Raw genomic sequence first — 72,089 nt, forward strand, 5'->3', positions numbered from 1 at the left:
AAAATAAACTAAATGTGCAATGCAAATATAATATTACTCCCTTCTATTTTTACTACTAGTTTTAAACCCGTGCAGAAAATGCACGGGTCATAATTAATAATATGCGTTATTAATTTATCATTGTATATAAAAGCACTTAAATGAGTATAATTATCCTTGACTTTTTTTATTGACATCGCAAAACAAACAACAATGAGAATATATTCAAGCAAAATATAAGTTTTTTTTTGCCAGCGGTAAAGATAAAAACAAAATATAAGTATATGTTTATAAAATGAATTTTAAATTCATTATCAATTAAATTGATTAAAAGTATCTAATGAATATAACATGGTTTTAATACATTTAAACTGATATAAAGAACAAAGAAAATGGAGGGCCGACGGGAGTGAAAGTAACTTTATATTATCTCGACATGTTAAAATAAATGTACATTTATAAATTATACTCCTACAATATTTAGACCAACAATCCTAGTGTGCCTAAATTGTAATTGGGCCGACATTCTCAGTTCTTTAAATGCACATACGACTAAAATATGAGTCCAAAACTATTATTCCTTCCGGCCGGATCATTTGTTATCTGTTTTTATTTTAAGTATATTATTCATTCGTTATCTATTTCCATATCAGGTAAATAACTTTTCACAAAATGACAAATATGCCTCTTACACAAATTATAGAATAGTATGACATCATATTGTAAACGGTCTATTTTTATTAGAAAACTTTTTATTTAATGTTAAGAAATAATTTGTATTTTTAGACAATAAAACCGTCTTATCGGGCAAAGCCGCTTCACAAAAACTACCATATCCCATATTATTCACTACTATCGTACTCCGTAAGTTTGTATTATCTACCTATAAATTATGATTTTGATATTTAAACGGATAAACCCAACAAAACTTAAAAGCTAAACAAATTATACATAACCAAAAATATGTTTTAAGTAATTAACCCTACCAAACCGCCTCCTCACTCATTTTACCCCCTTGTCCCATTTCATGTGGCTCTCTAACCCTATCTTAAAGTTCCGCCGCACTCCACATCAGTCACCTCTTATATTTTTAAGCTCCTTTAAACCAATCTTTGTTCATGATCATCTTTCTTCTTTTTGTGATCCTACCCATTCTCAAGTATCAGTCTCACACTTTTCACCTCTTATTCCGATCTTTATCGGGTCTCCACCCTAACATAAAAAAAAAGATAATTTTTTCTCTAATTTTCCGCCTCATCGACAATTACATCAATATACATATTCTTTAATCTTTAATGCCTTTTAGATTCTGTTCCGGGTATAATTCCAGAGCAGATATTTGATACCACTCGTAGCTAGTAGATTGATGTCCTTGCTTGAATCCTCCTCGTGGTCTCCTGAAACGATTAACAAACTGAGGGCTCGGCTTTGGCCGAGCGTACTCACTCCGACGCTCAAGTCAGTAAACTTAGAGAGAAGTGGTCTGTAACTTGGCTAAGCGTGTATTGTAGAGAGATAAGGAAGATATTACCAGATGAATAGTGATTATTAGGTCAATTTGTGGATCCTTTCCTCAATGAAGGTAGAGGAGTATTTATAGGCATTCACCTTTTGTCACGTAGTGGCCAGGTGGCTAAGTGGCTATCAGGTGAAAAGACCGTTGTACCCTCGGCCGATGGACCTGTGGCAGGCTCGCCGAGGGTCTTGGATATGAGTACGCGGAAATGTGCCCCGGCTGGCCAGTTGTCTGGCCGGGACCCATGTGACAGGCCGATGGGCTCCATCGGCTAGACTGTTTAAGTCGTTGACTTTGCTGTGGATACCCTTGACCTTGCTCAATATGTTGACTTGGTCAGCGGTGCAGAATATGCCCCATCAATTTGCCCCCAGCGTAGTCTATGCCGTGGCATGGGCTCCGATGTACGTTGAGTGTATATTCTGCGCAAGTGTTATGCAAAAATTTTCTGCGTCGGCTTATTCTGCAGCATCGGCTTGATCATTCGTAGGCCTACTATATCCCCCCTCCACATGGATGCGTAAAGGGTATCCGATGTGGGAAAGGATGTGATGCCGGCCGAGACCAGGGCTGAGAGTGCCGGTCATTTCTGGTTGCCCCCGGCCGGTGCTCCCTGGCTTGGTCGATCATGTGGTCGGCGGAGAGCAGGTGCCTAGGAATTTGGTGTGGAAGGTAAACAGGCGAAGAGATGTGAATGGGCGTGTTGAATACGCTTGGTAACTGTAGCATTGATTGACATTTAACTGTTGCAACGATTGACATTCCGTGGTTGCATGTCTGACACGTGTCATGCGCTTCTTTGATTGGTTGACGCTTCATGGGGTCATTCCCGATTGGCTCTTCTTCATGGGCTTTTCCCTATAAATAGGGCAGTTTATGCCGTGATTTTGGCCATTACTTTCATTTCTTCAAATTTTCGAAAATTTTCTCCCAAAATCTCCATCTCTCCAAACTTTCAAGGGTTTTCTTTTCTGCAAAACTTCGGTCTTTGATCCGGCGAGTATTTTTCTTCGAGGTAATCAAACCAACTTCTTTTATTTCGTTAGTAATTTGTTATGAACATGTCTTCTGCTGATGCTGGGACCAGTGCTTCTGCGCCGGGGGGTTCCTCGCCGCGCCTTGACGAGGAGGGGATGCTAGAGGCCGTCCCGTTAAGACACTGGGGCCCTAGGTCTCCTTCTCCCGTAGCTGATTTGTCCCTCGTGGAGGAGTTGGAGGATGAGGATGATGTTGATGTTGTCAATGATGATGGTGATGAGAGGGCTCCCGTTGATGGTGGAAGGGTGATCATCCCGGATCATGGTGAGGCTTGCACGACTGGCCTCGACCGTGCTTTTACAAATAAATTCGCAAGCAGCTCCGGAGAGACTCTTTTCGGAGATCATTTCTTCTTTGGTGAGGGGTATAAAATTGTTATCCCTAAGGAGGGTCAGGCGGTCTGCTGTCCTCCCCCGGGTCATATCGGCGTGCATATTAGGCATCTGGAGTATGGGCTCCGGTTTCCTTTGAATGAACACGTCATGGCCATTGTCAAAGCTATGAACGTCGCCGTGGCCCAACTGCATCCGTTGGCCATGAGGACGATAGTCAGCTTTGTATGGATCTGTCTCTTTAGGGAGGAGGTCCCATCCGTTAACTTGTTTCGTCGCCTCCATAGTCTTCGGCCGTCAAAATCTGGCAAAGTGGGGTGGTACAGCGTACGACGGACCGAGCTGTGCTATGTCTCCGTGAACAAGCTTACCTCCTGCAAGGATTGGCCGGGACGATGGGTGTACGTCCGAGTGCCGGAGGACTATCCGTTGCCTCGGTCTTTCCAGAGCCCCGTTTACTTACGGTGTGAGACCCGGGAAGAGTATGAGAGACACGTCACCCAGGGTAGCAAGGTCAAGATGGACGCTTCGTTTGTCCCTCTTACCTCGGATGAGGAGCGGGCAATGCGGCTATTTGATGCTGAGGAGGGATGGCTGCCCCCGACTCAGATTATTCTTCAGGATGAGCTGCTATGCCGCGTCGGCCTCATACCGGCCCTCAGCTGGGGTGAGTGGGGTCGGTGTGAGGCCCACCTTTGCTTGTTGTGCTCCTTTTTCAGAGCCTTGTTTTCCTTCCTTTATGTAACCCTTGTTTGATTTCTTGCAGATCGGTTTGGGCGGGATCTGGTTGAGAAGGACTTGAAGAGGCTAGGGCTTGATAAAGACGGGAAGGTTGTTACCCGGCATCCTACGGCCGATTCGAAAGATCGCAGGCTATCCCCCAACGAAGTCATGGAAAAGCGAGCGAGGGGTTAGATCGGGAGACGGCCCAGGCACGGGTTCTTGGTGGCGTGCCGAAGAGATCGAAGAAGGCAGCGTCCAAGTCGGCGGCGGTATCGACGCCAACTCCTTCTTCGACCTCGGTGGTCCAGATTGATCACGTGGAGGTGATCAATATTACTGAGGAGGAGGTGGCCGCTGATAAGGTCCCTTCTCCGAAGAAGAGGAAAGGTCCACCGCCTGCTTCCACCGTCGCCGGGGAGGAACCTGCCTCCACCAGCCCTCAAAATAAGAGGGTCCGAACTGGTACGGATCTAACTTGTGGTTCGGATTTAGCCGGTTCGTTGGACATTCCTGATGACAGGCTTTCCGATGTATCAATGCATGGTGATATGGATGCTCTGTGTAAATTTTTTGCAGATCCACCATTGGCTGCCGGCGTTCTGACTGAACGGCCATCAGAGAAGCAGCCTGAGAAGGTCCCTGAAAAGGCGGGTGATAGAAATATCACCGTTGACTCCTCAGCTCAGCAAATTTCTCCCACCGAGCTTGTGGCGGAGGGTGAGAGATTATACAAGAAGTTGGGGAGGTGGATCCGTTCAGCCGGCTCCCTCGTCACGGAGCAGGAAAAGGCCGCGGCCCAATCTGGGCCACTGATTGCAAAGCTCAAGCTTGATCTCTCTGCTGCGAGGGGGGAAGCCGCGAAGGCTAAGAGCGATCTCGGCTTTGCGAGAAGCGTGTGGAGGAGGCTGAGAAGTTGCTGAAGGCCGAGAGGGCCAAAGTTGAGGAGGCCGATGGCGCCACGGCCAAGATGATGGCGGAGCGGGATAGGTATAAGGAAACCTATGACGCCATGGTTGCCAAGAGGGACGAGTGGAAGGATCAGTTCCAGAAACAGGCGGAGGCGCTCGGGGACGCACAGGCTATCATTGCTCAAAAGGAGAAGGATATTGAAATGCTTCAAGATGATCTCCTTCCTAAAATGTGCGTTCAATTCCGGGAGCAGGCTGAGGAGGCGGCTAAGGAGGCAATCAGGAAGCTCGTGGAGGCAGGCTCTGTCCCCGATGGCTTCCCGTGGGATAAATATGACCAGCTCCTTGATGAGATTGCTGAGGCTGCGGAAGCAGCGGCTGCTGAGAAAGAGGAGGCGGCGAAGGCGGCTCAGATAGCGTTGGCCAAGGCGGCCTATGAGGCAAAGGAGGCCGAGAAGGAGGCTGAGAAAGTCGGGCCTTCTTTCGAGCCGGCCATCAGTGAAACGCTTCCTCCGATGGAGGGCAGCATCAGGCATAGGGAGACGGGCGGTCGTCACCAGATTCACCCGGCGTTTCGGATAGCCTTAGCTGTTCGGGGGCCAACTATTGAGCCTTTCCTCCCTGCCATCTTTTGGCGCTTCAATTGATATGTTTGTAATCTTTTGCTTTTGCTTTTTCCTTGTTTGTAAAAAAAAACTCTCTTGGTAGGTTGCGTTTAGGCTTGTCCCTATGGGGACGGCCGTCGTCTGTATTCTTCTTTTAACTCTTTTAACAAACTTTATCCTTTTGGCCTTTGGCTTGGCCGGGGCATTGATCAACCACCTTTGTTTGTCCTTTTGCCTTATTAATTGAGTGTCTTCGTTTTTACCTTTGGTATGGCCGAGGCGGTTTGAATGCATATTTAACTGAGTGGCGTCTTTTACGTGCCGGTCATTGTGTCCCCGTCGCTCTCGGCCAATTGCCAAGGTAACGGGGTTATGGCTCGGCGGCAATTCTTCTAGCGTACCGGTCATTGTGTCCCCGTCGCTCTCGGCCAATTGCCAAGGTAACGGGGTTATGGCTCGCGGCAATTCTTCTAGCGTCCGGTCATTGTGTCCCCGTCGCTCTCGGCCAATTGCCAAGGTAACGGGGTTATGGCTCGGTAGCAATTCTTCTAGCGTAACGGTCATTGTGTCCCCGTCGCTCTCGGCCAATTGCCAAGGTAACGGGGTTATGGCTCGGCGGCAATTCTTCTAGCGTACCGGTCATTGTGTCCCCGTCGCTCTCGACCAATGCCAAGGTAACGGGTTATGGCTCGGCGACAATTCTTCTAGCGCACCGGTCATTGTGTCCCCGTCGCTCTCGGCCAATTGCCAAGGTAACGGGGTTATGGCTCGGCGGCAATTCTTCTAGCGTACCGGTCATTGTGTCCCCGTCGCTCTCGGCCAATGCCAAGGTAACGGGTTATGGCTCGGCGACAATTCTTCTAGCGCACCGGTCATTGTGTCCCCGTCGCTCTCGGCCAATTGCCAAGGTAACGGGGTTATGGCTCGGCAGCAATTCTTCTAGCGTGCCGGTCATTGTGTCCCCGTCGCTCTCGGCCAATTGCCAAGGTAACGGGGTTATGGCTCGGCAGCAATTCTTCTAGCGTACCGGTCATTGTGTCCCCGTCGCTCTCGGCCAATTGCCAAGGTAACGGGGTTATGGCTCGGCAGCAATTCTTCTAGCGTACCGGTCATTGTGTCCCCGTCGCTCTCGGCCAATTGCCAAGGTAACGGGGTTATGGCTCGGCAGCAATTCTTCTCTTTGGGTGGCAACCATGGAGGGGACAAGCACTTGGATGGAAAACTTGGTTGTTTCTTTATTTAGGATCACGCGTCGGGGTGTCCACATTGGGTTTGGGCACCTCCGCCGTTACACAAAGTACTTTCTTAAGTTGTCGGTGTTCCAATGGCTCATCAAAGGCACACCCTCCATGTCTGTCAGCCGGTGAGTGCCCGGTCTCATTTCTTCAACCACTTTGTAGGGACCCTCCCAGTTGGCCGTCAGTTTACCATGGATATTTCCTTTGTTGGTGGCGGCCGACTTTCTTAGGACTAGGTCTCCTACTTTTATGTCCCTTTTGTGGACTCTTCGGTTGTAGGCTCTTCTCATACGGTTTTGGTATCTTTGCCAAGTTGAGGCGTCTTTGTATCTCGGCTTTCTTCGACCGGATCTAGGAGGCTTTAAGGCCTTCCTCATTTTCGACAAGGTTGAAGGTGGCCGTTCTGAATGTTGGCACCGTCGCTTCAATTGGTAGGACTGCTTCGATCCATAGACTAAGTGGAAAGGGGAGTACCCGTTGCTTCTTTCTCCGTGGTCCGTAGGGACCACGGGGCCCGGTAGTTCATCGGCCCACCTTCCTTTAAGGTCTTCCACTGTCTTCTTCAAACCGTTGAGGATCGTTTTGTTGGCTGCCTCCGCTTGTCCGTTGCTCTGTGGGTGGCAGACGGAGGAGTATGCGTACTTGATGCCAAGCTCTTCCAACCAGTTCATTATCAGGTCACTCCAAAACTCTCGGCCGTGGTCGAATACCATGACTTGGGGCAATCCGAAACGGGTTATAACATTTTCCCAGATTACCTTTCTGACGGCCGCTGTGGTCTTCGCCGGTACTGCTACAGCTTCAACCCATTTGGTGAAGTAGTCAACGGCGACGATTAAGAACTTTCTTCCACCGGAGGTCGTTGGAAATGGCCCTAGCATGTCCATCCCCCATTGTGCGAAAGGGAGGGGGCTAAGCACCGGTTGCAGGTCTCGGGAAGGAGCGTGTATCACCGGGGCATGCATCTGGCAGTTTGCGCATTTCTTGGTCTTCGTTACGAGTCTGAAGCATGGTGGGCCAGAAGTAGCCGGCTCGGAGAGCTTTGTGGGCTAGCGTTCTTGCCCCCATGTGATGTCCGCATATGCCCTCGTGAATCTCTGTCAGTATTAGCTCTGCGTCGGTTGGACCGACACATTTCAAGAGTGGTCTTATTACGGACCTTCTGTACAGCTCCCCTTCGAACACCAAGTACCTGGCGGCGATCCTTTTGAGCTTAGCCGAGAGATTGCGGTTATCCGGCAACTCACTTGTGAGTTTGTATTTCATTATTGGGGTCATCCATGTCGTCTCGGCTTCTACGTCTCCCACCATGCCGATGGTCTCAGTGATGCTCTTCGCATTCCTGATGTCTACCAGCACGGTTCGGCTGACGTTCTTGACGGTTGAGCTGGCAAGTTTTGAGAGAGCGTCGGCTCGGTTGTTTTCGGACCTGGGGACACATTGGATTTGGAACGATTTCAATTTGGCTATGTCAGCTTTTACCCTTTCCAGGTATCTTACCATCCCGTCATCCCGAGCCTCAAACTCTCCTCTGATTTGGTTAGTAACCAAAAGTGAGTCTGTCTTCAACACAATGTGTTCTGCTCCCATTTGCTCCGCCATCTCGACTCCGGTTATCACCGCTTCGTATTCGGACTCGTTGTTCGAGGCCGAGAAGGTAAATTTCAAGGCGTACTCAAACTCGTCCCCGTTTGGGCTGATGATAAGGATGCCGGCTCCCGAGCTGTTCGTCGTGGAGGAGCCGTCGGTGTAAACCTCCCATACGCCTGGGTTTGGTTCTTCTTGATATGTGCATTCGGCCAGGAAATCTGCAAGTGCTTGTCCCTTTATCGAGGGCCTTGGTTTGTACTGAATGCCGAAACCAGAGAGTTCCACTGCCCATTTGATAAGCCTACCGGATTGTTCGAATTTCTCCAAAGCTTTTTCCAGTGGTTGGTCGGTTAGGACCGTCACGGGGTGTGCGTCGAAGTAGGGTTTTAACTTCCTTGCGGCGATGACGACGGCGAAAGCCATCCCATGCAGAGTCGTTGGGAAAACCCGGCACCAGACTTCATCGGGCTGCTCCCATACCGACATGTGTGACTCAAAGGCTTCGACGTGGTCGGTTGGGTCGCTATCTCCTTTGTAAGTGAGCGCCGGCAACTTCAGCTTGGGTGGCACGGCGGTGTCTAGGACGTAGTCACTGAGGGGCTGTTTGACCACGTGTCGAATGACGCGCGGCGACCGACTCCTCGCATTCCTAGTCCGGCTTCTCTCCTCATAACGGGAAGGACTTCTTCTCCGGCTTGGGCTTCTTCTCCGACTCTCCTGAGTCGGGCTTCGCTGGTCCTCCCGGGGTGTGCCTCGTCGATGCTGCGGCGGCGTCCTCTCCCGAGTGCGAGAAGGACTTATGTTTACCACGACCACCTTGGGCTCCTCCGGCGTCTTGATAAGGTCTGCTTCTCCCAGTGCTTCGTCCAAGTTTCTTGGAGTCACGCCCTGGGCCCTGGTCTCCTGGATGGCTTCCGTCGCTCGTGTCGGCGTGCCTGTGTGTGCTGGTGCACTCCCAATTAGGTCCAGGAGTGTCTTCAGTTTTGCTATGTCAACCACCTGTCCCATGATGGTGACCTGGTTGACGGGCGGCGGTGTGTCCGGTGTTATCGGCATTCCGAATTCCGGTTGGATTACTCCGCCGGTGGAGGGTTGCACTACCCCAGAATGGTGAAATGTATCATCTTGGTGGAATGTGGTTTCGTCATTCTCGACTACTTGTTGTTTTGACATCTTCTCAGCTTTTTGGGTGGGTTTTTGTGTTTTTGTTTTTGTAGTTTGGGAATGAATGTGACTAGCTTCTAGTAACGCTTTCCCACAGACGGCGCCAATTGTTCCGGGTATAATTCCAGAGCAGATATTTGATACCACTCGTAGCTAGTAGATTGATGTCCTTGCTTGAATCCTCCTCGTGGTCTCCTGAAACGATTAACAAACTGAGGGCTCGGCTTTGGCCGAGCGTACTCACTCCGACGCTCAAGTCAGTAAACTTAGAGAGAAGTGGTCTGTAACTTGGCTAAGCGTGTATTGTAGAGAGATAAGGAAGATATTACCAGATGAATAGTGATTATTAGGTCAATTTGTGGATCCTTTCCTCAATGAAGGTAGAGGAGTATTTATAGGCATTCACCTTTTGTCACGTAGTGGCCAGGTGGCTAAGTGGCTATCAGGTGAAAAGACCGTTGTACCCTCGGCCGATGGACCTGTGGCAGGCTCGCCGAGGGTCTTGGATATGAGTACGCGGAAATGTGCCCCGGGCCGCGGTTGTCCGCCGGGACCCATGTGACAGGCCGATGGGCTCCATCGGCTAGACTGTTTAAGTCGTTGACTTTGCTGTGGATACCCTTGACCTTGCTCAATATGTTGACTTGGTCAGCGGTGCAGAATATGCCCCATCAGATTCGAATTTAATAAATTTAATGTCAATATTAGAGTTAATTGAAGACTATAAGTAGAAGAAATTCATGTAAGTATGATTCAAAAATTATACTATCTGGGTTCTCTTATTCGCTTGGTCCATTTCAAAGTGCATATTTTTTTTTTCGATTTTTAAAATTTTGTCAATATGTTTTTTCCAAGATTTTTCCAGATCTAATATGCTCCTTATTTGACTATTTCTTATTTGTTATATTTTAGTATATTCATTAAGGTGTTTTTTTATGTTTCTTTTAAAGAATTATTCGTAAATTTTTTTTTTTTTTTTTTTTGCTTCCCCCCCCCCCCCCTCCCCCGAAAATCTTCACTTCTACCTTAAGTGTTACTCGTATTTTTTTCTTTTTAAAAGATTTATCAATATATTTTTTTGAAAACCTTCAAATCTACAGTTTTTAAAAGATTCAGTAGTATAATTATAATTATTATGGTGATTTAACTTTTTTAAATAGGTCGATAAATGTATTCCCAATGATTAAGATTTATTTCCGCAAAACAATTATACACATAATATTTTTAGATAGCTGGTATTTTTTTATTAAGATATTATTTTTTAAGGAATTTATATTTATTTACTATACTCCACATTTTTTTTACATCATTTTTTTTCAACATGAAACTAATTTTCTTTTAATTATTTTTTTTATGTAACATGTGACTTGCTGAAATTAAAGTCAAGAAGATTATTTAAAGTGGGTTGGAGAGTGATAACTGGTTTACAATTATTATCACTAATTATTAAATTTGAGTAATTAAGAATTGACAATTGAATAATCAGAATATGAGTAGCAATTAATTAGAGAGGAAAGACGGTAATTAAATGAGATGTAAAACATGGGGGACCCATACAAAGCTAATTTTCTAAATTTTATCGGCCAATCAGAAGGGTTTAAAAAACCTGGCTTTTATACTATGTAGATTAGTAAGGAAATTAGAAAAGGGGACATTTTTAGATAATTAATGAGAGTCGTCGAACTTTTAACAACTCATTACGGTCTTACAAAATCTCCCATTGTTTTCAATATTACCAACTTTCCCTACCAAAAATAAAAACACTTTTCCTCCGAAAATTTGTCAATTGTATAGAACTATAGAAGTACTTATATGTTAAGACTCGTCAATCCCCTATTTACTAAATGAATAGGCGAAACTCCAACTTTTTCAACCTAAAACATATTTCTTATAATAGTGCTTGGTATTTTTAGCATATACTATATGTGTGGACATGATAAGTTATAAATTGATATAATATTTTGTATTTAAATATTTATAACATTTAATATTTCACATTCTGCACAAATTTATCTCAGATCTTTTTAGGATAAGGAAATTCTTTTTTTAAATAACTTATTGATAACAATTTATTGACTTTTTATGATAAGAAGTTGTTGCTAAAAAAATATGGTATTAGTAAATATTTTTTAAAATTCATTGACTTTTTATGATAAAAATTTGCAGCTAAAAAATATATTATTAGTAAATATTTGTAAATTAACATCATTAATTTCTCGGTAATTTTTTTTTTAAAAATACTCTTTATTACTTCTTACGATTTAAATTTTTATTTATTTTTCTAATCAAAATACATTAAGGAGAAACATGAAAAGTAAGTAAATTGTCAATTTAAATTCTATAAATAATACACTAAAAAATAAAACTCTATAAATACCGTGCATATATTGCACGGGGTCAATATTAGTAACTCTATAAATACCGCGCATTCATTGCGCGGGATCTAAACTAGTTAATATGTAATGTATTTATCGGGAAAAAAAGTTAAAATATTAAGGGTAAGGAATTTTTTTAATTTGTACATGCAAAATTCTGCATTAAATAAGTATCTTCGACGTCTTTAGTTAGGAGAAGATATAAACTCATCTAAAAAATGGCTCCGCCTTAATCGAATTAATAGATAATAATTAATGTAATTTATTTTATTTAATTATTTATTCTCAAATCTTTTATCTACACCCGATAGATGATACTTTGTAGGAGTATGAGTGAATACAATCTAAATTATTTGTTCTGAAATTTTATAACAAGTTACTTTATATATTTAACTTTTATCTCAACAATAATATAATTTCATGATAGTTTCACTTCTTATCATTTTGCAATTTGCATTTTTATTTAATCATTATTATTTGATTCAATGTATCTCAAACTTATAAGCAAATATCATGAAATATTAACTCTAAATTATAATGTTTCTAAATTATTGTTTTGTAAAATTAGTATGGCCTACCACCCACCCCCTACCTTCCTCACAAAGACACCTTTACATCTTCCATACCGAAGCTTCCTCATGCCTTTTGGCCCTTCACAAAAAACAAACCAATTTTTCTTTTAACAAATTATAAAATAAAATAAAAACCCAAACCCCTTTTTGCTCATTTAAAAAATGACACATCACCTCTTGTCCTATATGTACGGAGAAAAGTTCAGAGTATTTTCTTTTATTTCAAGGAACCAAAATATGAGAAAAAAGATTATGCATTTGAGGTAGTACCTCAAATCTTGTAGTTTTTGAGCATATACACATTTTTTCTGAGCATATCGCAATTTATAAATATAGTTTTTGAGCAATATTATATTTTTTTAGTGTAATATTTTAGTAAATGTGCTCAAAAACTTTATACTAAAGCAGAACTCAAAAACTTTAAAATAAAACTCAGAAAATAAACAATAAGAGGTACTACCTCAGATGTATAGTCTATGAACTGTATAAATCATCAGGTCTTTCATAAAACGGATATATTCCTTTTTATTTCCTTGTGTCCACTGAAATTGTAATATTGGATGAATATAAGTGAGTAATATTTTAATAAAATGTCGCAATTTCAGGGATGTGGAGGGACTTGGGAATAGCTCACAAATCTTTTACTAATTTGAATGCATTTTGTTTTTAACAAACTTAAGCCGCTTTAAGAGTATAGCAATAGTGGTTCTTATTCTTGGGGTCTTTAATAAGAACCCCAAATTATAAAGTTCCTATATTGCAACTAAAAGTTGTTCTTAAAATAAAGAACCAAGTTCTAAAATAAGAACTTAGTTTGTTACATATTGGAATTTGGAGACCAATAAATATGACTTTGAAAATTGTGAAAGGCCAATTACATACTCCCTCCGTCCCGGTCATTTGTTGTCATTTGGTTTTGGCACAAAGACCAAGGAAAGGGGAAAGGAGTCAATTACTAAATGACATGTGGAATAATTTGAATGTGAATGATCAAATTACTCATCAAATTCATTCTTAAAATAGAAAGGACAACAAATAACTGAGACACCCCAAAATGGAAAAGGACAACAAATGACCGGGACAGAGGGAGTATAATTTATTTTCAATTTAAGAACTTTATATAAATGTGATCTATTATAAACAAAAGTTTTTAAACATTGAAATTACTAAAATATGACATGGCAAAAGAATCTATTGCTATTGCTCTAAGCAAAAACTTAAGACGAACATACTCGTTTTTAACGAGAATTTGGGAATATAAATATAAAACCCCCTAAACCCTTTTGCATAATTTAGACGCCAACAAAACGACCACACCTCTCCTCTAGCCATTTAACCCTTCTCTCTACTAAACACTACATTTCATCACCACAAATCTAGAATAATAAAATACCAGAATTTTATTCAAACAACCAATTCTTATTACTTTTGGAATAAAATTAATTGAAAAAAATGTCGCCGGCGGCAGGACCAATGTCACCGTTAGCGGCGGCGGCGGCGGCGGCAGTGATCCCATTTTCATCATCGGTAACGAGCACAGAATCGTTACCGGCGGCGGAAAAAGACAAAGTATTAGAATGGTACAGAGGCGAGTTCGCTGCCGCGAACGCCATCATAGACGCCTTATGCCACCACCTCGTCCAGATCAGCACCACCGTCAAAGGCGGCGATGTCGGTGTAGACAACCGTGTTCCGTCGGAGTACGATGCCGCGTTCGCCGCAATTCACCGGCGAAGATTAAACTGGATCCCGGTGTTACAGATGCAAAAGTATTTTACCATTTCTGATGTCGCTGTCGAGCTTCGAAAGGCGGCGGCGGCGGCGGCGGCGAGGGAGGGGAAAGGTGGTGATGCCGTTGACATTCCGGAAGACGATTATGATCATGTCAAATGTAATGGTAATGGTAATGGGAATGTTGGAGGCATCAATGGTTGTGTTAGTAGTGAAGGTGATGATTCACCTGACAGTGATATTACTGACACAGGTAAGTCCCTACTCTTAATCATTTTGTCTCTTTTTTTTGTTTAGTTTTGCTTCATTCATTAATTCTTACTGTTGCAAATAAATAAATGAATTACGAAAATATATTGTAGTTCATCTGTCTCAATTATTTATTTAACTTTGATTAAAATACGCGGAGTGTTTTATTTGGCTATAATGATATGCTCTGTATGTTGTGGCAAGTCTCTGTTCGATGAATAATTAAATATGTTTCCTCTGTTTTGGTTGAGCTGAATTTGTGGATGAATTCTATTTTATTTTTTGAATAGTAAGGCAACAAATTCCAAAATGTGTAGCGTAAAGTTTGTGATTTTCACCGTTTTTGTTGTTGAATTCCCCATTAAGGTCTCCTGAAAAATCTCTTACCATTTTAATTTTATTTATTAACTTTTTTAGATGGTCAAAATAGTGCTTCTTTCTATGAAAGATCTCGTAATTTGTTTCTATTTTACACTGATTTTTTTTTTGTCGGGATTAATTAACTTCTCATAATTGTATACTTTAAACAATTTAAGGAATATTAATATTAAATTTATGAAAACTCTATCGAATCTTATTTTTTTTTGTAAGAAAATAAGGACGTAAAGAATGGTACAAATAAATTAAAACAAATTGAATATTCGATCTATTTTTTCCGCCAATCTTTGTCTATGTTCCATGACAAAATAATTTCAGACTTTGACTTTAAAATGAAAATTAAAAAATTAGGAAAAAAGTCAAATAATTAATATAATTTTTTTTATCTTTCATTAGTTGATGAGATACGCCATAACGAGTACTCCTCCATAACAATTTTATAAACCTTCATTCATCGTCTATCTAAATTAGGCTTACGACGATCACATGCAAGTGAAATTGACATCCTTACTCCGTCTTCACTAAAATGGCTCACATTTGATAATTTCCAATCACATAATTGTGTATCACAAAGTGAGTTTTGTTAAAGCTACTCCTATATCGTAGGCCCAATAAGAGCTCACTTACAAAAAGCATATAGTCACTTAAGGACATACGATATGGCATAAAATAAAGCATATGCCACTACAAAATCAGCACAAAAATGAACTACTTTGTACTTCTCTTGTACCCATTAACCATTAGTGTTATGAAATTAGCCTAATCAAATTAACGTTTAGTGCACTAATCTAACGTTTAGCAACAGTTAATGAACAAAAGTGACGATTAATAACTAATTAGATAATTATGAATTAAATTAATATAAGTGTGGAGTAGTACGTCAAAAGGTGACAGGAAGGACACAGATTTTATTTTATTCTAAGTTTGGTGATCTCAAAAAAACTAATTTTATATTATCAGATTTAAAATTGAATTAATGCGAGATCGTAACGGTTAATTAAATAATTAATTAATTGATGTGGTTGTGGCCGGCCTAATAGTAATTTGTTGGCTTAATTAGAAACACGCATGTTTTTCAGCTATTTAAGAGTATCTCTCAAAGGTGATAGTTATAGAGAGAAAGTGTATGATTACGGGGCGGAGTTTCCATGGCTCTTTACACAGCTGATAAAGACAATACCCCAATTATTAAGGGTTGTTAGTTAACCTCTAGTACTACTACTAGTCTTCTATTATTATTTTAGGGTTATCTTTCTATTTTAAGTAATTTCAAAAACCAATTAGGTGAAATATTTGACTAAATTATTGGAGATGACAACTAAGGATGCCCAATAATTTATTTAAAGATGATTTGTTCAACTTTATACGGAGTATCAATTATTTTTAGTGTTGTTATTTTAAAAGATTATATTTTCTGTTATGAAGTTTATCAATTGACAAATATTATAGTTTTTTCTGATATATTTAATGTTCATGTCTTTTATTCGATATATGTCACAATACATAAAAAGCTACCTTTAACAGTTTAATAATAGTTGCTATCATTTAAGTCTAATGAATTGTGAGACAATACAATCAACATGAGTTCGCTTTAGACATATTAAACTAATAATTTTACAATTTTTACAAACATCATCAGATATTTAATTTCCTAGAAATGTAGTGAATAATTAATCATATAAGGAGTAAAATATTGTAGTCTATACTTGTAATAATTTCAATTATTGTAGATGTCATAATTTAGTTGTTAAATGGTGTTTATGCTTTAGGTTCAAACTCTATTAGCATCATATTCGCCCTTACAATTTTTTTTATACCAAAAAAAATAATTGCAATTATTTGTTGATTTTCCTATTATTCTTTGTTTTGATAAATAGGGAAAATGATTTTTTTATACCATGCACGTTAATAAGCTTAATATGAAAACATTTATAAGATTTTTCTCATTAATTATGGTAAAAGTAAGTTTATGGTTGCATTTTTGACGAGAATATCTTATAAATGTTTCAATATTAAGCTTATTAACGTTCACGTTAGAAAAACCGTTTAAAAGTATAATTCATTCATACTAACTAAAATAGGAAAAAAAAAATTGCCAAATTAATTTTCCTAAAATAACAAAAGATGTGTATTATAGAAGAAGACATCTGTTATGGGAGAATCTGTATAGAGATGCCTTTTGAGTGAGAAATAATACTCCCTCTTATTCATTCATTTTGTCCTCTTTCTATTTTGCACAAGAATTAACAAAATGATTTTGGACCACACAAAACACTCTATTCCACTCTACCCCACATGTAATTAAATTTGGACCACACAAAAGTTACCAAAAAAGGAAAGAGGGACAAAAATCCGACTAGCTTCGATAAGGAAAGAGGGACAAAATGAATGAATAGGAGGGAGTAAAAGATAATGATGATCAGAAAAGTATCCTTAGGTTTGGTAAGAGCCATTCTTTTGGTAAAGGACATTTAAAATGTCGCCGCACAAAGTGCCTGAACCATGTGTTTCCACTCTTTGACATGACATTACCTTACCTATTACGGGACTACGTTAGCAGTTTGCGAAATTTGATCCTTAACTTGAGAACTAACTATGTTTATGGAGTACAATTTTAGGTTGTTATTGTCTAACCATAACGAGCTAACCACAAATTTAAGATAAACACTCTTATCACTTCATGAGTTCATGGTTAGGCAACTTCCTCACTTTGAAAGGTCGTGACACTACTAGGATTTGTAATTAGGAGGCGAGAAATTTTAACTGAAACGAACAAGTAATGTTGTAAGGAAAACTAGAGAAAAGTTCAAAAATTGAACTTCAATTTTTGAAATTTTCAATTTTCAGTAGGAGATTTAAACCCGAGACTTTCTTCTTAGGTAATGTTAATACGAGTATTTAAATTTAAAAGGGTTCCTATATCACATAATTTATGTTATTTTTAGGTACCGAAAAATAAGCTTGTGAGTAACAAAAGAAGATTTTGAAACTTTATCACTTTTTTTTGTACACAAATTCTTTTGTAAGACAATTTCGTAAAGAAGATTTTGAAACTTTATCACTTTTTTTTTGTACACAAATTCTTTTGTAAGACAATTTCATGATATTATTATTATCATGAGCCACACGCCCACACATGTATGAGAGTGATAATTTCAACCCGAGACTTGTTGTCTATAATATCTTCGTTTTAGCCACTAAATTAGTACCTGAACCTCTTTAGTTGATAAAACGATAGATATATAAAACCCGTTTTAGTAAAATCTACGAAGTAGTTATATCAGACGTAATTAATATAAAACCGTCCCTTAAAAATTCGTTAGACGTAAGAGTCGATCTATATGTAATATGTGGATGAGGAGCCATTGAATACCCTAAACAAAAAGGACATAGATGAGAAAGACGAATCCCATATAAAAAAGCAAGAATATATATACTCCACCACAAATGCTAACTAAGACTCTAGAACATGGGAAGGGAGTTGGGTGTACCCTTAAAAGTCCTACGAAAAGGAGATGCCCCAAGCATTTATACCCACATGGTCCCTAATTTTTCCTAACCTTATTGAATATGAATGACAAGGACCACGAACGCACTTGTTTTATGCCTTCACCTCACCAAACTTCATCTGTTTAACTTTTTCTGTTTTTTTTGCTGAACCAAGAAAGAAAGAAAGAAAAAAAGTGAGTCAGAAATCAGGATTTAGTAGGCTGAGGTAGATTTTCCCGAGGTTTTAGGGCGGGGAAAATGGACCTATTCGAGGTGCACTAAAGTCACTCATTGAATTATTTCTGGTTTTATTATGTTTGTTCTGACTTTTTTGGGTAGGTCTTTCGTTTACAGTTAGCTCCGGGAAATGCAAATATTTTAAAACTATAATTTCTTGTGTTAGTAGTTAAGTAGTGCTCACTTGATTACTTAATGTATTAGTCGACAGTTACCATGAGCACTTATATTAACTAGTAAAAGACTTGAGTGCAAAGCATGAGAAATTGAGAATGCAACATTGTTAATGAGGGACACTTATCGTTCTAGTGATCCTATCTGACTGACCGACTTGCATCTAGACTAAATCACCGTGAAGCAGCCTTATACATGTTCGCCAAAGAATTAGAGTTGAGGGATTGTGGTGTTGATGAATACACTCCCGTCTCGATTAATTGTTATTTATTTTCGTTTTGAGTGTATTATTCAATTGTTATCTATTTCTATTTTTAGTAAGTTTTACACAAGTAGACAAGTGGACATGTGAGAAAACCTTTAGTTTATCACTATTTTTCTCCTTTTTGGTCACTTTCTTGGTCTTTATGCCAATAAATGACGGCAACGGGGAGTATTAATGTGGACTACCTGTATTACATCAGTATTGTGTAGAACGGACCTATAATCATGAAAATTATAACAATTTTAGGTAATTGAATAACAAGTGAAAAAAGTGGTTTGTATAAACTCTTACCATCCCCAAGCAAATGTCGCGCTAACTAGGTCGCGACCCGATTTTACTATTAATCACAGCTTATTAACCTTGACTCATTTTCACCCTCCCAAGCAGAAGGTCGCGACATAGGTCATCAACCCAATCATTATCCACTTTACAACATTCTCAATCATTTTTTTTATTATTTTTTAATTGTTCCACCAATCAAATTTGGACACATAGGAGGTCACAAAAGTGGTCAATTTGTTCAAGTATGGTCACAAATTGACCTTTGGTCACAAATTAACAAGTTTGGTCACCAATTAAGTACCATAATTAACTCATTAACCATGACCAAGCAAGGTCATGACCAAACAATTGACCTTGCTTGGGGATGGTCTAAACCATTCCCAAGCAAGGTCACGAGTGAGGTCGTGACCTTGTTGGGTCGCCTTAACCAACAATTAAGCACGAGATTAGCGTGACCTCTTTGCAAATTAACGTGACCTTCTTGTGAAAGAGGTCAATTTGTGACCTCCTTGGTTGTTCTTGACCCTATTGGGTCAATTGGTGACCAATAGGTGTCACATTATTATTGGTTGTAAACAAAACAAAAAGGGTTGGAAAGTGGAAAATTATTGAGTTGATGACCTAGGTCGCGACCTTCTGCTTGGAAGGGTGAAAGTGGGTCAAGGTTAATAAGGTGAGATTAAGAGTAAAATCGGTCGCGACCTAATTAGCGCGACCACTGCTTGGGGATAGTCGGTCTAAAAAAAATTGTGTTAGCTTAGGTGGCATTGTATCTAGACCGTTGGATGTGGCATTTATTCATAGATAATGCAATGGTCAATCAATAAAGAGGGCAATTTTGCTGACCATTCTAGATTCCTTGTTTACCCTAATCACATTGGTACTTAGCATTTGATTCCCGTACGTCAAATAAATAGTAATAAAGTGTCCTAAACTTGAGTGACGTACTTCAATTTTCCTGTTTAGATTTGTGGGCATGGTACACACACATATCACCTTTCTAGTGTGTCAATTGATGTCATATTGTCATGCTCTTCTTATTAAAGTATAATAATTAATGAAATATGAGAATTTTATTAGTAAAGTTGCCTTCAATATGACATCGTCTCCATAATTCAAAAATAATTGACATATATATTATACTCCGCGGTTGCATTGAAGTCGGCATGACGTGATATATCACGTATGAGTACTTGAATTTTGAAATCGAGTCTTTTGTTAGTACGTAGTATTTTAATTACATGTTTTATTGAATGAAATATCACGTTCAGACGGGTACTACATGCAGAGAACTCGTCTCATTTCTTCTTGTCACTCGAATTTGTGAATAATTAGTGTAACTATAACCAATAATATCTCGCAGAATACACTAGTTACAGTAGAGTGTGTTAAACATTAAACATTAAACACTCGGACATGTGCATGATATCTGACCACTTGATCTTAATTTAGAAATAAATATTCCAGCCTGATACTTGGACATGCACTCGTGTCAGATACGAGTACTTCTGACTAAGTGTTACTTACATAGGCTTCCATAATCTTAAATTTTGTTGAGATAAGTGTCTTTGGCCATTGTTTCTTATTGGCAATTTAATAGATAATCTTTCTTTCAAATGTAGGATCCCATGAAATACAGGCAACTGTTGATCACATTGAAGTATGTGATAACCATGAAGACTGCACATTTCGTCGTGAGCAGATCAAATTGACAAAAGGTTTCGTAGCCAAGGAGCCAGTGAAAGGGCACATGGCGAGTTCTTCTAAACGAAAATTGAACATGAATTCTTTCCTTATATTCCCGAGTTTATCTTAGACAATTCTGCTCTACGTATTGCTAACAAATTTGCATTAATACGCAGGTTAATGTCGTGAAAGGACTCAAGATGTTTGAAAATGTATTTACTGTCTCCGAGATCTCCAAGCTACATGATTTCGCAGAAGAACTACGATTAGCTGGTCAAAATGGAGAACTCTTAGGTCTGATATCTTTGACTTGTTTACTCGTAGTTTCGAGCCTACTTCTGTATGCTAGCATACAGAAACAAACATTCTGAATATTGACTGAAAATATTTTTATCCTTTTGGGTGAATGCAGGTGAAACCTACATTTTGTTTAACAAACAGGTTAAAACAAACAAAAGGGAGCAGATTCAGCTTGGTGTTCCAATATTCGGACATATAAAAGACGATGCAACCAATGAACAACAGAAGGGTAAGCGGAGCCAGAATGATTTTGTTTTATTTAGAGTTTCTTCACTGAGCAGTTCAATTTATCATACTGTAACATATATGTGCAGCGAACAACGAGGAAATTCCGGAACTCCTTCTAAGCGTGATTGATCACCTTGTCCAGTGGCAAGTATTACCGGAAAACAGAAAACCAAATGGTTGCATAATCAACTATTTTGACGAGGTATGTTTCTGTCCTTCGAAGAAATACTTCCTGCCATTCTTGAATCCTTTTTCAAGAGTCTGATTTGTGATGGAACACTCGATTTGTAGGGAGAATATTCACAGCCTTTTCTTAAGCCGCCCCATCTGGACCAACCACTCTGTACTTTAGTTCTCTCGGAATCTGCAATGGCTTTTGGACGTACGTTGGTAAATGACGGTGAAGGGAACTTTAAAGGGCAACTCATGCTCTCTTTGAAACAAGGGTACGTTCTTAACACTTGCATCCGTTTCATACCTAAAACCGGTAGTTTGAGTCCAGAATAGTTTGCACCAGTTGCTGGTTTTTCGTGTAGTTTTCATGTTAAAGCAATTTCGTATAATTGAGAAGTTCGATTCAGCTGGATCATATTAAAGAGCGTTGTCTCGATTACAGGACTGTTCTCGTCATGAGGAACAACAGTGCTGACATGGCAAGACAAGTGATGTGTACATCTCCAACAAGAAGGGTCAGTATCACATTTACCAGGGTTCGACAAGATCATCTCCGCCTGCAGCATTCACAACCCTTTGTTCCTCTAAATCAACCCATGACTATGTGGCAACCGAGCATGCCCGAACCACAAACCCTATCAAATGGAGCCCCCGTTGAGATGATCCCAAAGTGGGGAATGACTCGAGCGCCCATGGTAATGCTAGCTCCAGTTCGTCCTGTTGTTGTGAATCCAACAAGGATGGCCCCCGGAGGAACAGGAGTGTTCCTGCCTTGGACAGTGAGCCAAAGAAAACCTGCGAAACATCTCCCACCTCGAGCACAGAAAGGCAGGTTCCGTGCATTAGCTCTCAATGAAGGGCACGTCTCTGATACCGCATCTGATCCTGGTGTCGAGGGAAGGGTAATGTGAAGTACTCCATATTGAAGCTTGCTTCGCTTCAAATGTGAACATTAGTTATTTTTCTTTCTTTAATTGTTGTGATTTGTCCTACTGGAAAGAGTAGAATTAGGTGCTAGTGCTGGTAATTTATACCCTTTTGTTCAAGAGTCATGCTAGGTTTGGTGGTAGTTTTACAGCTATTGAATTTGAGTTTGAGTTTGGGTGAGCCTAGGCCTGTATCAAAGGCGGGATTTTGTATCTACGTCCATTTGTGAGCTTATCTAAGTTTTGCGCCTTCTTAAGAGCAAATTTGTATCATCAATCTTCTATTCCATACCCAAAATGTCTATTCTTCCATTCCATTTCGTTCTTTTAACCAAGTTTACATCTACGAGTATAAGAAGAAGCCTATTGCATATCGTAATATGTTTGGCTGGACAAGACGACAAAGTCAGCTAGGAATTTCCGAATCTATGACCCTGTTCTTTCTGGCTGAATTCCAGCTCATTCCAGTTCAGTTTTGCTTCATTCAGTTCAGTTAAGCTTCTTTCAGCCGGGAAAAACATAGCCTAACTCTAGATTTCTGGTTAAACTAGGTCAACCCCTCGAGATTTCTAGATAATACCGATGAACCTCCGGATATAGAATCTATACTAGTGAAATTCTGAAACTTGTCTGTCTGTACCATAATACAAGGGTAATGGCTTGAAAGTGTAGGCTGGTCCCCATGAAATTTATTTATTAGTACACAGATGACAGAACACAGTACTGTAAAAGATGAAGACAAGTTGTGGTGCTGAATGCTGAAGTATGCGCACTTGGACTGTATGTAATCTGCTGTGTATTGCAGCACCCAATTTAGTAGGTTATATAGTAGATGTTGCGGCTGAGACCCACAACAAAAGCAAAGTTGCTATATGTAGTCAATGATTTACTCATTTGATGAGGTTAAAGAGTAAAAGGTACTGTCAAGTTCCATGTGCCATCATGGAGACAGGCTCAATTGTTGGTTTTACTTTGTATGGGAGTGCCACTATGTTCAGGCATTCGGGCTAGTCTTGTTTCAAGACATATCTCGAGGCAGGCGATAAACAACGGGGTAAAGAAGTCGTGTGCCACTTCCAGTGGCGGAGCCAGGATTTTAAGTCAGCGGGGGCGAAAGGGTAATATTATAAGAGGGGCTCGAAAAAATTTGAAAATTTGAACTAAAAATTTCGAAATTTTCAAACGTCAGCGGGGGCGGCCGCCCCTGCTAGCCCCCTCCCCCTCGCTCCACCACTGGCCACTCCGCATTAAAAAAAATTGTGATCAGCTTAATGAGTCAAGTGTTGTTTTTCGACCTTCAATGTTAGCGACTTTTAGCACAATTATTGGTAAATATCGGTACTCGTATCTTTGTTTACTACTTTACTTCTTTTAGTTTCGAGTTTCGCATTTTTGCCTGTTGGCGGCCGTGAGACAAGTTGCTAATGGGGTGGTAGGATTTGAGCGTCTGGCGCATGTACCCACTAACCCACATATAGGACAATGAGGTCTTAAGACTCTACAGCTTTCCGAGTTAGATTTGGCTGACTTGAAGATTTAACATCATTTAGACCTCATTTTAAGAAGAAACATAACAACTACATTAAAATTGATCTTACACTCTATCGATTCATTTTAGATACGCCACGGGTAGGATTGGCTGCCATAATGGGCGGTCGAGGGTGTAGTGGACGATGGGTACAATGCTTTGCCAGTCTTAATGCAAGTATGTCAGTTTTGTGATCAAACTTTTATCAAATTTGTGAGTGGTTAATCCAACTTACAAACATAACAAAAAAAAAATAAGGAAGTGACAATATGGCCGATGCCCATATCTTAAAGGTATAGTTACGGTAATCGGCCTTTTTTCACGCACATCACACATGGTCTCCACGATTAGTGACTTGGTCCCTCTTATTTGACACTTCCATGGGTTTAAAGAGCAAATAAACAAGCATGGTTTTAGGGCTGAGCAAAACCGTATACCCGATACGGTTTTGAAAACCGTATCGGGTATACGGTTTTTAAATTCGCAATTTTGTCGATACGGATCCGACCCGGTTTAACCGTATACCCGGTTTTCGTATACCCGGTTTTTCCGTATATCCGGTTTTCGTATACCCGGATACGGATTTCACTTGTTTGTTGTTCAATTTATTGCATACGCGATAAAACCGGTACACCCTAACTTAAATTTAATAATAAGTTACATATTAAAATAATCAAAATTTCAATATTCATTATACAAATGCATTAGAAAAAAAAGAAAGTGGACAAGTTAAAGTGATTTTGGTTAAATTATTTAGTTTTTGTAAGATATTTTTGGTTTTTTGTTTTATTTTCAAAAACCGTATCAGAAACCGTATACCCGGTTTTGTTTTTGCCCGACCCGGATACGATACGGTTTTCAAAAAACCGTATCGTGTATACGGAAATCCGTATCGTATATACGGAAATTCGTTTAATTGAAACCGTATACCGTATCGTATCCGTATATTAAAACCGTTTCGTATATTTTTGCTCACCCCTACATGGTTTGTGAATCATGGGTACGTCTACATGATATCATATCGCTTCCGATGTCGTACGTTTTGAGCATTTTTAATGGTGAGCCATATTTTATTGTAAATTGATTTGTCACCTAGCTATTTCTAGTAACTTTGTTTTTAAGCTACACACTTTTACCCTTTTTTTGGTTGTAAATCGGGATGTCTACCGTCGACAATATTGTATAATCCTCTCGTTGCGGGTGCTCTCACAAAGAGGTGAACGGCTTGACAAAGAGTTTCCTTCGCTACATACTTCTTGTATTTGAATAGCTCTGCTTCACATAATCAAGCAATAATAAACAAGCTACTTGAAATCTACTAATGAAGCATGTAGCTTAGTAATAAGCTAGGATGATTACGGATTTACCCTAAACGTACAAGTGGCACCCTGAACGGTATGTAATTGATCATTTCACATTACGTGGCCATTCTAGAATTTGAACATAGAGGCGAAAAATCAACATTAGTGAAACATTAAGTTACTAGTTTTATGCCCGTGCAATAATTGCACGGGTCTATTTGAAAGTTTGATACAATTAAAAGTAGTGTAATAATGAGTTTGGATTCAATTTATCATGATATATTGATATAAATCTTTCCTTTTTTTATCATCTTATTATGTGTCCATTGGGCACATTTTAGAAAAACCTAATAAATATTCATCTAAGTGTGTACACAATAATAAAATTGATGACATATAGTATTGTATATTTTGAAATATAACTTATACTCCGTAAGTTCAATACATAGTTTGAAATTTACAATCGCTCAAAAAGGCTAGTGGCAACTCGCAGATACATTTGTTATAGATAAAATAAATTAATTTACTATGTTAAGCTCGATAAATCAATAATAAATAATTTGCATAATAAAATCCTCATAGTATACTCCATCCACTTCGATTTTGATTAATAGTTTACTAGTTTAGATCCCGCGCAATAAATGCGCGGTATTTATAGAGTTTTTATTTTTAGAAAAAAAAAATTTAAACTATAAAATTAATGAAAAAAATTGAGTAAGTTATACATTTTTATAGAAAATTAATAAAATTGTTTATAATATTTTTATTAGTCTATCTTTTAGTTACGATTTAGCATACAAAGAAGGAATTTTTTATCACAAAAATCTTAGATAAAAATTTTAAATAAGGGATTGTATCAAAATAGGAAAGTAAATAAGAAATTTTATCAAAATAGGAAATGTATTTTAGGCGGGAAAAATTAAAGTTTTTCCTATTCTTTAAGTATATAGGGGATGTTTCATTAATTGAATTTCCCTGGCAAGAAAGTAAACGTAAATGATTGATTGTAACAGTAATAAGAAATTGTGTAAATCAAACTTGTCCAATAAAAGAATAAAATACGTATATTTTAATAAATACTCTATATATTTTTATTACAAAAATCAATGTGCTATTGAACCGGTAAATTAGCTACAAAACCAAATTGAATAGGATTATCAGCTACAAAGCGTCTTGCTTGTGACGGGTACATTTCGTCACAAGCTGAAGACGGGGTAAAATGTGATCCATTTAAGACGAAAATGTAACCATCTTACCTAAAAAGTTAACAGAACAATTTTCTAAGCTATAATAATTTGTCATTAAAATGGTCACATTTTGTCGTTAAAATGGCGACATTTGACCCGTCTTCAGCTGGTGACGAAAAGTGCCCGTCTTCAATGACTAACATTTGATGGGCGAAGGTGTGAATCTCAAAGCCCATTAGAGCAAGTCCGATGGTGTAGATTATGAACTTGCCTGCAATTTCTTAAAATTACAAACTAGTTGCTACACCATTGGAGAAGACCTTCCAGGGTGGCTTGCTTCAAGCAACTAGCTTCATTGAGCTAATTGCTTAAATTGGCTACTATACAAAACAACCAATAGGAAAATTAGGTTTGATATATTTTTAATTTTTCATTTATTAGAATTTATAATTCATGTCAAGCTAAATACAAAAGGTAGCTAAACCATTGGAATAATTTAGTTGCTTAAAATGATTGTAACTTAGGATATGATGGAGATTTGTCAAGCTAGAAGGTATCCGCTTACCATTAGACTTGCTCTTATACACACCAAAAATAGTCAAAACCCTACTCCCACTCTATTTGTCGCTTTCTCTCTTTAATCGGCCTCCATCAAGAATTTCATCTCCTCCATCATAATTCATAATTCATAAATATCTTTTAAAGTTCAAATAACTTTTTGATTTGATTAAATCTAATCATCTTATTCACACATTCACATCTACATCTATGTTGATGAACTTAACCAGATCTACCTACTATAATCCTTGTCGACAACGTGGTTGGTGCACTGTACCGTTCCTCAAATTAGCCAAGAGTAAGAGGATAGATGATTTTTTTTACTTTCAGTATATTATTTGATTAATAAAATAATTTTTTTTCAAAAAAAGGTTTGATTTTGTGTTTATATTTTAAAGCAAGTATTGCATGTTGTTTTATGAGTACTCGTTGTTATATCTTTATTTTATTAAAAAAAAAAAAATCAATGGTGATTGTTTATACTTTATTTTGGGTGTAAATATAGCGATGATTAGAGAAATTTTTCGTTCTGAAATTAGCTATCTTCTTACTCTTGGCATGAGAGACTCCTTATACAGCCATAGAATTTGAGCTTTTTTACCCCCAATTAATTTGTTTTTTTTTTGTTTAATTTGTGTTAAATTACTTTATTTCTGTATTATTTAATGTAATTAATGATTTTTATTATTTGACTTTTCTGGGCATTCAATGATTATAATTAAATTTATCAAAGTTCTAAATGCTGCAATTTTTTGTGGTATGATATATTCTTAGTTTAACTATATAGTATTATTTATTAATGATATGAAACCATAATATAATAATACGTTGGAGAGATTAACAATGAAATGCAATTAATAATTGGGTAAATGGAACGTGGGTTCCCAATTGAATAAAAGATTTTTCCCTTCCTGAAAATAAGGAGCCAATCACAATCCTCTAATTGTTTTAGCTTTTATAGATAGAGGATTAGCGAATTTAAAGTACTGACGACGAGGTTAAAATTAAACAAACCTTCTTAAGTAAAGTGTTATTTCTCATACGCTCTTTAATGATGATTTTTATATTTCTCATATGCTCTTTAATAAGGCTCTTTAATAAGGCAATCCTATTTCTTAAGCATAAGAACGATCCAAATTAGTACTTGTTCCGGGTGTAATTCCGAAACAGTTATTTGTTACCACTCGTGGCTTGTAGAATGACGTCTTTGGTTGAATCCTTCTTTCGGCCTCTCCTGAAACAATGAACGAACTGAGGGCTCGGCTTTGGCCGAGCGTACTCACTCCGACGCTCAAGTCAGTGAACTTAAAGAGATAAGTTGTGTGTTACTTGGCGAAGTGTATATTGTAGAGAGATAAGGAAGATATTACCAGATTATGAGGTATTTAGGTTATATTTTTGGATCCTTTCCTCAATGAGAGTTGAGGAGTATTTATAGACTTTCACCTTTTGTCACGTAGTGGCCAAGTGGCCAAGTGGCTAGCAGGTGGAAAGACTGATGTACCCTCGGCCGAGGGACCCATGGCAGGCCGGCGGGCCCTGTTGACTCCATGCCGAGGGGTCTTGGATATGAGTACGCGGATATGTCCCCCTACCGGCTAGTTGTCTAGCCGAGGCACAAGAGACAGCCGACAAGGCTGCGTCGGTTAGGGTCATTTGTCTAAGTCGTTGACTTGCTGTGGATATCTTTGACCTTGCTCAATATGTTGACTCGGTCAGCGGGTGCAGAATATGCCCCATCAATTTGCCCCCAGCGTAGTCTATGCCGTGGTATGGACCTTCGATGAGTGTTGAGCGTATTCTGCGCCCAAAATTTTTCTGTCCCGGCTTCTTCTACCTCGGCTTGGTTCTGCTTAGGCCGTACCGTATCATATCCCCCTCCACATGGATGTGTAATGGACATCAGATGTGGAAAAGAAAGTGGCGCTGGCTGAGACCGAGGTTGTGAGTGCCGTGTGCTTTTGATTGCCCCACCGGTCTTTGTCAAGCTTGGTTGAATCGGCGCCGTTTGGCAAGTAGATACCAAGGAGCGTTCTGAAGAAGATACGTCGATTGGCATTCTGTCAAGGAGCGTGTTGAAGAAGTTTTGTCACTGTTTGTCGATTGACATTCCATGGCTGCATGCTTGACATGTGTCTCGTTGTTGATTGGTTGACGTTTCATGGGCTTTGCCCTGATTGGTCTGTCTTCGTGGGCTTTGCTCTATAAATAGAGCAGTATGCCCCTTAATTTTCGCACAAAGTTCAACTTCTCAAAAAAATTTCTTTCTTAGATTTTCAAGGGTTTCTTTCTCTTCTAATCTTCAGAATCGTTACTTCGGCGTAGCACTTTTTCTTCAAGGTAAACAAACAAATTTTCCAACTTTTAATTGTTAAGTTTTTGTTGTGATCATGTCTTCTGCTGATGCCGGACCTAGTAACCTTGCGCCGGGGGGTTCCCCGTCGCGCCTTGATGAGGAGGGGGCACTGGCCGTCATCCCGATAAGGTCTGGGGGCCCTAGGTCTCCTTCTCCTGAAGTTGATCCAAAAGCTCTGGAGGATTGGGAGGATGATGATGATGATGTTGATGATGACGGTGATGATGTTGAAAGGACTCGTCCTAATGAGGAGAAGCCGTACATCATGGATCACGGCAACGCCTGTAAGGTCTGCCCTGACCGTGCTTGGACCCACAAGTTTGCCAGTTGTTCTGGTCCTGACTTTTTCGAACGTCACTTCTCCTTCGGCAAGGAGTATAGTATTGTTATTCCTGGGGAAGGTCAGGCGGTCTGTTGCCCTCCTCCGGGTCAGATCGGCGTGTACATCGACACCTGAGTATGGGCTCCGGTTTCCTCTGATTGAACACGGTATGGCCATAATTAAAGCCATGAACGTCGCCGTGGCCCAACTGCACCCGTTGGCCATTAGGACTATAGTCGGCTTTGTATGGCTCTGCCTTTTCAAGGGGGAGGTCTCAACGGTTAACTTATTCCGCCGGCTTCATCACCTTCGGCCGTCAGCCCCTGGTCGCGTTGGGTGGTACAGGCGTGCGACGAGCCGGGTTACGTCTCCGTTGATAAGCTTTCTTCCTGCAAGGACTGGAAGGCGCGGTGGGTGTACGTTGAGGTTCCTGAGGATTATCCATCGCCCGGTCCTTCCAAAGACCAAGTCAATTTGCGGTGCGAGAGTAAGGTGGAGCATGACAAATGGGTCTCCCGGAGTAAGCTTAAGATGGACGCCAGCAAGGTCCCTCTTAATGCGGATGAGAAGCGGGCGATGAGGCTGTTTGAGGCTGAGAAGAATGGGATGCCGAAGGGATGGATGCCCCCGACGCAGATCATTCTTCGAGGATGAGCTGCTCTGCCACGTCGGCCTCATACCGGCCCTCGAACGGGGTGAGTGGGGTCGGTGTGAGGCCCATCTCTGCTTTTAATGTTTCTGTTATTTGAATTTTGATTTATTTCTTCTACTTAACCCTTGCTTTGTTTCCTTTGCAGACCGTTTCGGCCCGGATCTGTCTGAAGATATCCTTGGGAGAATGGGACTTGCCAAGGACAAGACAGTTGTTAATTTGCATCCTAAGGCCCAGACCCGTGATCGCAGACCGCCGCCAAATGATCTCATGGATCAGCAGCTGAAGGCCCTAGATGTGTCGGCGGCCCAGGCGAAGGTTGCTGGTAACATACCGCGCCGAACGCGGAAAACAAAGTCTTCGGCGGCGACGGCGTCGACATCAGTTCCACCTCCCATCCCTTCAGTCCAAAAAGAGACGGTGGAGATCGTTGATATTACCGCCGAGGAGGTGGTCACCTTGGCAGTGGAATCTCCTCTCTTCCGCAAGAGGAAAGAGCCTACTGCTACCGCTGCTGTCGCTGCTGCTTCTGCTTCTACTGCTGCTACTGCTGCCGAGGCCGGCAAAGAAATGGGTCGTCCGGCCAAGAAGGCCAAGCCTGGTACAGATCTATCCTGTGGCTCAGACTTAGCCGGTTCATTAGGCGTTCCTGATGATAGGCTCTCTGGTATGTCCATCAATGTTGACATGGATGCTTTGATTGAATTTTTTGTAGATCAACCGCCGCCGTCTACCGGACACACTGTTGAACGGCGTGCTGAGAAGCAAGCTGCGCAGACGGCTAGTCAAGATGCCGCCGTCGTCTCCTCCTTCCCGAAGCCTACCCCCGTCCAGATTAGGTCAGAGGGCCTAAGCTTGGCCAGGATGCTGTCGAAGTGGGCTGATGTGGCCGGTGCTCTTATTGTGGAGCAAGAAAAGGCCATGGCTGAAGCTGCCCCACAGCTCGAGTGGCTCAGGCTTGAACTCGATGCTACGAAGAAGGAAGCTGAGAGGGCCAAGGTTGAGGCTGAAGAGGCGGTCCTTGCTGAGTGAAAACTTAGGGAGGACGCTGAAAAGGCCGTCCTTGCTGAGAGAGCTAAGGTTGAGGCTGCGGAGGCTGATGCCGCTAAGCTGCTGGAGGGGCGTGACCACCTTCAGAAAGTCGCCGACTTTAATGCTCAGAAGAGGGACGAATGGAAGTCCATGTTTCAGGCTCAGGGGAAGGTGGTTCGGAATAAGGAGGCTATCATCGCCCAGAGGGAGGAGGACATTGAGACGCTCCAACGCGAGATTCTTCCTAACATGTGCGCCCAATACCGGGACCTGGCCGAAGAAGCCGCCAGGGAAGTGATTGGGGAGCTCTTTCCTCTTGATGGCTCCTTTCCGTGGCAAAAATTTGACGAGCTGCTTGATGACAAGCTTGAAGCTAAGGAGAAGGCCGCGGAGGCGAAGGTCACGAGGAGGCGAGGTGAAGAAGGAGGAAGAGGAGGCCGCGGAGAAGGCGGCCCTTCTTTCCGAGAAGGCTAAGGCGGCCAAGGAGGAAGCTGAGAGAATGAGAGCAGCTGAGGCTGCTGAGGCTGAAGCTGCCAAGACAGCTTCTGGGTCGCCTACCAAAGACGATGCTGCTAACGTCGCTGATGGCAAGTACCAACAGGCATAGGGAGACGGGCGGTCGTCACCAGGCTCACCCGGCATCTCGGATAGCTTCAGCTGTTCGGGGGCCAATTATTAAGCCTTTCCTCCCTGCCATCTTTTGGCGCTTCAAATGATATGTCTGTAACCTTTTGTTCTTCTTTTCCTTGTATTTTGTAAAACTTTGGTAGGTTGTGTTTTGGCTTATCCCTATGGGGACGGCCGTCGTCTGTATTCTCCTTGTAATCATTTTCAATAAAGTTTGTTTATTGGCCCCCGGCTTGGCCGGGGCTTTGATCACAATCCTTCACATATCTTCTTTCGTTATTAATTGAGCGCTTTTTCGTTTTTACCTTCGGCCTGGCCGAGGCAGTTAGAATGCGTATCTCAACTGTGTTTAACATTTTTTAAACATGTTGGCATGTTGGTCGCTTCCTCTTTTACTCTCGGTCTGGCCGAGGCGTCCGATTTGCGTTTTCCAACCGCCGCTGTGAACATGTTAGCGTATCGACCGTTGTGTCCCCTGCCAGGCCTTCGGTTGGCCGAGGCGGCTAGAGGTTACGGCTCGACAGCGTTCGTATCTGTAGACATATTGATCGCTTCCTCTGCCAGGCCTTCGGTTGGCCGAGGCGGCTAGAATTGCGTCTCAACTGTACTTATACGTTCCTAAGGCATGTTGGTCGCTTTCGCGAGTATCAACTGCGATGGTAGTGACTGCCGTGGCGTCTACTTCTTGGGGTGACTGCCCGGCTTGGGCCGTGGCGTCTACCTCGATATGACTACGGTGAGTCGGGCTTCTTCCCCGACTCTGGTGAGTCGGGCTTCTTCTCCGACTCTGGTGAGTCGGACTTCTTTCACTCCTCTGGGACAGGCCTCGTCGGTCTTTGCGCGGCGACTTGTCCTCCGCGAGTGCGGGAAGGACTCGTCTCTACCACTTGCACTCTGGGCTCCCCGGCGTCTTGACATAGTCGCCTTCCTCCAATGCTTCGTTTAAGTTTCTCGAGTCACTTTTTGGACCCCGATCTCTCTGTGGGGTGCCGCCTCTCTTGTCGTTGTGACAGTGTGAGTTGGCGTGCTACCCATTAGTTCCGGAGTAGCTTCGCTTAGTGCATGAACCACATGTCCCATGACAAAGGTGACTTGGTCGGCGGCGCGGTGTATCTTGTTCCTTCGGCATCCCGTTCGTCGTATCAGTGATACGGCCGGTGGGGGACTGCCCGATTTCAGAGTTGTGGAATGTGTCATCTTGGTAGAATTCAGTTTCCACAAGCACCGTTTCTGGTTGTTTCGACATCTTCTTAGCTCGTTGGGTGGGTTTTTTTTTTTTTTTTTTGTAAGGGATTTGACTAGCTTCTAGTATCTTTTCCCCACAGACGGCGCCAATTGTTCCGGGTGTAATTCCGAAACAGTTATTTGTTACCACTCGTGGCTTGTAGAATGACGTCTTTGGTTGAATCCTTCTTTCGGCCTCTCCTGAAACAATGAACGAACTGAGGGCTCGGCTTTGGCCGAGCGTACTCACTCCGACGCTCATGTCAGTGAACTTAAAGAGATAAGTTGTGTGTTACTTGGCGAAGTGTATATTGTAGAGAGATAAGGAAGATATTACCAGATTATGAGGTATTTAGGTTATATTTTTGGATCCTTTCCTCAATGAGAGTTGAGGAGTATTTATAGACTTTCACCTTTTGTCACGTAGTGGCCAAGTGGCCAAGTGGCTAGCAGGTGGAAAGACTGATGTACCCTCGGCCGAGGGACCCATTGCAGGCCGGCGGGCCCTGTTGACTCCATGCCGAGGGGTCTTGGATATGAGTACGCGGATATGTGCCCCTACCGGCAAAGTTGTCTAGCCGAGGCACAAGAGACAGCCGACAGTGCGTCGGTTAGGGTCGTCTCTAAGTCGTTGACTTGCTGTGGATATCTTTGACCTTTCTCAATATGTTGACTCGGTCAGCGGGTGCAGAATATGCCCCATCAGTACTTATTTCAATTTAAAATACAACGGTGTTTTTATTTGGAAATGTTTTGCAATGATATATGTATTCATCACATAATATAAAATAAAATTGTTTGGAAAAATAAATCAACAATAACTAACTTTTGGCTTCATAACTTTTAAATTGAAAATTCATGAATATATTAATGAAATAATAAAACCTGACCCGTCAAACGGTCAATTGAGTGGCTTTCGCTCAGATCTGTTCGGATTGGATCATTTTCAAGTTTAATAAAATTCGGATCAATTCGAGTCAGTTCGGGTTATTCTCAGGTAAGTTATTACTTATTATCAAGATATTTAAGGATTACGGTCAACTTTCAACAATAAACAGTCGAGTAGGATCATACAGACTGAGTCAATTCGGGTTCAGTTCAAGTTCGGATCTTCAGTTCAGGTGTCGGGTCAATTTTTCCAGGTCTAAATAAAACCACGATAGTGCATTTTTAACGGTAAGCCATATTTTATTGTAACTTGATTTGTCACCTAGGTATTTCTTTTTTGAGAAAAGATCATTATCATTAATAAAAAGTCATACGACATCTACAACATATGCCAAGCTCAATCGGATACAAATCGATTACAACAATAGAAAATAAATTCTTGTTCAAAGAATGAAACACTGCAACAGAGTCTCTATCATCGATTCGCCGCAAAAGGCTTTCATCCATAAGAGGGTCTCCGAATCTTCCTTGACGAGTATCCATTTCTTATGACGTGATTGATTGTAGCCATGAATCGGGCAAAATATGTAAAACCGTATAACGATCTATAACAACGCTGATCTTCTGCTGACTCGTTAGAAAACTGCAAACGAACCAGAAAATGAAAGCTCTCAAACTGAAAGAAGGACACCACCGATAGACGGGGACAGAGCCCTCAGAAAGAGAGACGAAACAAAAACGAAAGCGAAAATTAAACAAAAACATAAAGGAAACAAAGCGGAACACGGGAGAAAAAAAAAACGAAAGTCACCGCCTCCCTACCAACCCACAACACCGCCAGATCCAAGCACCACCCTGCCACACCACCTCAACAAACTCGTCCGATAAGACCCGAATAACCCACATACACCACGCAGACCGAGAGGAACGGGCAGACCCGTACGATCCAGAACCGGGTATGGGTAAGAAAGGGGAGGAGGGTTAATCGGAAGAGAGGAGACGAGTCGCCGAAGAAAGGTCTTGAGAGACCCCATCCCCGGCGACATGGTAGGGGATTGATGGGTGGCGGTGGGAGGAAGGAGGAGAACGGCGGCAACAAAGGAGGAGATTTAGGGTTTTGTTTTTTTTATAGAGAAGCGGGAGAGAAAACAAGGTATTTCTAGTAACCTTACTTTTAAGCTACACACTTTCACTTTTATTTTTTTGGTGTAAACTAGAGTGTCCACCATCGAAAACAGTGTATAATCCCCTCGTCACGGATGCTCTTACGAAGAGGTGAACGGCTAGGCAAAGAGTTTGCTCCGCTACATACTTCTTGTAGTTTGAATATATAGATCTGTTTCACATAATCAACCAATAACAAACAAGCTACTTGAAATCAACTAATCAAGTATGTAGCTTATTATGCTAATAAGCTAGTACGATTACAGACTTACACTAAAAACACAAGTGGCACCCTAAACGATATGAAATTGATCATTTCACGTTACGAAACATTACGTTATTAGCGTATTTAAAGTTTTGATGACGGGGTTAAAATTAAACATAAAATCTTTTAAAGTGTTATTTCTCATATGCTCTTTAATGATAATTTATATATTTCTCACATGCTCTTTAATAAGGCGATCCTATTTCTTAAGTATAATACCGATCCAAATTGAAAATGTTGTCCAAATAATTAGTACTTATTTCAATTTAAAATATAACGGTGTTTTAACTTGGAAATGTTTTACAATGATATATGTATTCACCACATAATATACAATAAAACTGTTTGGAAAAATAAATCAATAATAAAAGTCTTGGCTTTAAATTGAAAAATCATGAAGATATTAATGAAACAATAAAACTTGACCTGACAAACGGTCAATCAGATAGGTTTCGCTTAGATCTGTTTGGATCAGGTCATTTTCAGATTTAATAGAATTCAGATCGAGTCGGGTTAGTTCGGGTTCGGGTTATTCTTATATCAGTTATTACTTATTATCAAGATATTTAAAAATTACGGCCAGCTTTCAACAATAAACATTCGGGTACGGTCATACAAGCCGAGTCAATTTGGGTTCGTTCAAGTTCGGATCTTCAATTCGGGTGTAGGGTCAATTTTTTCAGATCTAAATAAAACCACGACAGGTCTCTCAATAAATTCATTGGGAGATCATTTACATGTTGATATAAAACGGGTACGTATATATATAATATAAAAAGGTGTACTAATAAAAATAGCAATAAAAGAAACATGCTTGTGCTTGCTATAAAAACGTGTAAGAAATGAAAGTGTGAGTTTGAGTCACAACTAGATGTGGCAAACAATGACACGACATGAAAACACGACACGAACCCAACACGAAATTAACGGGTTTGGGTTGAGACTTAATGACCCATTTATGTAAATGAGTCGACACGAACACGACACGATATTTAATTGGGTTGGGTTAGGGTTGACCTCTCTAAACACGAACCCGACACGAATGACCTGTTTACTAAATTAATCCTAATTTTTCTTGATCCTCCATCACATAAATATACTTAAACTTTCAAAATATGGACGTGACACAAAACCACGACACGAACCCGACACGAAATTAACGGGTTAGAGTTGAGGCCTTAAGACCCATTTATGTAAGTGGGTCGACACGAACACGACACGAGATTTAATTGGGTCGGGTTTGGGTAGGAGGGATTGTGACCCGTTTACATGTGACACGAACACGAACCCGACACGACCCGAGCTGTTTGCCAGGTCTAGTCACAACCAACAATAAAAGCACAAATACTACTATACAACCAGTTGTATAATAAGCATTATACAACCCTATACATTAATCTGAGCTTATGTGTAATTTTTCAGAGTTTTGTAAGAGTTTATTTTTTTTATGTTTAAGTGTGTGAGTTCAAAAACTTTATCAATTCTTTTAAACAAAACTCGAAAACTTTAGTAAACAGCTCAGATTCTACATCATACAACTACATACAACAGGTTGTATAATCTACTCATTGAAAAGCGAGAGGCACATAAAAACGCAGAAAATGAGACGAAAAAAGTAGTCTTAATAAAATATAATTAATTACGTGTATTTTTTTTAAAAAAAATTATTACAGTTTCAAAGGTTTATATATTAATACGTAAAGTTAAGCATAAAATATACTCCCTCTAATCCAATACAAATTCAATGTACCCGTGGGTTAACTCTTAATAAAATTCAGTTGATTATAGATAATATCTGAAATACACTCACCATTTGATTTAATGAGTAGATTGATTAAAGAAAAGTGGCTGATGACATTTTGTGTGAATAACAGATTATAATAAGGGTATGTTTAGACAACTTTTGCCAAACAAAATGAAATTGGTACATTGGATTTGATTGTTCTAAAAAGGAAAGTGGTACATTGGATTGGATTGAATTTTTTAATTTTTTAAACAAAATTGTTCCGGGTGTAATTCCGGAGCAGGATTATGACCACTTGAACTTGTTTGAATGATGTCGTTGCTTGTCTCTTCCTTTTACTCTCTCCTGTAAAGATGAACAAACTGAGGGCTCGGCTTGGGGCCGAACGTACTCACTCCGACGCTCAAGTCAGTAAACTTAGAGAGATAAGTTGTGTGTTAACTTGGCAAAGTATATTGTAGAGAGATAAGGGAGTTTATACCAGATTTTCCAGTTAGTTTGGGATCGTTTTCTCAATGAGAGATGTGGAGTATTTATAGACTTTCACCTTTTGTCACGTAGTGGCCAAGTGGCCAAGTGGCGTAGCAGGTGGAAAGACTGTCTTACCCTCGGCCGAGGGACCCATGGCAGGCCGGCAGGCCTGGTTGACTCCATGCCGAGGGGACTGGATGTGAGTACGCGGATATGCTTCTCGGCCGGCTAGTTGCCTAGCCGAGATCCAAGTGACAGGCCGACAGGTTTCGTCGGTTAGGCTGTTTTTCCTTTGACTTGTTGTCTTTTAGCTTTGACCTTGCTCAATATGTTTACTCGGTCAGCGGGTGCAGAATATGCCCCATCAATTTGCCCCCAGCGTAGTCTATGCCGTGGTATGGACCTTCGATGAGTGTTGAGCGTATTCTGCGCATGTCAAACTTCTTCCTCGGCTTGGTTCTGTTCAGGCCGTACCATATCCCCCCTCCACATGGTTGTGTAATAGACATCCAATGTGGAAAAGAAAATGGCGCTGGCCGAGACCAAGGTTGAGAGTGCCGTGTGCTTTTGATTGCCCCCGGCCGGTGCTGCCAAGCTTGGTTGATCAGCTGGCCGTTGGCAAGTAGATACCAAGGAGCGTGTCGAAGAAGATTTGTCACTGTATGTCGATTGACATTCCGTGGTTGCATGCTTGGCACGTGGCCTGGTGCTGATTGGTGGACGCTTCATGGGCTTTGCTCTGATTGGTTCACTGAATGGGCTTTGCTCTATAAATAGAGCAGTATGCCCCTCATTTTGACCTGCAAACTTCTTTTTCTCAAAAAAATTCCTCTCTCTAGTTTTCTTCGAAGCGTTTCCTCTTTCTAATTTTCGAAGCGTTACTCGGCGTAACACTTTCTTTCAAGGTAAACAAACAAATTCTTCCCCAACTTTTATTTGTTAATTAATTGTTGCCACCATGTCTTCTGCTGATGCTCTGCCTAGTACCTCAACTCCGGGGGGCGAACCGTCGCATCCTGATGAACAGGAGCCACTGGTTGTCACCCCGATTGGGTTCGGGGGCCGCAAGTCGCCTTCTCGTGAAATTGATGAGAAATTTTTGGAGGATTTTGATGATGACGATGATGAAAAGACCCAATCTGATTCCGAGAGGCCGCAGTACTTGTGGCACGGCGAAGCCTGCTCGATTAAACCCGATCGTGTTTGGACGAACAAGTTCGCTAGTGTCTCCGGGCCTGAACTTTTTGAAGACCATTACTCCTTCGGCAGGGGGTATAGAATTATTGTCCCTGAGGGTGATCAGGCAGTTTGTTGCCCTCCCGAAGGTTGTATCGGCGTGTATATTAGACACCTGGAGTATGGGCTCCGGTTTCCTCTTAATGAACACGTCGCGACCATAATTAAAGCCATGAATGTCGCCGTGGCACAACTGCATCCGTTGGCTATCAGGACGATTATTGGCTTCGTATGGTTCTGTCTCTTTAAGGGGGAGGCCCTAACGGTGAACCTTTTTCGCCGGCTCCACCATCTTCGGCAGACTACCCTAGGCGGCACGGGGTGGTACAGCGTGCAGACCGAGCCGGGTTATGTGACCATCTCCAAGCTAACATCTTGTAAAGACTGGAAGGGGCGGTGGGTATATGTCGAGGTTCCGGAGGACTATCCACTGCCCCGGTCCTTCCAGCGCCGCGTCAATTTGCGGTGTGAGAGTCAGGGGGAGCATGAAAGATATGTCTCCCGTAATAGGATTAAGATGGACGCCAAGAAGGTCTAGCTTAAGGATGACGAAGTGCGGGCCATGAGCATGTTCGAGACTGAGAGGGATGGCACGCCGAAGGGATGGATGCCTCCGACGCAGATCGTCCTTCAAGACGAGCCGCTTTGTCACGTCGGCCTCATACCGGCCCTCGGCCAGGGTGCGTGGGGTCGGTATGAGGCCCACCTTTGCTTTTTATGCTTCTGTATTTGAGCCTTGGTTTACTTCTTTTGCTTAACTGTTGACTTTGTTTCTTGCATCGATTTGGCGGGATCTGTCAGTCTCCATCCTAAACAAGTTGGGACTTGACCAGGACGGGAGAGTTGTTGAGCTGCACCCGAAAGCCGCGTCGCGTGATCGCAGACTGGCCCCGCACGAACTCATGGAGCAGGCGTTGAAGGCAATGGATGTGGGGGCGACTCAGGCAGAGATATGCGATAACGTGCCGCGCCGAAAACCAAAAGCAATGTCTTCGGCGGCTACGACGTAAATCCAACCTGATCTCCGATCCCCGTAATCCAAAAGGAGAAGGTGGTCGTCAATGTTGACGAGGACGTCACCGTGATGGAGAGTCCCCCTCCTTCAAATAAGAGGAAGGAAGCAACGCCTGCTGCTGCTGTTACCGAGGCAGGGAAAGAGAAGGGGTCAGCCGGCCCTCTGTCCAAGAAGGCTAAGACTGGTACGGATCTAACCCATGGCTCGGATTTAGCAGGTTCTTTAGGCATTCCTGATGACAGGCTTTATGATATGTCAATGAATGTTGACATGGATGCTTTGTCTGGGTTTTTTATAGATCAGCCGTCGCCGGCTGTCGTTCTCACTGAACGACAATTGGAGAAGCAGCCTGTGCAGACGGGCGATAAAAATGCCGCCGCCGACTCCTCATCCCAGAAGGTTTCCTCCGTTCAGCTCAGGGCGGACGACATAAAGTTGGCCAAAAGGCTGGTGAAGTGGGCTGAACTAGCCGGCACTCATCTTGTCGAGCAAGAACAGCTCGTGGCTCAAACTGCCCTTACGCTCGAACGGCTTAGGCTTGAGCTTGCCGCTGCTAATAAGGAGGCCGAGAGGACGAAGAGGGATTTCCTGGCCACCATGAAGGACTTCCTCGCTGAGCGAAAGCTTAAGGAGGACGCTGAGAAGGTGGTCCTGGCCGAGAGAGCTAAGGTTGAGTCTACCTTGGCTGATGCCACTAAGCTGCGGGAGGAGAGAAACAAGTTTGAGGGCGGCTATAAGGCCATGGTTGAGCAGAGGGAAAAATGGAAGTCCCTGCATTTGGCCGAGACGAAGGAGCATAAAGGCACAAAGGCTATCCTTGCTCAGAGGGAGAAGGATATTGAGATGCTGAAAACCGTCATCATCCCTGAAATGTGTGCCCGGTACCGGGACCAAACTGAAGATGCTACCAGGGATGCGATTAAAGAGCTCCTTCCTGAAGGCACCTTTCCGTGGCAGGATTTTGACAGGCTTCTGGATGAGAAGGCAGCTTCTGCGGAGGCCAAGGCCGCGGATGAGGCGAAGGCTTCTCAGGAAGCTGAGACCAAGGCGGCCCGTGATGCAAAGGTGAAGGAGGCTAGAGAGGAGGCTGAGAGGGAAAAGGCAAGTGAAGCTGCCAAGTCATCCTCTGGGCCGCCCATCGTTGGTGATGCTGCTACTGCTGCCGGTGGCGAGCAGCAACAAGCATAGGGAGACGGGCGGTCGTCACCAGATTCACCCGGCCCTTCGGACAGCTTCAGCTGTTCGGGGGCCAACTATTGAGCCTTTCCTCCCTGCCATCCTTTTGGCGCTTCATGTCTTATGTTGTAATCTTTTGTTGTACCTTCTTTTTTTGTTAAACTTTGGTAGGTTGTGTTTAGGCTATCCCTATGGGGACGGCCGTCGACTTTGTTTTGCCTCACTTTTAAACATTTTTCAATAAAGTTTGTTTATTTGCCTTCGGCTTGGCCGAGGCTTTTGATCTCATCCTCCATTAAGTTGTCTTCTTACGTTTTTAAACATATTGAGTGCTTTTTCGTTTTACCTTCGGCTTGGCCGAGGCAGTTAGATTGCGTATCTCAACTGTACTTAAACGTTTTTAGCATATTGGTCGTGCCCTCTGCTGCACCTGAACAGGTCGAGGTAGCAAGGTTCACGTTTCCCAATTTGCTTAGCAACATGTTGGCATGTCGGTCGCTTCCTCCTCCACTCCCGGCTTTGGCCGAGGCGGTCAGATTTGCGCTTCCCAACTGCTGCTGTAAACATGTTAGCATATCGGTCGTTTCCCCGTCACTCCCGACTGCATTCGTATCTATAGACATATTGATCGCTTCCTCTGCCACTCCCGGATTGGCCGGGGCAGTCAGATTTGCGTTCTCAACTGTACTTATACGTTCTTAAGCATGTTGGTCGCTTTCGTGAGTATCAACTGCATTTGCAGTGACTGCCTGGCTTTGGCCGTGGCGTCTACTTTGGTACGACTACGGAGGGGACAAGCATTTCGATGGAAAACTTGGATCGTTTTTCATAAGATATCATCACGCGTTGGGGTGCCCACAACGGTCTCGGACACCTCCGCCGCTATACAAAATATTTCCTAAGGTTGTCGGTGTTCGAGTGGCTCATTAGAGGCTCTCCCTCCATGTCTGTCAGCCGGTATGTCCCCGGCCTCATTTCTTCAACCACTCTGTAGGGTCCTTCCCAATTGGCCGTCATCTTACCATGGATGTTTCCTTTGTTGGTTGCGGCCGACTTTCTCAGGACTAGATCTCCTACTCTCAAGTCTCTTTTGTGGACCCTACGGTTGTAGGCTCTTCTCATTCGGTTTTGATATACTGCCAAGTTGAGCCGTGCCGTATCTCGACTTTCTTCGACCAGGTCTAGGGAGGCTCTCAGGCCTTCTTCATTATCGATTGGGTTAAAGGTTTGCGTTCTGAATGTTGGCACCGCTGCTTCAATTGGCAGAACGGCCTCAGACCCATAGACTAGGTGGAATGGACTGTACCCTGTTGCTTCTTTCTCCGTGGTTCGAAGGGACCACAGGACGTCGGGTAGTTCATCAGCCCATCTTCCCTTTAGATCTTCAACCTTCTTCTTCAACCCGTTCAGTATTGTTTTAATGGCTGCCTCCGCCTGCCCGTTGCTCTGAGGGTGGCAGACGGAGGAGTATGCAAATTTGATACCGAGCTCTTCTAACCAATTCATCACCATGTCGCTCCAAAACTCTCGGCCGTGGTCAAATACAATGACTTGGGGTAACCCAAAACGAGTTATGATGTTCTCCCAAATCACCTTTCTTACGGCCGCCGTGGTCTTGGCAGGTACCGCGACAGCCTCAACCCATTTGGTGAAGTAGTCAACGGCGACAATCAGGTACTTCCTTCCTCCGGAAGCCGTCGGAAATGGTCCTAATAAATCCATTCCCCACTGTGCAAATGGTAGGGGACTAAGTACTGGTTGCAGGTCTCGGGAAGGTGCATGTATTACCGGAGCATGCATCTGACAATTCTTGCACTTCTTGGTTTTTGCCCTGGAATCTTTCAGCATGGTAGGCCAGAAGTAGCCGGCTCGGAGAGCTTTGTGGGCTAGCGTTCTCTCCCCCATGTGGTGTCCGCAGATGTCTTCATGAATCTCTGTCAGTATAAGCTCCGCGTCGGCTGAGCCGACACATTTCAAGAGTGGTCTTATCACGGACCTTCTGTATAATTCTCCTTCGAACACCAAATACCTTGCGGCGATCCTTCTTATCTTCTGAGACAGACTGCGGTCCTCCGGCATCTCTTTTGTTAGTTTGTATTTCATTATCGGAGTCATCCACGTCGTCTCGGCTTCGATGTCGCCCACCATGCCGACGGTCTCAGTGATGCTTTTAGCATTCCTGATATCCACCAGCAGGGTTCGGCTGACATTCTTGATGGTTGAACTGGCAAGTTTTGAGAGAGCGTCGGCTCGGTTGTTCTCAGACCTGGGGATGCATTGGATTTGGAAAGATTTTAATTTAGCGGTGTCAGCTTTTACCCTTTCCAGGTATCTTACCATCCCGTCGTCTCGAGCCTCATACTCTCCTCTGATTTGATTAGTGACTAAGAGTGAATCTGTTTTCACCACAACATGCTCCGCCCCGGCAGCTCTAGCTAGCTCGACTCCAGTTATCACCGCCTCGTATTCGGATTCATTGTTTGAGGCCGAGAAGGTAAACTTCAAGGCGTACTCAAACTCGTCCCCGTTTGGGCTGATGATAAGGATGCCGGCTCCTGAGCTGTTCGTCGTGGAGGACCCGTCGGTGTATACTTCCCACACTCCGGGATTTGGTTCTTCTTGATATGTGCACTCGGCCAGGAAGTCTGCAAGTGCCTGCCCCTTTATCGAGGGCCTCGGCTTGTATTGAATGCCGAAGCCGGATAGCTCTACTGCCCATTTGATGAGCCTGCCGGATTTTTCGAATTTTTCTAATGCTTTCTCCAATGGCTGGTCGGTTAAGACCGTCACGGGATATGCATCGAAGTAGGGTTTCAGCTTCCTTGCGGCAACGACGACGGCGAGGGCTGCCTTTTCGATTAGTGGGTAATTTCTTTCGGCGACCAGCAGTGTATGGCTGATAAAGTAGATTGGGTACTGCTGCTTATTTTCTTCCCTGACGATTACGGTACTGACCGTGGCCGAGGTAACTGCTAAGTATAGATATAGCGTCTCCCCGGCGGCACAGGACGGGGTCGGTAGTGTCAGAAGGTGGGCTTTCAGTTGCTTGAAAGCCGTGCTCTGTTCCTCCCCCCAGCTAAAGTCTTTATTCCCCTTTAGCACTTTAAAGAACGGAGTGCTCTTGTCGGTCGACCGAGAGATGAAGAGGGCGAGAGCCGCCATCCTTCCGGTCAGCGTCATAACCTCCTTTCGATTCCTCGGCTCCGGTAGGTCTAGTATTGCTTGTACTTTCTCCGGATTGGCATCAATTCCCCTGGCGCTGACAAGAACGCCGAGGAACTTGCCGGCCCGGACACCGAAGCTGCATTTCTTTGGGTTAAGCTTCATTTTATATTTCCTTAGTGAACAAAATGTCTCGCTCAAATCGGCCAAGTGCTCGCTGTCAGACTTGCTTTTTACAATAGCATCGTCGCATAAGGCTCGATGTTTCGCCCTTTTTGATGTTGGAACACTTTGTCCACCAGCCTAGTGTAAGTTGCGCCAGCGTTCTTCAAACCGAACGGCATCATTTTATACATGTATGTGCCGTGAATGGTGATGAATGCGCACTTAGGCATGTCTTCTTCGGCCATGAATACCTGATGATACCCTGAGAAGGCGTCTAGCAGGCTTAGCATAATGTAGCCTGCCGTGGTGTCAATTAAACTATCTATTCGAGGCAAGGGATAGCAATCTTTTGGGCACGCTTTATAAAGATTGGTAAAATCAACACACATCCTCCACGCCCCTGACGACTTCCTCACCATTACAACATTTGCTAGCCACTCAGGGTAAGTACAAGGCATGATAAAGCCCGCCGCTAATAATTTGTCTACTTCAGCTTTGATGGCCTCATCCTTCTCGGCCGAGGAGTTCCTCATTTTCTGCTTGACAGGGCGAGCGGTGGAGAGTACGTTCAGCCTGTGAACGATCACCTCCCGGCTCACATCTGGCATCTCGGCTGCTAAGTATGCGAAGACATCTTTGTTCTTCCTCAGCAGGTCTAGGAGATCAACTCTGAATTTTGGCTCCAGGTCGGTACCGATGGTTACGGTGCGCTCTGGGTCAATTTCCACTTCCTCGGTCTCGGCTCCTTCGACCATGCCGACGTTAGTATTCATCGGGTCGCCCTTCTGCTGCAAGGATGGGCTCTTCCCTTTCTCTGACTTCTTCGCCACTTTGAGGGATTTCATGTTGCACCCCCTGGCAGACACTTGGATATTGACGATTTCATCTCTCTCGTCCTTTGAGACGAGCTTTTGTGCTTCCCCCCGGTCCGAGACGTACATCAATGTCAGGGCCCGGATGGACATCACAGCATCGACCTCGCTCAAAGTGACCCGGCCTATGAGAACATTGTAGGCAGACGAACCATCAATAACCACGAACTCAGATAAAACATTTTTGGCCGCATCCGCTTGGCGAACATCACCGCGATCGATTGACTCCGGGGTACCAGGCGGCCCCGGAGAAGTCGTATAGCGGGTTAGTGCGGGTCTCAGGTCTCCAATCTTCAGACCGAGATTAAGAAAACACTCCCTGAACATGATGTTCGGGTAGGCGCCTGTGTCAATCAGGAACCTTTTGACCAAGTGGTTGGCTATATCTAGGTGGACTACGAGCGGGTCGCTGTGCGGGGCGACGACTCCTTCGTAGTCCTTCTTTCCGATGGTTATATCGGGGATGGTGGAAGCGGGGATCGCTGTTTTGGGCACAAAGTTGATGGCTTGGTACAACTCATTTAGGTGCCGTTTGTGCCCATTAACTGACCCACCGTTCTCATTTCCCCCGATGACAACCTGGATCACTCCCATCCGTTGGAATACTGATTTTCTATTCGCCCCATCGGCGTTTGCTCCTGGGCCTCCAGGTACATATTTACTGAGGCTCCCCCTTCGGATCAGCTCCTCGATGGCGTTCCTTAGATGTCGGCAGTTGTCGGTTTTGTGGTCGGTGTGGCCGTGGTACTCGCAAAACTAGCTTGCGTCACCGTCCCTCCTCGCCTTGGGGGGTCTTGCCCACTTCCGTCCATCATTCTTGCTTAGGGTAAAGACCTCGGCCGGAGATGCGACCAGGGGGGTGAGACTACTGTACCGCTTCTGGTTGTACGGTCCCGAACTCCCCCCGGCGCCTGCCGAGTGCTGTTTCCTATTAAATCTCTCAGGCCGTGACCTATTCCCGTCACGGCGGCCTTCATCTATGTTGTCACGGCGGCTCTTCCTCTCTGGGTGCCCAGCTTCACTGTGGCCTACCCAGGTTTTGTGATAGTCCTCCACCTTTACGGCTCGGTCGGCCATCTTTTTGGCGGAGTCTAGGTTGAGGTCTTCGCACTTGATCAGCTCGTTTTTGAACTCGCCTTTCGGGAGGCCTTTCATCAGTGCGAAGGCCGCCGGTTCGGTGTTCAGCTCACGGATCTGCTGAACCTTAGCGTCGAACCTTTTCACATAGCTTCGGAGGGACTCGTCCTCCCCCTGTCGAATATTTAGGAGATCTGATGTCTCCACGGCCCTTCTCTTGTTGCAAGCATACTGGGCTAGGAAATTGTCTCTCAGGTCGGCATAACAGTATACCGAGCCATTAGGTAGCCCCTTGTACCAACTCTGAGCCATCCCATGGAGGGTCGTTAGGAAGACTCGGCACCACACCTCATCAGGCTGCTCCCATACCGACATGTACGACTCGAAAGCCTCGGCATGGTCGGTTGGGTCGCTATCCCCTTTGTATGATAGGGGCGGCAGCTTCAGTTTAGTCGGCACAGGGACTTCGAGGACATAGGCACTGAGGGGCTGTCTGACCACGTGTCGAATGACACGCGGCGATCGGCTCCTCGCAACCTTAGTCCGGCTTCTCTCCCTCTGGCGGGAAGGGCTTCTTGTTGTCCGACTTTGGTGAGTCGGACTTCTTTCATTCCTTCGGGGGTGGCCTCGTTGTTGCCGCGGCGACGCTGTCCTCCCGCGAGTGGGGGAAGGACTTAGGTCTGCCACTGGCACCACGGGCTCTGCCGGCGTCCTAGCATGCCCAGCTCCTTGTATCGCTCCGGACAAGTTGTTCGGAGTCACTTTATGGGCCCTGGTCACCTGTGGATGCGCTGCCGTCACCGTCGTCGTGACGGGGGTATCGGCGTACTACCCATCAGGTCCAGGAATAGCTTTAGTTTGGCTGCATCGACCACATGTCCCATGACAGTGACTTGGCCGGTAGGCAGCGGTGTTTCTGGCTCTTTCGGCATCCCATACGCCGGTTCAGTGACTCGGCCGGTGGGGGACTGCCCGATCTCCGAATTAGGGAATGTGTCATCCTGGAAGAATGTAGTTCCTTCACTCATAGCTTCTTGTTGTTTTGACATCTTCTTAGCTCTTTGAATGGTTTTGGTTATTTTTTTTTTTGTAAGGTAGGTGACTAGCTTTTAGTATCTATCCCCACAGACGGCGCCAATTGTTCCGGGAATAATTCCGGAGCAGGATTATGACCACTTGAACTTGTTTGAATGATGTCGTTGTTTGTCTCTTCCTTTTACTCTCTCCTGTAAAGATGAACAAACTGAGGGCTCGGCTTGGGGCCGAACGTACTCACTCCAACGCTCAAGTCAGTAAACTTAGAGAGATAAGTTGTGTGTTAACTTGGCAAAGTATATTGTAGAGAGATAAGGGAGTTTATACCAGATTTTCCAGCTAGTTTGGGATCGTTTTCTCAATGAGAGATGTGGAGTATTTATAGACTTTCACCTTTTGTCACGTAGTGGCCAAGTGGCCAAGTGGCGTAACAGGTGGAAAGACTGTCTTACCCTCGGCCGAGGGACCCATGGCAGGCCGGCAGGCCTGGTTGACTCCATGCCGAGGGGACTGGATGTGAGTACGCGGATATGCTTCTCGGCCGGCTAGTTGCCTAGCCGAGATCAAAGTGACAGGCCGACAGGCTTCATCGGTTAGGCTGTTTTTCCTTTGACTTATTGTCTTTTAGCTTTGACCTTGCTCAATATGTTGACTCGGTCAGCGGGTGCAGAATATGCCCCATCAAAAATTAATCATATAATTATTTAAAATTATGTCATTCTAATCTCTTACATAAAAATAACGCTAGACAGTCCCTATAAGATTTCCTGTGGGAGAATTTTCGTCCTTCTAGAGTTTTCCTCTCGTGCATCTAAATTGATCATCTCATCATTGAAATCACTCTAAAACTTTTTTAGAAAAACACATAAATTACAAAAAATACATTTTTTTTTAATTCTCAATTCGTCAGTATGTCGGCTTTTGAATGGAAACAAGATGACGGGGAAGGAACACGAGGTAAAAGATTTCTATAGAACGGGAGATTAAGCACATCAAGAACTTAACATACGTGCAATTATAGAGACGATGTGTAATATATGGACCACCAAGAAGGAAGTGGAAGGTAATGTTCTAGATTCTCTTAATAGAACTTTTATATTTAAACTCCAAGAAGAGAGACAAGAATAGGATTTTACAAGGGCAACCGTGGCATTTCTATCATTTCGTTCGGTGTTTCAACAAACTAGACGATGTAGTTAAAACGGCGAAGGTCTCTCTTTTCCATGTTTCTTTTTAGGTTCGTATTTATGATCTTCCAATGGCGGGATGAACAAACAAAGATAATTTAAGGCGAATTGGGGATCAAATAGGACACTTTATTGGGGTGGATTTCACAACGAACTTGGATATGGACAGAGCTGTGAGACTAAGAAAAATGCTTGATGACAGGGCAGTCGTATACCTATCAAAAATAACCAACTGGCTCTAACTAATATAGCTAGGGAAGTCGGGTCGAATCCACAGGGAGATGGGAAAATGTCAGCTTCGTCTAAGTCCGTCTCGGTAACCGATTTGGGGGGTTTTAAATGATTGATTCTAAACTAATGATAAGGATAGGGAAGAGAAAATAAGAGAATAAAGATAAATCAAGTAGAGAAAACAACTAAGACAGACGGTTCACCATAATCATTCAGTCAAGTAATCTAGGTCTCAGGTCAATGCAGATACGGTCTGAGGAGCAGTGAATATCTCCTTTCGGTCTCAATTCGCCCTAAAGCACAAATAGCTTAGCTTTCGCCCTAACTATAATGCTCTATTGTTCGCTACTAGTCTCGCCTATTCCAACCTTTCGGTCCAGGTCAAGGCTCACTAAGGTATAAATGCCTAATTGCGTCGACTTAATTAAACAGATACAATTAATTGCAGCAATTAACAACAAAGATTATACCAGCATTAACCTAATAAATCGATTACTATCCCTTCATAATTATGGATCCCCTATAGTCTTAGCAGAAGGAAGTTAGCTACACATCGTTATTGAATTACCGACAATAACATATAGATAATCCAAACTAAACATGATAAAAAGACTAATGAAGATTGAATTAAAAGTAATTATGATAACAATAAAAGAGAGAAGGAATTTAAGCAATGAATAAGATTAAGGATTAAAGACGAATAATGGTACCAATACAAATCTGAGTAGCAAAGTGTAAAGGAAGAAGGCCAAATCCGAGAACAGTAACCCCGTATAGAGTAAAGTGAATGAGAGAAGAGAAGAAGAGAGGTTACGCAGTCCCCTCCTTCTCTTTACATACGAAAATCCCTTCCTAATATAACCTATGGACTAATTACAAAAGCCCATACGAAAATTAGGCGGAAAAAGTCTATAGAAAGATAAACCACTCGATCGAGTGGAAATAAACCACTCGATCGAGTAACCAGCCATCAAACCACTCGATCGAGTGGAAATAAACCACTCGATCGAGCACTCCTTGCAATGTCTTCCTTTTCGTAAGCTTGAACTGCTCGATCGAGCAACTTGACATGGCTATCGTGTACCCTGTCAAAGATAAAACCAAACGGTCCCAACTAAAATGTAGTAGAGGCAGTCGAGTATCGAATCCACAGGGAGGTAATGTAATTATCAGCTATCTAGTTCTGGTTTTAAAGTAACAATTGGGAGGTTTTGTTTGAATTGGTTGCTAAACTACGAGGTTTGAAGGAAGAGAAATAAAGTAGAGAGCAGTAAAAGCAAGGAAATAAGATTAAACTATCAAGAGAGAAGGGACATATCGGGAATTCGGTTCACTACGGTAGTCTAGTGACTCAGCTGTAAATGATTCAGACGAACTAATGTGAGACGGATGTTGAAAGGTCCTTTCGGTCCACTTTCTATCCTAAATTACCACTAACTTAACTTTCATCCTCATTAGGGTAGTCTACTGTTCATAGCAGGCCTATTTAGTCTAATCTTTCGATCTAGGATTAATTTTAGCCAGATTAAAGGGTGACATAGAAGCGTGCACTCAACTAAGTCGAATAAATACAATTAAATTGCTATGGTGACAGGGTCTCACAATTAAATCATCTTATTCATTTACTAAATCGTCACATTTCTACCGCAGATCCCCTAATCCCAACATGAAAGGGGTTTAGCTACTCATATTGCTAATTAAACTAACAAAGAATTAAATTCCCAAAGAGAAACATTATGAAATAAACAATAAATTGCATAAAAGAAAATTAGGGCAGAAGGATAATCGAAGTAAACAAGCAATTAAAAGCAAACAAATGATTAATTATTATTAAGAAGGAGAAAGGAATTACAATCCAAGCGAATCCGGCGTAAAGAACACAAAATCCGAGTGAAAATAATCCCAAAGCAAGGTTACAGTGAAGAGGAATAATGTACGTAGCAAAGTTTAACAGTAGAGAGTTTGATAAAATAAAAGATAGCCCTAATTAACCTAGTAAAGCGTGCTTAAATAGAAAAATAAATAAGTTTAGCGAAATAAACATTCACGCGGGCTAATTAAAGCCCATAGCCATCAAAACCACTCCATCGAGTGGATTAAAACCACTCGATCGACCAAATCCTCAGCCAAAACTACTCGATCGACCAGAAAACCACTCGATCGAGTAGATGGTCTTTCTGCAAGCTAAGGATCGAGTACAAAAGTGCTCGATCGGCCATCTTGGTATGTAGAAACCACTCGATCGAGTGGAAAAACTGCTCGATCGAGTGCTTCATCTTCATTTCAGCTCAAGTCCTCGCCTAAACGCCTCGTAATGCATGCCACGACGCTTCCAAATGCAGTATCTCACTCTAGAACAATCTCGTCTCCTCTAAATGCATGCAAAAAGGACGAAAAAGGGTACGATTCCACTACTTTCACGTTCATTTCTACAAAAAGGACAAAACGAACCAAAGTAGCCAATTCGGGGCAAAATACCATAAAAACAGTATAAATATGCATAGAAATACGTGCTGAAATAGGCTAAAAAGACTATACATTAGGCACGTATCAAATCTCTCCAAACCGAACCTTTACTCGTCCTCGAGTAAACTCAAAACTAAACTAATGGAACGGAAATGATAACTCAGAGCTAGCTTAACTTGTCTACTTGAACCAATTTAATGCAACAAAAACTAACAGTTAAAGCTAAGCAGTCAATATGCAAACGAGTTATAAGCTGTTCAGAAATATAGCTGACCTATCGACCTTGCAAGACCAACAAAATCGGACTCTCTCGTGGTCACTCTTCTCTCATGAAGCAAAGGGTGAATGTTATATGTAAAAGAGAAGAGAAAAGATATTCACTCACCTAACTGCGACCTACATAGCATGCATGCAACAAAAATGAAAGACAATTCAAGTACTAATGCACACACTCCAACCAATAATGTCCGTCACAGCCGAGGGCTTACAAATAGTTTGGGAAAAGTGAGGTTCAGGTGAGAAAAAGGCAAAACATGTTATGGAAATGTGGAGGTAAAAGCGTCAAGCTAGTTCCTAACAGGACCATAGTAAATCATCCGAATCTCAACTGACTGAAAAACTAAGTACAAGTGCCCTTCATTTGGCGCACAACTCACTAAACTCAAACACAATCTCCTCAAAAATATGGAATAGAACGGAGGAGTCAGACGGTCACAAACTTCCCTTTTTTAAACATCGTCTGAGATAGCTAACTGAAACAAACAACCCTTTTTTTTCAACTTTTCTCTTTTGTTTCACGTGATTCAGCTCTTTCATTTTTCATTTTTTTTTTTCACGTCTTTCTTTTTTTTTCCTTTTTTTTCAATACTTTTCTTTTTCTTTCTTTTCCTCCTTCCTCAATTTTTACACCAACTCCAAAACAAGAAATACGGACCAAACTGCAATGGAAAAACATACCACAAAAGAACATACTAACTAGCTTGACTAGGCAGGCTTAGTTTGGGATGTAGCTAATGGGACAAAAAGGCAAATTTGGCTAATGTGGAGCTAAATGGGTGAAAAATATAAGGAAAGGGAAATTTGCAAGCACCTCCCTGCATGTGACACCAACCACAAACCCGAATATGTGCATTTGACGAGAAATTGAATGTCATAAATGTGCAAAATAGACGAACATGCTATGCAAGGAGTACTACTCAAAATTCCTAATGAACTGGTCATGAATGTCACCAGTTATGGGCTCTAATATCTCAGAATTTTTAAGTAGTTTGCCAATTTATCAGGTCAAGTCTAAACAGTCAGCTATATTTGAACAGAAACTCGTAGACTATGCGTATGACAAAGCTAATAACTATCAACAAAAGTGCAAGGCTCAAGCAAAAAGACAAATTATAGTGCAATTTCATCACAGAAATCGACCGTTACGACTCAACCTATATGCAAAAATAAACGTGAAATTTTTGAATTTTTGAAATTTTCTAATTTGTTTGGATTTTTGATGGAAAATAAAGAACAATGCAAGCTGAAAAGTAAACGTGAATGCAAAAACAGATGCAGATGCAGACTCAAAAGGATGCAATACCCTCCCCAAACCAAAACGGACAATGCCCTCGTTGTCCTCCAGCATACACCAGCAGATATATACAAGGGAACGGGAATATACAACCTACAAAATAAAAACAATAAAATAAAGGAGACAAAATAACAGAGTAAGAGATACATACAAAATACGAACTTCCCCAAACCAGCCAGAAAACTGGGGAAGTGAGTAGACCAGTAGCTACTCGTCGTCGTCACTGCTCTCACGGCCAACCTCCGCCCTGTACTCCGGGTCTCTCTCCTCCTCCGCTCCTCAGCGCGAGCTCTCTCCACTGCCACCTTTGGGTCCTCCTCCTCCTCCTCCTCCTCGGACACTGGGTACCCCTCAGGTGGGTACCGGAAGAAGGAAGGGTGTGGCCAACCCTTCGGGATCGGTCTGTGTCGCCGCAAGTGGTACTCGTACAGAGGGTGTAAGGCAAGAGCCATGTCCCTCTCCATACGAGCCTGACGCGCTGCAACCTCAAGCAACAAACCGTAAACTGCGCCCCCTTGGTCCAGGACCGCGGGCGCCACAAAAGGAGGGGGTGGTACGAAAGTAGCCGGTAAGACCGGCTCAGTCTGTGTCTGGTCAGTGGTAGCGGGAGTAGGAGTGGTAGTAGTAGGAGTCAGGTCGGGAGTAGCCTTGGAAGGCTGGGCACTCCCTGAAGGTGTAGACCCCTCTCCAGTCTCAAGTCGCCGCTTCTTGGCGGCAGGTGCATCAGGAGGTGGATGTGGTCGGAGTGGAAGGTGGAGGTCAGGCAGTGGTGGCAGACGTGGCCCTTTGCAACATGGGCAAGGGCTCTGACGGGAGACTGTCACAAGGTAAGTCAACGGAGACAATGAGCCGTCAATCTTCCAAGTCCGGTGGTGCTGGGTCGGCCAATCTTTGAGAGAGCATGGCATCCAGACTCGAGAACCTCTCTCCGTGAGGTAATCTGCAAGTCACGTGGCCAGGTGGGGTAAAGGCGACGGGCAAGAATGGTGGCTATGCCACCGCGAGAAAATGGTTCCGTCTCCTTGACCCCGGCCATGGAGGTGCTCAAGGGGCGGTCAAGTAGGCAATGTTGAGGGTGAAGGGACCCTCGCAGTCGACGTTCAGGTAACCGCCCAGGATGGAGAGCTCGTTGTTGGTAATGTTGTTCGGCTCCTTTCGGCCGAAAATAGTGCTCCCCATCAGTCTAAGGAAACAGGGGACAGAGGGTAGGTGGACCTGAAGGAGCTTTCGCTCCTGAAAGGTGGTCTGGGCCAGACACCGCCAAAGCTGACGGTAGGCCTTCCTCGAGGCAGCAGTCAAGCCCGTGGAGGAAAGGTCAAGTAACCTACCAAACTCCTCTAGTGTCATCAGAAGAGTCCGGTTAAACAACCGGAAGGACACTGAAGAACTGTCGGGGTCAACCTCGTGTGCCCCGGGGGAGAAGGTAAAAGAGCTGAGAAACTCGAGGCTCAGCTCTAAAAAGGTGCGGCCTCTCATGGTAATGAGCCCAGGCATCCCCGTGGCCCGCAGTAAGTCACAAACCGACTCGTAAATGCCGAGTCTATCTAGTGCCGATTTATCCAAAAATCAGGAAGGTACATGTACACACTTAAGCAGGTTATAAAATTTCGTACGGTGTAAAGCGTTGATGAATAATGCCTGCGGATAATCTGGGTGAGGGTCGAGGGAGGTGTCCCCTCGGACCGTAATGGCTGCGAAGTAGAAGCGACGGTAGAGAAGTGCTAGGAGCGGAAGTAGAGGTAACAGGAGTGGCGTAGCTCGAGATCGTCTCTCGACCCGGCCTCTGGAACTCAAAGCGAAGCTCGTGAAGCGACGGTGTGAGAATTAGGGGTCACTCTCAAGGCAACTGCGACTATCTGGCGAGTCCGCCACATTTGTAGCGGGGTCTGGTGCGAGGTAGTGGCTACTGTGGTCACCGGCCGAAGAGGAACTAGCAGCAGCTAGCAATGTGGTGGTGACCGTAGAGGAAGAGGTAGCTCGAATCAATCGGCTAGCAAAAATGAGCTAGCCGGAGCAAAATCGCCCCTGCAGTTTGGCCGGGCACCGGTCCAAAACCGGACCGGACCGGACCGGAACCGGTTTGGACCGGAACCGGAATAGGCCAAATTCATGGACCGGGACCGGACCGGATTACAAAAATTCCGGTCCGGGACCGGACCGGAAAATTCCGGTCCAAGACCGGACCGGACCGGTTGGACCGGAATTACTCACTTTTTCAAATTCCGGTCCAAAAATTCCGGTCCATTGGACCGGATTGGACCGGAATAAAAATACGATTTTAACAAAAAAATGAAAATAAAAATAATTCCGGGCATTCCGGTCCAAACCGGTCCGGACCGGAAAATTCCGGTCCCGGACCGGACCGGAAACCGGAATCTTGGAAAATGGTGGACCGGAGACCGGACCGGAATTTTTAATTCGGTTCGGTCCCACTCGATTCCGGTCCGGACCGTCCATTTTTCCGGTCCGGGCCCGGATTATGCCCACCCCTACCGCAATTGAGACTAGAAACACTGGGGTGCAGGTGGTCACTAAGTGGAGACAAGTGGCAACAAAGCAGGGCCACCGTCTCACTCGAAGACGGACTGGAAGACGAACTAGTGGATGGTAAAGAACTGGAATCCATCCTGCAAATAGAAATTAAGGGAGACCAGGGGTATGATGAGAAAATAGCTGCTAACCATGGCTAAAACAGCATGTAAAACCAGCATGTGACAGCATATGAATCCCCTACTAGTTGAAAAATTCGACTTTACAGCATAGAATTCCCAACAATCCTCAAACAAGTTCGAATTACAGCATAATATGGCGATAGGGAACGGGAAAAACAGTCAATAACAACAGCACGTAAGCAACACTGAGGTTAATTAGGTCAAGGCAGCCTATAACCCGTCTGACAGTCGAAAATTCGACTGAGGTAGCCCTAATCGCAAGATTTTTGCACAAAATTTGAATGGAAGCATGTTAGGCATCGACATGGTGTGGTAACAGTCTAAAACAGCAGCAATTAAGCGACAAAGAAGCTAATTTAGACAGATGACAGCAGCATTCACCAAAGTGACAGTCGAAAATTCGACTATCCTGAGTCCAAATCGCAAAAATTTCATGTAGAATTCGAATTAAGCATGCAAAACAGCGAGGAAGGGGAATTATGATCATCAAGCAAGATAATTAAGGGCATACAAACACAATCAAGTCGAAAAATTCGACTGAACAGGGATTTTCGAACCCTAATTCAATTTTTCCTCATAAAATTCGAAAAAATCGAAATTAAAATGCAAAGAGGTTAAAGAAATCACTTACTTGATAGCAATGAACCTACAATAAGCAATTAATCTTCAAAGAACAAGATCAAAAAGGCGATTTTTCAGTAGAAAAAACCGCAAACCCTTACCCTTCTTTAAAGCCGTGTAAATCGACACAAATTAAGGGGAGAATAAAGGGCTTTTGAAGATCAATTAGCAAGAAACAGATTGTAGGTGGCGGATTTGGAGATTGGGCAAGAAAATATGGGATTTGGGGATGAGTTTGATCGCAATTAGGGTGTATAGACGAAAATTAGGGACAAAAAATGAATTAGAAACAAAATAAAAGAGTTTAAGGTAAAAACTCCCTGCGTCCTATTCATTTCCACTCGATCGAGTGGTTTTAAACTACTCGATCGAGGGCTTTTGATGATCCAGTTGCTCGGTCGAGTGAAATTCCACTCGATCGAGAAGTCTCCCTTTTTGCTTTACTCGATTGACTTGAGAAAGCGCTCGATCGACCAACCATCCACTCGATCGAGTACAAAAAGTACTCGATCGAGGACTTTTCTCGCGTATGCTCTTGAATTTCGTCATTTCTTCCTTGGAGTGCGTAAAACTTCCCCAAACCTGCATAAAAACACGTGCAAAAATTTCCCAAAATACCAAATACGCATAAGAACAGTCTATAGTCTTACGTTTACGCTAAAAACTGTCTAAAACTAATTGTCCTAATCAAAAGTAATAAAACAAATTCAACGAAAATTCAAAAATTATCTATTACAAGGTGTTACACGGGGCATTTCCCCGCTCAATTCCCAACAAATTTCAGTATCCCTTCGGTGGGCTCCTGACTGGAGGACGTCATCTCGGCAACATTGACTGTCCTCTTCAACTTCCATGAGCATGAATTATCACTTGAAACGGTAGGAGGGGAGTAGTTCACATCCACCTAAGCGCGAACTTTCCTCGTCCTTACTCCTTTATCACCAGCTTTAGCGTCATCATCTCCAATCTGATCGATAATAATTACACCATGTCCTTTGACAGCTCTTTCATTGCCTTCATCTGTGCCTGCAACAAGGAAAAGAGACGAACTTTCCTCCTTTTTGCTCTCATCTCGAGGCGGAGGGTTAACAATAGCAGCACAATTCTCCAAATTTTCATCTGGAGTGTCAATGATAGGATCAATAGAAGAGAGAGCATTGCAAGGCTGGGCTTGCATGGGAGCTCTCCGGAACTTAGACGATGAAAAATCGGCTCCTCGTCCCCCTACCCGAAAGGTCAAAGTCTTACCCCGACGTCTATTACCGCACGGGCGTGAGACAAAAAAATGGTCTCCCTAAAATGATAGGGGTGTGTGCATCTTCGGGATGTCTAAGACAACAAAATCAACGGAATAAAGAATTTCCCGATCTGAGCAGTCGTCTTCTACTACACCTAGTGGCCGTGATAAACTACGGTCGGCCATCTGGACAGTCATGTTGGTGCAACTCAGCTTTGTCAAACCAAATCTCTTAGCCAGAGACAACGGTAGGAAACTCATGCTAGCGCCTAAATCGCATAGCGCGTTATCAATCAAATGCATACCGATATGACACGGAATTGAAAAACTACCCGGGTCTGATTGCTTAGGGGGTAACTTGTTTTGAAATAGAGCTGACCCCACCTCAGTCAAAGCTACTGTCTCACTATCATTAATAGTCCTCTTACGCGATAAAATTTCTTTCATAAACTTTAAATAAGAGGGTACCTTTGTCAGAAATTCAGTGAACGGCACAATGACTTCCAAGCTCTTCAGAAGTTCGACAAATTTGCCGAATTGTTGATTAGCTTTAGTGTTCTGCAGCCGCCTCGGGAAGGGAACTGTGATAGGTATCTCAAGTCCCATGTTCCTCGCTTCCAATGTATCTTCCGGTGCAAGTTCTGTATCCTTTGGACGCTTCTTACCTCTCGAACGAGGTCTTTCCGGTGATATCTCGCTTAAACGAGCACTAGCAGGCTCTCGAATAAGCTTCCCGTCATCAATACTACTCGATCGACCAATTTCTTCATTCGATCGAGCAGTTTCTCCTTCAGAACCAGTCGATCGAGCAAAATTCCCACTCGATCGATCAACTCCACTTTTCTGTTCGCTCGATCGAGCAGAAAAACCACTCGATCGACTAGTTTCTTCATCATTCCTACTCGATCGACCACCTGAAATCAGTCGATCGAGCACTTTCTTAGCTGTCAGCTCGTTATTTTCGCCTGAACACTGTTCATCATTAATTTTACCTATCCTCGGGTCTGATTTCAATATTTTCGGTCCCTCATAAGAAAGACCGCATCTCAATTCTATCAGATTTACCGTCTCATGTGGATTCTTCTCGTTTTGAGTCGGTAAATGACCCTGCTTTCTTGTGGATTGATTCGCGGCTAGTTGGGCAACTTGAGTTTCAAGTGCCTTAATAGACGCGTCCTTCTGTTGATCACTTGAGTTTCTTTGTTGATCACTCAGCTGAAACTGCTTTGTAAGGGCTTGCATCATGGACTTAAGCTCACCAATTTCACTCACCCCACCGGAAGATGATGTACCTTGATTAGAAGGAGTGAAAGAAGGAGGCTTCTGAAAGCCTTGTTGATTCTTGTGTGGAGGGACATACTACTCACTGCTTTGGTGCGGAGGAGGAGTAGGATTGAGCACATTTTGACTACTCCACCTCAAATTGGGATGGACGTTCGGCTCATAATAAGTATTTGTCTGCCTGTAATGTTGAAAGGCAGCACAAGACTCAAAGGGAGTAGGACAATTCTCTGAGACATGTCCCTCAGCTCCACATCTTTGCGGAAGAAAGGACCGTCGACACAAAGATTGACATGATAAATCCCTCCTTTTGAAGCTCCTCCTAATTCATACTTATCAAATCTCGCAGTGAGAGCTTCAAGTGCAGCTACAGAAGGAGATTCAGCACTCCTCCTTTGATTCCCTCTGGAATTCCCATACTCAGCTTTATGGGTGGCTAACTCATCAATGATCTTCCACCCCTTAGTCTCTCCCATATTCTCAGCAAATCGGCCACTAGCTGCAGCATCCAAAATAGCCCTCTGATCGTCATACAGCCCGTTATAGAACTGATTGCATAGACTCCACTTTTCAAAACCATGGTGCGGAATGGTTCGCACCAACTTCTTGAAACGGACCCATGCCTCGTGAAAGTTCTCATCAGGGCCCTGTTTAAAGCTCGTGATCTGAGCTCTAATGGCATTAGTCTTCGAGGCAGAGAAATAGTTCTTGTAAAATGCTAAAGCTAGCGAATTCCAGTCATTTATCCCGTGAGCAGCTCGGTCCAGATCCCTATACCACTCCCTTGCAGCATCGCGGAGTGAGAAAATAAACATGGTTTCTTTTATCTGATCCGGGGTCACGCCAGTTGGTGGGGGTATGGAACTGCAATAATCGATAAAGGTCTCCATGTGCTTAGCTGCATCTTCATTTGCAGCTCCCCCAAATTGGTTTCTCTCAACCAAATTGATGTAGGACGGCTTCGGCTCGAATTTTCTTGCCTCGCCTGGTAGTACAAATCCCTTATAGAGATTCGCAGCTGTCGGCTCAGAGTGACTGGCAATGGTTGCTTCTTCAGCCATGTCTGGAGATGTGACAGTCTCAACTGATGAAGTAGAAACTGGAGAACAAGGTGGATCTTCCTCGAAAAGCTCGTTCTCGTAAAAGCTAGAATGAGAACTAGGCTCTTCCTCTGACTGTTGGTCTTGAAATAATCTCCTCTTTGCGCGCAAGGTTCTTTCAATCTCAGGATTGAATGGTAGTAGTTCACCACCCTGCGACCTGTGCATAAGAAGAAACTACAAATAGAATATAAGAATAGTTTAAGGAACGGACGCCCCTTAAACTAAAAGAAAGACTAAAAATAAACAACTAATAATTTAAACAATTGCCTCCCTGGCAACGGCGCCAAAATTTGACACGGCTATCGTGTACCCTGTCAAAGATAAAACCAAACGGTCCCAACTAAAATATAGTAGAGGCAGTCGAGTATCGAATCCACAGGGAGGTAATGTAATTATCAGCTATCTAGTTCTGGTCCTAAAGTAACAATTGGGGGGTTTTGTTTGAATTGGTTGCTAAACTACGAGGTTTGAAGGAAGAGAAATAAAGTAGAGAGCAGTAAAAGCAAGGAAATAAGATTAAACTATCAAGAGAGAAGGGACATGTCGGGAATTCGGTTCACTACGGTAGTCTAGTGACTCAGCTGTAAATGATTCAGACGAACTAATGTGAGACGGATGTTGAAAGGTCCTTTCGGTCCACTTTCTATCCTAAATTACCACTAACTTAACTTTCATCCTCATTAGGGTAGTCTACTGTTCATAGCAGGCCTATTTAGTCCAATCTTTCGATCTAGGATTAATTTTAGCCAGATTAAAGGGTGACATAGAAGCGTGCACTCAACTAAGTCGAATAAATACAATTAAATTGCTATGGTGACAGGGTCTCACAATTAAATCATCTAATTCATTTACTACATCGTCACATTTCTACCGCAGATCCCCTAACAGGGCCGTCCCAAGAAAAGTGGAGGCCCGGTGCAAAAAAAAAAAATTGAGGCCTCAAATTTACAAAATCAAAGAACGAATTTCAGAACTATAGTCGGCGTCACGACTGTCCGATCGATTGATCTCCGACTCCTTATCCTACCTCCAATGGCTGCAAATACATTATTGTTAAATTCATTAAAATTATAATTAAATTCATTAAAATTCATTAAGAATTTAAGATTGAGAAGAAATTGTACCTATTTCGATTTCCATGAAACTCAAGTGTAAATATGAGATTTTTGTAGACGATTTAAACTGATAAGTGACAAAGTTTTGATTCTAATATCTCTAATTTTAAACTTGGAATGATTTGTGATGTTTTGTAATCATATTTAAAGATTAAAAAAAGATTAGATAGATAGGTTTATGGGATTAAAGAGCAAGTTTAGTTTTTTTGGAAAGAAATTTAATTATATTTGGGGAAGGAGAAGATTGAGGATTGGAATTTGGAATGTGCAGAGTATGCGTGCCTTCTGTCTTCTTTACTTCATTACTTTCCCTTTTTTTTTCAATTACTCAATTAGTATATGGGTAATGTCAAGTTTGGGCCCCAAAAATTTGAGGCCCAGTGCAAATGCACATAGAGCGCCCTCTATTAGACGGGCCTGACCCCTAATCCCAACATGAAAAGGGTTTAGCTACTCATATTGCTAATTAAACTAACGGCAATTAAATTCCCAGCAGTAAACATTATGAAATAAACAATAAATTGCATAAAAGAAAATTAGGGCAGAAGGATAATCGAAGTAAACAAGCAATTAAAAGCAAACAAATTATTAATTATTATTAAGAAGGAGAAAGGAATTACAATCCAAGCGAATCCGGCGTAAAGAACACAAAATCCGAGTGAAAATAATCCCAAAGCAAGGTTACAGTGAAGAGGAATAATGTACGTAGCAAAGTTTAACAGTAGAGAGTTTGATAAAATAAAAGATAGCCCTAATTAACCTAGTAAAGCGTGCTTAAATAGCAAAATAAATAAGTTTAGCGAAATAAACATTCACGCGGGCTAATTAAAGCCCATAGCCATCAAAACCACTCGATCGAGTGGATTAAAACCACTCGATCGACCAAATCCTCAGCCAAAACTACTCGATCGACCGGAAAACCACTCGATCGAGTAGATGGTCTTTCTGCAAGCTAAGGATCGAGTACAAAAGTGCTCGATCGACCATCTTGGGATGTAGAAACCACTCGATCGAGTGGAAAAACTGCTCGATCGAGTGCTTCATCTTCATTTCAGCTCAAGTCCTCGCCTAAACGCCTCGTAATGCGTGCCACGACGCTTCCAAATGCAGTATCTCACTCTAGAACAATCCCGTCTCCTCTAAATGCATGCAAAAAGGACGAAAAAGGGTACGATTCCACTACTTTCGCGTTCATTTCTACAAAAAGGACAAAACGAACCAAAATAGCCAATTCGGGGCAAAATACCATAAAAACAGTATAAATATGCATAGAAATACGTGCTGAAATAGGCTAAAAAAGACTATACATTAGGCACGTATCACAACTCCAATATATAAAGCATTCGATCGAGTAGAGAATCTACTCGATCGAGCTATCTTGGCACGTAAGACATCAAAACATCTTCCGAAACCAGCTCATGCGTCTCCAAAATGTTAGATTCCAAGCTCCGGCTCCTCATTCTCCATAAATGCATGTAATTGGGACAAAATAAGCTCGATTTATCTCGTCTTTGGTTTATTCCTGCAAATTACATAAAACGAACCAAAGTAGAATATTCGGGGGTATTTGTAGCTAGATGCTACATAAATAGTATAGAAATGCGTGTAAAAATGAGTTAAAAAAACTTATATAAAATACACGCATCACTTGACGTCCGCAAATTACTAGTTAAACTTGTGCTTGTCCGAAAAATGGCAGCGAGTAAGGTAATTGAATTTCCTTTAAAATATGAGAGATTACCCTTGTTTTGTTATGGATGCGGCATAATGGGATATGGTGAAAAAGATTGTGATGATGGGCTATATGACGATGACGTATACAAATATGGCACTTATAAGCGAGGCCCCCTTTAAAACAAGTGAGAAAATGATGAAAATAAATCCAGAATTAGTGCAAATAGTGTATTATCATAATTATATTTAATGAAGAACCAAGAAGATAATGGAGTATAACTCGTGATTCAAAAACTACAAACTATATCCTTACGAGCGAAAACAGGAGGTAAAACAATGCAGTTAACACAAGGATAGAAATTCTTGAGAATAAGAAGAATCATGTAAAAGTCAGGGGAGTAAAGGTTTGACAACAATGAAGAGGTAAAGGGGGTGGGAGATAATGTAATAAATACTGAAAATAAGATGAAGGAACGTGTGGGAGATGGTAGAAATGCAATAAATTTAAATCAATCAAGTGGATAATGACATATAGTTTGGAAAGGAGATGGACAAAAAAGGGTAAGCAAATCGAGTTTAAGAAAAAAGAGTTGCTAAGGGGCAAACCCACCAGTTGTCATAAATGTATTATGCTACACATGTCGGGGATTAGCAATGACCCCGACAATTGTTAAATTGAAAGGGTTGCTACGGCGGGAAAATGTAGAAGTGGTGATTGTGTTGGAGACAAACCTTAATAGCGGGGTTGAAATGAGAAAAGTGATTGTAAGATTGAATGGGTATGATAGGGTGTGTACGGACTCAATTTTCGACGGTCAGCTGGTATTACGATACTTTGGCGAGAAGGTGTTGAAATTGAGGTGTTATCTACTACAGCTCTTAATATGGATGTGACTATCAAAGGACTATTCAGGATCGACGTTTGGAGATTAACGAAGTTTTATGTGTGGTCAAGGAAGGAAGACGAATGGTGATCATGGCAATTGTTAATAGAGCTCAAATTCATTTTTACGCTGTCTTGTGTTGTAATAAGGGATTTAATCAAATAATGTCCGAACATGAAAAATTGGGAGGGTCGTTGAGGGAGCAACCTACAATGGATGAATCTAGAGAAGTTATAGATGACTGTGAATTGTTGGATATTGGCGTTAATGGGAACCCTATACATGGTGGAATAAAAGAGGCGATTAAGAATCAGTATTTCGGAAGCACATTAATAGTGGACTATTAGATTATTATGAGAAATAAAATCATATATTGTGTAACAATTTTCTCCAAAAACATGTATACGATTAGAAAGTAAAAAAAAGTGAGATTAATTGACATCTTTCAATATTGAAATTCATTTTGAAGAGAAATCATATACTCTTTAAATTGAATTCGTATCACTGAAACTTACCACGCGTACCAATTCCTTAATCCGTCTGGGGGCTATTGTCAACATTCAACTAAAAATTAGGATGAATTTATTTTAAATATTTTGAGAAAAAGTTCTTCCTCCATTGATCTGTACAAAATAAGAAAAATCCAACAAATGTCTTCATAAACTAATCTTAGACATCCCATACTAACTCCTTTTGGTCTTTTTTTTTTAATTCAATTTCTTCTATTCAATTTTCATTGTTTTTTTTTTTGTTTTTTTAATACACTGACCTCCTTTTCCTCCTATTAGGATATAAAACCATTGAATGGACATATAGACTTCAATCTTCGAGTTAAGCTGAAGGTGGAATTCCAGTCAATGATTTTATATCTTAATACTTATTTTTCTCCCCATGTACACTAATTTCACTTTTCATCACCAATGATCAATATGCTTCTAAGAACTCGGTTGATAGGCGATAAAGATCATACGGAGCCCAAAGGTGATCAACTGTACATGGTTTTCTCGAGTCCAACCTTAACCATGGTTTGCCTTTGCCACTCCAATGTAACAAGCTTATCGGCCCAGGGTGTAGTTCCCTGCATTTTCCTTCAAGATTATCACCTCCAAGTCCATGTTGATTCCATCTATGATCAACCGCCTTAATATTTCCTGCAAAAACTAATAAAAATGGCGGCAATGAACCCAACTCGTAAATTCTCATCTCCTTTTGTATTGACATCCATTCTTCGACTCTTCGAGTGTACCCTCCCTTTCTCCATTTATCAACGTCTACAACCATTACTCCTGTGTTGAAATAACAAGGGTTTCTTCCTTGAAATGTTTTCTTTCCCCATGTAGGGTGCTTCCAAAATGCACGAGTAAAGTAGTACGTAAAATTTGCATGACAGTATTCAGGAGCAGCTACCACTTTCTCCCCAAGATCCACTTCCCATAATTTGGCCACATCATCGACCAACACAAGGTCGGAATCTAAATATATCACTCTACCAACATCTTGAGGAATAATGTCAGCCAAATATATGCGTGCATAATTCAAAGGTTGGTCTAGAGCTTGTCGAACAGACTTTGATATTTTCCCTCGAACACGTGAGCTATCAAAACGATAAACATTGTATTTAAGGAACGGGAATGTAGTTTTTATTGCGGATATAATTTCAGTCTCACGATGTGCCCAAAGAAAATGAAAAAACACATTTTGAGGACATGTAGAATGTTGAAGAATAGAAAAGACAGCAGCCATTGTTCCGCGTAGATAATTTGCGTCCAGGGTCATGGCAATATGGATTTTATGATCTTTATTAGGAGGGCCACAAGTGTCGCCATTGCGAAAGGCTGGAGCTTCACGGAATAATGAAGGAGACAATGAGGAGCTTGGTTTAAGGACATGGATGCGTCCTATGGCAGCTGTCGTAGTGACAAAAGGCGGTATAGAAATTATGAGGAGCAGAGAGCAGAGGCCAAAGAATGCAGGAGGCGGAAATAAAGAGCTTTTCCACGAGGCCATCCTGCATCCCTGCTAAGGATGGGGAAAAAGAGGGTGTTAAGTGTAGGATACGTTATTTAGGGAGATAAAATGAGAGAAAATTTAGTTGGTATAGAGAAGCTTAAGGAGATCTTGAAGGAGGATGAAAATGATGGGTTTAGAAATGAAAAAAAGTTGTTTGGTAAGATTTTGAGGAGGAGAAAATTATCCGGTTAAAAGATTTTTAGAACAAATATCTATATTAAACAACCAAAGTATCTAAATTTTTTTCTCGCTCCTTATTTTAACTACTTAATTGGTTTTTGTTTTTGAAGTATTTTCATCCAATAGTATGAATCAATGATGGATATATGATTGAGTGACTTGAAATATATTGTTAGCTTTGTCAATATATTTGTTTTGCCTAGTTTGCAGACCTTATTATTGTGTAAATCTTTTATAATTATTATAAAAAAACATTACTAACATAATTATTAAGCTCTATGGAGTATAAACTGTTCTACTATTTCAAATAATAAAATTGAGTATAGTGGGTGTTGGTAGTATCTAGTATAAATTAGTGATGCGCTCAATAACGGTGGTTTTATATAAGTAAAAAATAGATTTCTTACAACAAATTTATGTTTGCATTGATCATACTCGCGATAACACAATCACAAGGACTACAATTACAACTTCTGTTTTATTACAGTGAACACTTAATATTTAAGTAAAACACAAACTATAAGTAACCTATAAAATATCATAACACATAAAATTAACCGAGTATCGTATCATGATACATAGCTAACAGATTGAAAAAAATTTATAAATAAATATACCGATTTTCTATATTGTGTTTGAGAGTTCAACCTCGTGATCTTTATGTAGAAAATAACATTAATCAACTCATTAAAAAAAACCTTACGAATGAACTAGATCAATCTGGTTAATCTAATTACAGTCTCAATACTAATCCAATAATATCATCATCCTTGTTAAGTTATTCATTATTACTTTTATTTTTGTAATGGTGTATATCTTATTAAACTTGTAGTTTAATTATCAAAACAAAAGTGTGTTTTTTTTGAGTAAGAACATTAAATAAACGGAAAAAATACAACAAAAAAACAAAGTTTGACACAGTACAGGGGCAGGACTGAGGAGAGATTAGTGGTCTTAGCCACGTCAAATATACAAATGTGTGTTATAAAATATGGGAAAACATTCCACAAGAAAAAACCATCACATAAATAGAAACTTTATCTTCAAAAGAAAATCTAGGAGAGTATCAACAACAACATTGTACAACCTTTTCTCGAATGTCGTCGAGGATGGTGAGACCATTAATAGTTCTCTCACTCGTAAATGAAATAAAGGCCCGCATAAACTAGATTGCTATTAATTGCTATACAACATTCAGATAACTGGAGCTAATTAAAGTTAGGTTATTAAACTATTTTACATAGACTAAACCGACCTGAATCATGAGAACCTCACCACAAAAGAATTAGGAGCCCCAAAAGCTGATTCGCCCGCCCATGAATCCAGAGTAAGAAGGATCTTACTTAGCATGATGTCACAAAGTTCAGAGGAATTCCCGTAAGTATTCAGACGAACTCCTAGATACATACCTAAAAGGAAATGAGCCTTTAGGAGAAAAAAAAAAGCAGTATGTTGAAGAATTTGAGACATTACAGAAGAAGACACGTCACCAAAGTATATTTCAATCTTATTACTATTTGCTTGGAGTCTAAACCATTTGTCAAATCTAGGAGACCAACATGACCAATGATCGTGCATATCACCTTGAGGGAAATGGATCAAATTTTCACCAAAAATGGGCTGGGTCAAATTCGACTTAGAACATTGGACGATAGAAGGCCATAGGCTTAGAACAACACCTCTAATACACCAAAAAAGAAGCTCCATACTTAGAACAAAAAGATAGGGAAAGGGGACCCCGTTGCCTTAACCAACCGCTCTTCACTTTAGAGAAACTATGAATTGTCTCATTGACCTTAAGGGAAAATCAAGACCCTGATATAGACTCATAATCAATTTAGTAAACAGATGAGGAAATTTAAAGGAATGTAATATATTGACAATAAAGTTCCATTGCATAGAGTCAAAGGCGGTCGTTTGAATGTCAACTTTAATCAAACGTACACCCCGGTAATATGCTTCCTGGTACAATTCTTAACTAAAAATTTTGAAAGCATCGTATTTTCAAAAATATGACTACCTAGCACGAAGGCAGCTTGTTTAAGTTTTATCAGATGAGGGAGGGTACTCTTAAGCCTATTAGAAAGTATTTGACTAATAGTCTTAGATAAGGTAGTACATTAAGAAATGAGCATGAAATCCAAAACAAAATTGCTCACCTTTTTCTTATGAATAAGAGTAATGAGGGTGATATTAGCTTGCTTACTCATTCTCCCGGCCAGTCTTTAAGATTCAGAGACAAACTTACAAAAGTCTTTTTCAATGAGAGAGCCCAGTGTCTTTGAAGAATGTAAATGAAAATCAACCAAGCCAAGGGCTTTTATCCGAACCAATATTAAACTAGGCATTTTTAGACTAGGCATTAATTTTCTGGGTTTGATTTAGGTTTAACTGTATTTCTTTCATTGTTTTTGTATAATTGGGGGGGGGGGGGGGTTGTTCTTTTTTTGCTTAAACCTTTGTTATTTGCTTTATGAATTTGGCTAAAACCCTCTGCCGCGCCAGTAGTAGACCTGACAAAACCCGATTCGACAATATATTACTTTAAAAAGAAAGTTACAAAAAGATTATAATACAAATATCATTTTACTTATTGATGATAAGAAATCAACAATATATTACTAAAAAAAAAATCATCAAAATTATTTCCTAATGTCCCGGTTATTTTGATGATTTTGGTAAAGTTTATGACAAGCTTTTAAAACTTTTAAAAATTATTAAAAATCATCAAAATGGAATTAGACTATAAAAAATTAGAGGAATATAAAATATTTAACAAACAATAAAGGGTATTTTGATAACTACTACCTTTATACTACAATGTTTTAAGAACTGCTACCAAAATAACTTTCGTTTAAAAACTACTATCAATTAGTTTGATTTTGTTTAAAAACACTTCAAATCTCATCCAAACCCTATAAAACACAATCTCAGCCATTTATTTTTGAATTTCCATCTTAAGTTGTAAATTTTATCCATTTAACATTACCAACATTACCGTTTGCCTATCATTTTGGGGCAAAATCACTCTAACCTAACTTCATATAGTTCACCTATCTAGCATAATCAAGGTAAAAAAGTTGCATAAACTTCATCAAAGTAACTGGTTTAAGAGATTAAATTTACAATTTAAGATGGAAATTAAAAATAAATGGTTGAGATTGTGTTTTCTTGGGTTTGGATGAGATTTTGTAGTGTTTTTTTAAAAAAATAAAACTTATTGGTAGTAGTTTTTAAACAAAAATTATTTTGGTATCAGTTTTTAAATCAGTGTAGTACAAGGTTATCAAAATACCCTTTATTGTTTGTTAAATATTTTTTATTCCTCTGATTTTTTTACAGTCTGATTCCGTTTTGATGATTTTTAATAACTTTTAAAAGCTTGTCATAAGTGTTAACAAAATCATCAAAATGACCAGGACATCTATACAATATAATTAAAAGGCTAATGTGACATGGCAAATTAAATATGACATGGCAAATGTGACAATGCAAAATTAAATGTGACATGGCAAATTAAATGTGACATGACAATATCATAATCCATATATTATCAATCTATACAAGATAGTTTAAAATACTACATGAAACATTAAATTTTATTCCATGAGCCATTTTTACAATTAATTTGTATTTTGTATTTGATTATATAATATTTGTTTAGTAACAAATTACAATACAATATTGACGTCTTGACGAATAATCCTTACTAAAAAACACACATTGAATGATAATTGAGTAATGCTCCACAAAAAAAAAAGTAAACGCCTATTTGGGGAGGTGTATATCAATTATAAATAATTTTCTATAATAAAAAAAAATACCACATGAACACCGAAACTTTGACTATTTCTAATATAACACTGTTTACATTGAATGAAACCATTACAGGTAACTAAATTACCCTACAAAGTAATATTTACAAATTTTTGGGATCAACTTAAAAATAGTTTAAGTATTTGTGACTAAAATCAATATTGCGGTCATACAAAAGAACGGTCTCACAAAAAAGATTATCTTTATGTAGAATTTAGAACATAATCAACACAAATATTTAATATAATATTTATGTCATAATAATGAAAAAAAATGATGCTCAAAAGTCATGAACTTTGCTCCATATTTATGCCTATATTAAATTTGATAATAATGAAAAAGGATGTTCAAAAGTCATACAAAAATATCCTTATTTTTTTATATATTTTGTATGGATGACAAAATTTGTGAGACAAAAAAAAATCTAAAACATTAAATGCAAATAGCATAACAAACATTAAAATTTGGCCTTTTAATTTCTAGATAAATTAAACAACAATAAAAATCAAATAAAATTCATACTAAATTTTAAATTTCTACTTTATTGTTTGAAAATTCTAAGCAACAGATAAATATCACATAATTCTAAGTTTACGCTGTTTATAAAATAATAAATAATTTGTAAAGATTATGGGCAAATAATTAAATACTTAATATTAAACATTGACCTTTTAATTTTTCAAACTAGAATAAGCTAAACGACAAATACAAATTACATCACTCTAATTTTAAACTATTTATATGTGCAATTCCCTCTTAAATTTTATTGCAATAAACTTGCTCAATTTCATTAATTGGATACATATATAAATCTATAAATAGAATTATAAATAAAAAAATAAGGCAAAATATCTACCATCTTTTAGTTTCGTAAGATAACTCCCTAAACAATTCTCATGCAATGTGGATTCTGTAAAAAAAAAAAAAAAAAAAAAAAAAAAAAAAAAAAAAAAAAATTAAAGCAAACCTTTTATATTTTATTTCTCCTTACACTCTATATTTGTGTCTATATTAAATTTGCTAATGATAAAAAAGAATGCTCAAAAGTCATAATACTTTGCTACATATTTATGTATATATTAAATTTGATAATAATAAAAAAAGACGCCAAAAGTCATAAACGCATCCTCATTTGGCTATAAATGTTTGATGAAAGACACCATTTGTGAGCCAAAATAAGCCAATATCTCTTTGCCCCCATCGCCCAAAAAATTGTAAATTGTAAATATGTGTCAATAATCTTTCTTATCATTTTATCAGCATCAAGGTAAGTGTATTAATGTTTTAAATTAATAATTTATTTATTTATTTTTAAGTTCCATTGATTATGAAGTATTCTTCACATTTTAACCTTCTCATATATGTTGTTTTGTTCCATTTAGGGGCTATCAAGATTTGTGGAGTTGTGCTATTCAAAAGTAAATACACTTACATCTTTATGATTCAATGACCTCTTTTTTTCATTATTTACGGGAAAAATTAAATTAAAAACTATAAAGTTAATATTACATAAATCAAATTCCACCACTTTGTTTGTTATTAATCACTCAATGGTTTTTTGTTTTCGTTTTTTTTTTGTAGAGATATTTCATTGGAAAAAGAAGACTATATGAAGAAGAAAATACTAGAATTGCATAAATAAATACTCTCTCCATTCCACTCAATACTATATTATAAACTAACTACAAGAGTGACAACACGAATTGAATGTGAATGACTAATTGTTTTTAGGTTCATAAATTTTTTTTAGGATTTCAGAAATTTTCAAAAGTATGTTTTATTTGGGTATGTGTTGCTTTTTTATTCATTATTTTTCCTTTGAATAATAGCTCTCATAGAATGAAATTGGGATTGCGAGGATCTCAATCTTATTAACAAGTTAGACAAAAAAATCCTATTAACATGCATAATGGCTAAATGTAAATTACTATCTAATATTTATGCGTACATGTCATATTATCTATCTAATGTATATATACAAAAAATATAATGAGATAGCAATAAAATTTGTAGTAGGCTACTATATATTTAACTCATTTTATCATTTATCCAAAAATTTAAAATTTAGGATTTTTGACAAATTGATATAGATGATATACTAAGACTAACATTTATTAAATTTCATAGCTATGTTACTATAAAAAATATAATTTATGAGAATTAAAATATTGAGAAGATAAAAAATCCTATAATCATATATGTTTTAAACTCCTTACATTGTGAGATTTATCATTTTCAAAAAAAGAAAGAAAAAAAAAAGAGAAAATAATTCAACATTATGCATTAATTTGCCTTTACATCTTCATTTACTAACTTTATTTATCCTAAATGACAAAGGGACATTCAAACTTTCACATAGAAATTTTAGTACAAAATATATACAATCTAACTAAAAGGCAACCTTAGCCATTTAATTTTTTTTACATGGGTACCATGAATTACTGAACTCATTGATGATTTGAAGGTATTTTTTTTGTTTTTATAAAACCACATGTTATTAGTATATTAATCAAAACAACAACTAAAGTACAATATATAGTTTAGTTGTCAAAGAAATAAGGCGTTAACTAACTAAATTTTATGAATTTTAAGACTAGTTTTTTTAAATGGATCAACTATTTGCTCGGACAAATATAAACAATACGATAAAAATAACAAAACTAAAACAGATAAACCCGTGAATTTCACGGGTTATAAACCTAGTTAGGAAGTAATTTTGATGATTTTTTTTAGTAATATATTGTTGATTGTTTATCAATAAATAAATGGATGTGTTTTTCACATACGAAATTTATTTTTTTACATACGCATTTTACAATTTTA

General features: G+C 41.0%; 2 protein-coding genes and 1 pseudogene across 2 annotated transcripts; 2 read left to right on the forward strand and 1 right to left on the reverse strand.

The window, feature by feature from the left end:
* Window positions 1-13,327: 13,327 nt before the first annotated feature.
* LOC141598148 (RNA demethylase ALKBH10B-like) lies at window positions 13,328-22,436 on the forward strand. Its single transcript, XM_074418070.1, has 7 exons — window positions 13,328-14,024; window positions 20,468-20,598; window positions 20,708-20,825; window positions 20,944-21,060; window positions 21,146-21,261; window positions 21,351-21,505; window positions 21,676-22,436. Exons 1-7 carry the CDS (start codon window positions 13,493-13,495, stop codon window positions 22,142-22,144), a joined length of 1,638 nt encoding a protein of 545 aa, XP_074274171.1. The 5' UTR covers window positions 13,328-13,492; the 3' UTR covers window positions 22,145-22,436.
* Window positions 22,437-27,231: 4,795 nt separating this feature from the next.
* LOC141622722 (small nucleolar RNA snoR8a) lies at window positions 27,232-27,329 on the forward strand (annotated as a pseudogene).
* Window positions 27,330-63,808: 36,479 nt separating this feature from the next.
* LOC141598161 (putative galacturonosyltransferase-like 4) lies at window positions 63,809-65,453 on the reverse strand. The gene has a single exon (XM_074418073.1). The coding sequence runs from the start codon at window positions 65,265-65,267 to the stop codon at window positions 64,185-64,187; it is 1,083 nt and encodes a 360-aa protein (XP_074274174.1). The 5' UTR covers window positions 65,268-65,453; the 3' UTR covers window positions 63,809-64,184.
* Between the last annotated feature and the right edge of the window lie 6,636 nt (window positions 65,454-72,089).

Source organism: Silene latifolia, chromosome 1 (genome assembly GCF_048544455.1).
Source record: "Silene latifolia isolate original U9 population chromosome 1, ASM4854445v1, whole genome shotgun sequence".
Lineage (NCBI taxonomy): Eukaryota > Viridiplantae > Streptophyta > Magnoliopsida > Caryophyllales > Caryophyllaceae > Silene > Silene latifolia.

Bases quoted from the DNA above. Each gene is read 5' to 3' on its own strand.
- LOC141598148 (XM_074418070.1), top strand. From the start codon at position 13,493: ATGTCGCCGGCGGCAGGACCAATGTCACCGTTAGCGGCGGCGGCGGCG. The intron at 14,025-20,467 runs GTAAGTCCCTAC...TTTCAAATGTAG, and splicing joins CAGTGATATTACTGACACAG to GATCCCATGAAATACAGGCA. The intron at 20,599-20,707 runs GCGAGTTCTTCT...ATTAATACGCAG, and splicing joins AGCCAGTGAAAGGGCACATG to GTTAATGTCGTGAAAGGACT.
- LOC141598161 (XM_074418073.1), bottom strand. From the start codon at position 65,267: ATGGCCTCGTGGAAAAGCTCTTTATTTCCGCCTCCTGCATTCTTTGGC.